Genomic DNA, 71,700 nt, shown 5'->3' on the forward strand with positions numbered 1-71,700 from the left:
TGATCGCCTGCACCTCTGCTGTTTAAGGGGGACGAGCTTGAACTTCCATTATGTCTCAGGGCTTGGAGAGATTCCTGGCTCCATCACAAGCGTGTGGTAAACGACTTGTAGAGACATTGAAGCAGATACTTTTCATGATAGAGTTTCAGATTCTTTGGCAGTTTGAAGGTTGCTGCTTTAATCAGCTCATTTCTTCGCCGGTGAAAGAATTGCTGAGCCAAGGCCGAGCTTTGATTCAGTATATTTGTTTAAAGGGGGGAACATGCGGAGCTCCAGCATGTGCTACGACCAGCTGAAAAAAAGTGAATAAGTGACACGGATTGGCTTGTTTGATGCCACGCATCATTAAGTCCAGACTGTTCTTTTTCAGTAGCGGCCACAGAATCAAAGCAGGAATGTTTTAATGAACATAATCACGAGCAAAGACACTGTGATGATGTCGTTAATGCTAATGGCAGCTCCTTGTGATCTCCCTCAGAGTCTGTGTGTGGACTTTTAAAATTCATTCTTCAATTCTTCGTCCCAGGCGGGAACACAGGAAGGCCGGCCGCCGTGCCAGGAACTGTTGCGGCTGCACTGAAATTCAAGGTATTGGAAATATTCCTCCCCCTCCACGGTTTGGCGCGTGTCGTTACGACGAGGGAATAACACCCTCGTGTAATCCGACCTTCTCATCATCTGCGTATAAATCACATGTGGCTTGACTCCCCTGCATAAATTCAACCGAAGGCTCACGACATTGATTTCTTCATTGTCAAAGAAAAGTATTGTGGTTGAACGGTTCATGAAAAAGTACTAATGTGAAATATCTCGGGGGTAAAAAGTGCTTCTATTGTGTGCTCTGGTGGTCAGCTCAGTCTTTATCTACTTATCTTGGACAATGATGCTGAAGGAGGACTTGGACCTGGATGTCGCCCCTGAGGAAAGGGACCAACCCCCGTTGGAAGGAAGTGGATGACAGTGGAAAACTCTATCACTCCTTGAGAACGTATCTGCAGCTCCTCCATCAAAACCAAAGCAAACAATGGTCAGTCAGAAATAGTATTTGACCTCTTCGTAGACCACAACGCGGTGTGTTCATGCACTGACTGCTCCAACCTCACATCGACAGAGTTTTAGGAAAGACTTTTTCTGGGATTCTGTTTTGTTTTGATTTAATATGAAGAAGAAGAGATGTAGAGATGTGTTTCCCCCGGCAACTTCAGGATTGGTTAAGTAATTGTTGCAAAGGACTCAGGAAGGGGATGAGTGTTTGACCTCCGGATGCAAGGCCAGGAAAGATAAACGATAAGGGACAAAAAATAGGACTAAACATCAACGTCACAGGAACTCAGATGTGGCACGAAGGCACATTGGAAACGTACATTCCTATATATGTCTGTTTCATGCAGTTGACTCTATGTATGATTCTGATTTGGAGCTAAATGATGTAAAGGCAGAGGGAAGCTTTTATTAAATGCTGTATTTTGACTCCTAACGTTTTATGCCACACAGTAACACCATATGGTGTCTTGAGTCTCATTATGTTTCTCACTTATATGGCAGAGCAGTTGGTGCGAACGCTCCCACCAGCCAACACTCTCCCAAAAACTGCAGCTCAGAATGTGAGAAGCGAAGCGAGAGGCTTTGTTTGTTTGTTGTGCGTGGTCCTCCAGCCCAAGTGATGAAATCACAGAATCCATTTGGAGATCGGCTCGTTCCTGTGTTGAAATAAAGATTTCATTGTTAGCGTCAACATTCGATGACGCCAGGAGCCGGAGTTTGAGGATCGTTGCTTCCCTTCATAATATTTACCAGTTAAGTGAAGTGTGAGTAAAACACGATGGGACAAAACGCTCAAAATGCACGACTTCTTTGTTGGAACCAAGGTCTCATTTTCAAGGCTGTAGGGAAGGGCAACATCTGCAATAGGAAAACAGCACATTGGGTCACTGGAGAAAATGACTAAAAGTTGAGTCACGGGGGTTGTTCAGAGCCGGGAGGAGGTCTGTTAATGATTTCCTTTCTCGAGGTAAGACAAAAACACAACACAACAACAGGGCAGGATAATGAGTGTTTAGTTTGGGCTTTAAACAGGTCTCCAGTCGTCATTAACCGCTGCTAACAGATGCCAGAGCGCCCGGCGAGGCTCGGGTTCGCTGCATTCCAGTGTGAGAGGAGGCCGCTTACTGTACCGAAGGTGTCCGCTCGGCAGCTCCGACCTTGGCTTCGGGGAACGACTGTCGTCATCCCAACCCGCTCGCTTTATTACCCCTGAGACCAAAACAAAATATCTGATTGAAAGCCAACGCTCTGCTTGGATAACCATGAACAGACTCCATTATAGCGGGGAGGGATGAGAAGATGAACTCGCTCATAATTGAAAAAGAAAGGGAAGGAAGCTGGACAGGAAGACGGCGCGTAGAGGTCCATCTCACCCCACAGCCCTCTGCAGAAAACAAAAGGCCCATCGTCTCGCTCCACTGGGGGACTGAGGGGGGGGGGGGTTACCATGGCGACATGCTCTGTCACTTAGCCCCCGAGCGCTGTCTCGGTCAGGCGCTCGGTAGTGTACATAGGATCTGCCAAGAGTCAGCGGGATCAGAATCTGGAAAGCACAGCGGCTCTGTTAAACCAACTCGCAGCTGGCAGAGGTGCGTTTTACTCAACAGGGCTACGAGTCAGAAAACTTCACAGCGCAGCACTTTTTTTTCTCTTTTTTCGCAGGCCTCGACCCCCCCACCTGGCATGGAAAGCACTAAACTCCCCCCGTGCTCCAGGATTCCTGGCAGATTGTTTGGCTTTGAGCTGCTACAGATGTGAACGTCGGCGTCACAGAAAACAAACTTCAGATTTTGTTCAATTTAAATTAATAGGATGTTTTAACTTTTACTCTCCTTTCCTGCAGCAAAAGATTATTAGAAGCATTTGCTCACTGTTTGCGTGAGGAACTAAAACAAGGATTATCAGTGCATTTTTACAGAAACTCGACATCCCCTTCTGTTTCTTATAAACTATAATGTATAATTTCTCACAAATGAGAGAGAACACAATTAAACCAATTCAGGCGAGTCATTTTATAATGTACTACATTATCAAATCATCACAGAGTAGCTTGTACTTTTGTCTTAGCTACATTAAACTTACTGCTTTCCAACGAAGATGGCGGCTCAACTCTGAGGAGAAAATGTGGAAAAGACGCAAAATCCGAACTCACAAACTGAACTGAACGGAGAAAAAAGCTGAAAAAAGTCTGCAGTTTCAACTTGATATAATGCACACAAGTAGACAACCACCACTCAAGCAAAACATGACTTCTCAAATACACTTTTTACAGTGTAAAAATGACACTGCGACTATTCTGTACATTATGTCACTTTTAAAAAGAGGATCAAACTGTTTGTCACACAAAACCTCAAATATAAGCTGACGGCACCAACGAATACATCTAAATGTAAAAATGTGTGGCAGATTCTTTGTATTGCATGCATTAAACTGTGTACTAATAAAGCGGCCAGCATACATTCCTGTGGGTTTTTTTATTCCCGTAGAGGCTCAAGACGCCACAGTCGGACCAGTGAGGAGTGAATAGCCTACCTCTAGTCTCTCGCTGGGCCGTGGATCCTGCTATAGGCCTGTCGCTGTTTGCATTGCTGACGCCTCAGCGAGTCTAATGTAACCTGACGTCTATCTCTCTGTGTTTGCTCTTGTCTCAGGGTGGCCAAATGAACCGTTTGGCCTGAGGACCAAAGATCACAAAGGCCCCGATCCAACGGCGAGGGAGGAGCGGCGATCATTTCTGCATCGCACTATGAGCCGGTGCTGAGGACCAGGGCTTCGTAGATTGATTTTGTGGTAAGTTTCAAACTCAATCTGCACTTTTCTGTTTACGTCCGCCTCTACGGGAGAATGTTTGCTATGTTTGCAAGTTGATTAGTGAGCCACATTACACGAGGTTTACATGTGTGTGGTTTTACCAAAGAGCTACGTTGTCAAAGAAGCAACACGCTGCATAAATCACGCTCGGTGCAATCTGGAGGTAGAAACGCAAACACAGATTGTGCAATCTGAGGACATCCTCACGATCAGCGACATGTGGTTCGATTTAGAGGGAAAAGTGCACACGCGTCAAGAGTTCATCATCGTTTCACGTGAACAGGGTTTATTCTCCTCTACAGCCAGCCACAACACAAAGCACATGTTAAAGGGAATGACACTGAGGATTAAAGGCACCCTGTTTTGTTTTGAACCGGCCTCTCCTCTGTTGTCATCAACACTCTGAGTGTCTCATGTTGCAACACCATGATGTTGTTAAGCCGAGCAAATGGAAAATGTTCACAAAATAGCAAAGGGGGGAAAGAACAGAGTCAGCACTAAAGGGCTGCCGGGTGGAGGAGGAGGAGGAGGAGGAGGAGGAAGGTTGACAGAGGAAATACAGAAGTCCCAGCAGCAGAACACGACCCCTGGTTCACTATTCGATGCAGAAAACCCCCAATAAATGAAAGATTTCAGATGAGAAGCAGGTTTCTCCTGCAGACAGTGAGGAGGTTACATGAAGGTAACACATGTGGATCGTTTACTGAAAACAAAAAACAGGCGTAAGGAAAGTGAACTGCATCTCATGTGGTGCACGGCTGCACAGGTTTCACTTCCTCGGGAGTGACGGCCGCACACAATGGAGCTCCTCAGCCTGACAGGATGCCGGAGACAGACAGGAGGACAGGCGTCTTTAATGTCAGGGACAAAAGAGTCCAAACAATACACACAAGTGGAGCTTCACACATTGATCTGGGAGTCCCATCAGGACAGGAAAGGGAGTCCTCTTGACCTCTTCCACAGAGAGGCAGAGTGCCATGTGTCAAACCCGTTATGATGATCCCAGATTAAGGCCGCTGCTTCGGGACACGGGAGCTTTTTGTTCAGCGCTTTGGGAGCCTCATCCCGCCCACTAACGGCCGGCGTCCGTGGGTTTAACATCCAGACGCTCTGCAGAATGCAACGCTGGAGGAGGGAATATTCCAACTCTTCCCTCCTGAAAGGCATTAATGTGCCGTCTGCATGTCTTGTTGTTTTCCAGGTGGGAAGGAATCCAAGTCAAGGTCACCATGGATGTGAAGAAAAAGGAAATGGACCTCCTGAGCAACACCATAGCTGCATATGCACACATCAAAGGTAAACCACAGCATGTTAGAGATCTCCATCCCATAAAAACTCTCTACTATCTGACCTTCCTGTCTTTCCTCCAGCAAACCCAGAGAGCTTCGGCCTTTACTTCGTGCTCGGCGTGTGTTTCGGCCTGGTGCTGACGCTCTGCCTGCTCGTCATCCGCATCTCCTGCAAGCCGCGGACCAACGTGGCCGCCGCCACGCCCGAGAAGAAGCACCTGAAGGACATCAGCGAGGAGGACGAGGACAGCGAGGAGGACGAGGACGAGGACGGGGAAGACGTGGAGGCGCCCATCCCTCTGCCCAGCACGGAGATCCCCGTCGGCAATCACAGCGGCCAATCCAACGGGACGCTGAGCGTGAACGTGTTTACGTCGGCGGAGGAGCTGGAGCGGGCTCAGCGATTGGAGGAGAGGGAACGTATCATACGGGAGATCTGGAGGAACGGGCAGCCGGATATCCTGGGGTCAGGAACGGGGACTATCGGACGAGTGCATTACTACTAAGACACGTGAGGAGGGAAGACGTGGACCGTTGGGTGGGCCGATGTCCCAGACGCCTCTGTTAGATACAACGCAGCATGGTGGAGACGAGATATGATGCATCGACATGCCGATCCTCGGCTCTGACGGAGCTGAACTATGTGATATTGCACTCCCCATGTAGCAGTGTGATTCCCAACCGACTACGTGACATTTAAAGGCTGATTGGAGAGGATGAATGTGGGACACTCGGAGAAAATGTATCACGCTTGATGACAAACAAAATGCACATCAACTTTTGTATATTTGTAATGGATGGAAATTGAAAGCATATGAAAGGAGAATGTGTGTTCCGTTTGTTGCAATGAAGACTGATTTGTTTGTGAGGACAATCGAGTTTGTGGAAGAATGAAAACACTGTGTGTGTGGTCAGATTACACAATATAATGTTATAGTCTTTTCATTTTTTTTTTTTGAGTACATTAAATCCATGTCTGTGTTTTCAGGGATAATTCCACCAAAAGGAAATGACAGAATTAAAGTATTATAGTGAAATCATTTCTCGTCGTTTCTCTTTATAACTCAGATGTCAGACAGATACACTCATTGTCTGAGTTCCTTTGGGCAATGGATTTATATTCCAGATGAAAGAGAGAGAATAAGATTTTCCACCTTAAAAGGTTAATAATACAGTATTTTAATGAAAGTGTCTTCATATTTCCGGTGGAGTCAGACATAAAGGTTGTGTTTTAATAACAGAGAATGGGATAATTAACTCCTCTCCTCCTGAACTCACCTCGGTGCCCACCGGGACGTGCAGCTGCTTATATCGAGCTCCCCCTTTCCATTTAGCCTGTCAAACACCTGGCTGCTCATTGGCTGCCACTCCTGCGTTATTTCCTGGACAAACCTGTCGGATAGAAGTCCATGCGGATTAAAAAAGTGCGTAATTGCGTCATGACGCGTCACCTTCCAACCCGGGTTCTCCTTCACCTGATGACTTCGGACCGCAGGCCTCTCCAAGTAAGTGCTGCTACTTCTGACGTGTACCGTGAACGCTGTCTTATTGGGTTAAGTGACTGCTAACGGAGCTAAGCAATGCTGCTTCGCACTTCATCCTCTTCTCTTTTTGGAACGCTCGTCTATTCCTGGAGTTACGGTAGGAGCGGCCACAATTAAAAAGGAAGCGCCCACATGTAAACAATCATTTCTCCACCTTGATTTGACATTATAGGGTTTATTATTATTTATTATATGACATCTAGTCATAACATGTAGTTTTTAAAATGTGTTTTTATTCATAAAGCGAGCTCTAAAGTTAAAATACCATCAGATATTCATAAAACCTTTCCTTTGCTGGTTTCAGGCTGACCCAGACTAGTTGCTGGTTTCAGGCTGACCCAGACTAGTTGCTGGTTTCACATTGACCCAGACTAGTTCCATGAATTCCATGTATTTTCCATGTGAAACTTGGAAAGGTGACACTGTGATATTCACATTTTGTCATATTTGACTATAAAAACACCTTTTGGCTTGCCTGGGTTTGGGCTGATGTCTGTGTGATGGATTGGATGGGATTTCGTACATTCAGGGTCCCCAGAGGGTTGACCCCACAGATGTGGGTCGTCCCCTGACCACCCAGGAGGTGTCGGGGATTTCTGGAGTAAGCTGTTGTTGAATGATGTACAGATATTCAAGGATCCCGGGTTATAAATTCTCCCAGACTTTAATCAAACGAACTGATCCGTGGATTCAACATCTAGTGGCTCGATGGGGACAGGCATTCCTGCTTCCCAGAGGATGCATCCTTTATGGCAAGTGATCCCCTGTCTTTTCGTGAAATATTTCCACAGCTTTTAGAAAGATTGGCGTTGGAAACATTTGGGATCCTGATAACTTTGATAATCTTCTTGATCTATAATCAAGCTGATCCCTGATTTCTTTTTATTTAACCAGCAGGTTGACATTGTTTGCCTCTAAGTGAAATGGCAACGCTATTGGAGGAATTTCTGTTTCCGTTTTCACATACAAGGAGTTTGCCTTATGTTCCACTCTTACTAACTTACTAGTAACTTAAGTGTTCCTCTAACTTTTCAAATAAGTCACCATTTACATTTATAACCTATTATAACATCTATTACTGCAAACGAATGACATCCCCGTCAGCCTCGGCTGTACTATGCGTTTGGTGGTAATTACATTTATTATAACTAAGATGTTCAATTGGAAAACATTAGGATTGACTCAAAATACAAATTTGGTGCCAAATCTTTGTTAAGTTCTGTCTCTTTAGAGATCTTGTCTTGGAGTCTGCTGGCTGTTAACGTCTCCTCATTGCATTCTGATGCTTTGATGCCTTTTTAATAGCAGCTTCACATCGTGTTTCACTTCCATGTTGTCGACGCTGTTTTCAGGGACGTGCTTTTTGGCCTGTGGAGCGTAAACATGGCCGTCGTCCTTCTGCAGCCTGTTTACACCATGATCTCACTGTGATGTTGTGATATCGGCTTTTATCGGTCATTTTCACATTTCCTTCAGATGTGTTTGGCTTAGAGAAACGTTTGTGACAGCTTTGGGCCTCCGTACTGTTTCTGCCTTTGTGCTGATGCTCATGATTCTCTGCTACATGGGATCCCGGTTTGCTCCGTTGGATCTTCCCTAACTATAAAATCTCTTCCTCCATTGTGTGGCATGTCGTGCAGGGTTCGGGTTTATAATGGAGTCCCTACATCTCTGGAAAGACGTAGAACGTTGGTGTGAGTGTCGACATCAACACAAGCCTTTCGTGGTTTGGTATTTTATACAGTCAGTGGTGAAAGTATGCATTCTTGGCACGTCAATCAGGGGAAATGAATAAATCCTCAGCAGTGCGTGGCTGGTGTCCACATTCTCCAGAAACTTCTGCGTTGCTCTTGAGGAAGGTCTTGGTTTCGAGCCAAGACCTTCCTGCTGGAGTCCTCCTCAAAGTACAAACTGTGCCGGAGGAGCAGACTGGTCTTCAGGTCTGCCTTTGGGGGGTCAAGGTCTTGGATAAGCCTCTCATGTGGTCACGGGCGTTTCAGAAAATCAGCGGCGTCGATTGAAGTAATGATTATATTCATGTAGACCGGCTCCTTCCTCACAATCACAGGGACCAAAATAGGTTTTACTAGATTTTGAACAGGCTCTTTTGCATTGTGCAGGATGTAATCATGGCGCTCGTGTAATGAGACATATCTTATGGTAATTATAGCGTTTTTGAAACAATACATGTATAAAAATGAAGTGTACATAAGCGGGAAGGCTCACAGCACAGCGTGGGAAAGATCTCTTTGTGGTTCTTTGGCTGATTCCAGATGAGAGCATCCTTGGCTTCATTTAGTCTTTTCAACCACAGCTTTAATACATCAGTTTATCATAACGGCCACATTTTAAACCTCCTAAAGTCTAAAATTGCACAAACGTTATGTTTCCTCTCAATAAAATGCTCCATATATATATATTTTTAAATGCAGCAGATTTATTGCCATGTCCCATGCGGTCATGTATATGATTTCCTGTTCTCCATCAGCTCCTCTTTCTCCATTTTCTAATTTTAACTCCGAGGTTCTTTTTCTTATTTGACCTCTGAGCTCCAAAATGCTTCACTTATCAACACTCGCTTCTCCGTCCTCCCAACAGTTCCATCTTCCTCCACTTACATTCCTCACATATCACGAGTCAAACATTCGTATTATAATCCGCAGCGTCGCCCGTCATCGCCGACATTATTGAACGTCTTCACTCACGTTTGCAGGGTTAAAGAAAGGTTCGCCGCTATCAGCTGACCCTTTTGTTTGTGTAGCTTCATTCATCTCCCCCCTTGTCCGAGAGGGGAATGTGCCCTTTAAAGACCGTTATTCAACACAGTTTTTTAAAAATAGTGCGTTCCCATGGAAGTTGGTCCCTGATGGGCTCCAGATGTGGTCCAGATGTGCTCTACAGTGGCCAACACAAGAAGGTTTAGACAGGAGCACACCACCATGACCGCCGCCGCCGTCGCCGCCACCATTTGGTGGTTTTGACCGGATTTCTACTCCTCACTCTGAAGATGGAGTTAAAAAGATCTGTGGCTGCGAAGCATCTTCTCATTAAGTCCCATGTTCTCTACATCCGTCGTGATGAGTCACCGTCTTCAGGGTTTTCACACTGAGTGACACTTAACTGCAAAAAATAAATAAAAAAAATGCAGCTGACCATAAAGTCTTCAACTGCCGAAGATTTTCGGCACTTTTTAAAATAAAGTTTCATAAAAGCACTCTCCGTTAACATTTGCTTGAATCTTAACACATTTATTATTTTTTTGGAATGATGTTTTTTCTGTTCTCATGTAAAGTCACTTCTACCAATTTCAACACTTCTCTTGATGCAGCGTAGTCCTACACTGCCCCCTTGTGGCTTAACGCAGCATTTACATTCTGCTGCAGAAAATCACCTGCATGTCAACAGCCCTCATGTTTTGGACACTTCAGGTATTGACATTCACAATAACGATGCCCCGACTTAAAACATGAACATGTAGGTCTTTGCAAAAGACGTCACAATATGTCCTCCTATGTACAGCTGCATATATTACACATTCTGCAGAGGCATTGGTCGTTTAAAATATTAAAAGTCCAGAAAAAAACGACAGTAAAAATAATAAAGACAGTGTATTTTCCAGCATTGGAATGTGTAAAAACGATATATATTTAAAAGTCTTTTCCAGGATTGAGTTTCTCCGGTCCAGTGCAGGAACAGCTGTCCATCTTTGCTTTCTAATTTTCGCTCGTGTGTGTGTGTGTGTGTGTGTGTGTGTGTGTGTGTGTGTGTGTGTGTGTGTGTGTGTGTGTGTGTGTGTGTGTGTGTGTGTGTGTGTGTGTGTGTGTGTGTGTGTGTGTGTGTGTGTGTGTGTGTGTGCAGGAGAACTCGCTTGTCGACTTCGTCCCCCATTCCACGTCAGAAAAATGTTCCTCTTGTTTGAATGTGCAGGTTGAAATCCCGCATGGCACAGTGTCAGACCGACAGGCAGTCAGGGTCCAAGTTAGGATGAATGCTTCTTTCTCAAACTCTGTACTTCCTCCTGTATGGGAAATAAATATATAATCACTTATACCACAGTCATGAGCTCGGGAACCACAGCTTTTTGGATTCCCTTCCTCTTGTCGATGCGCTGAAGACATAAATGCATAAATGCAAAAGTCAAAGGCACGCCTCACTGACCTGCAGAGACACTCGTTTGTTTCTCTCCTCCCCCAGTTCGTCTCTCACTTCCTGCACGTCTCGGCTGATCAGAAGAGACGGGAGAGAAAAAAAAGATGAGCTTGCAGACATGGGTGTGTCTAAATAGGTCAAGAAGTACACCACCAGCGAGTCAAATTCATAAATACATGTATGCAAATGAAGAAGTGTTACTTTGGGGTCAATGAGATGTAAACAGTAGCTTGATCACTATAATTAAGCACCAGTAGCAACTTTCTGATCAATTTATTATTTAATAATAATTATATATGTCTGTTTTCCCAAATGACTCGGCCTTTAAGCCTTTTTTTTTTAAATTCACAACTCCAAAGAGTCTCCTAATTAAAGCTACTGAGGCTGCAATCACACGTCGAGGACTCTGAACGGGTTAAACAGCGTGGCTCGTGTTCAGCCGCCGGGCCTCTGTGATGGCGCGTATCAAAGCAAATCAAAGCTATTCATGTTTGTGTCTCTGAGGTTTGCGTCTCTTCCTGTGCTCGTGTCCACAAACCAGAAATTCAAGATTCTTTTGACGCTTATAAAAAACTAAAGTCATTGTAATGTCCTTTTCTGAAACCGACTGGGTGAAAGTGAACAGCACTCACTCGTGTCGCGTCTGCAGCAGCTCCAGAGCCATCCTCAGCTCCCTGATCTCCGCCTGCAGGCTCTCCATGGTCACTTCTTCTTTGTGGGTCGCCGCTTTGGCATCGACGACGACCTTCGGCGGCGCCGGTCGGGCCGGAGGCGGCGTCTTGGGACGGGGATCGGGCTTCCCGGGCGATGGCAGGAGATTTTCTGTACCCTATGATGACATCACACAGACCACTCATTCATTGCAAGAATATTTCCAAATGCAATGTAGAATCATAAATATCTTTATATATTTCTTTTTTTTTTCATTCAAACTAGTGAGGCTTAATATCAGGCAGAAGCCAGGTACTTCCTGTCTGAAACCTTTTGATTTGAAATATCTAATATCGATTCATAATATCCTGATATCAATCTTTTAATACATGTGATTTCCTGTATCCTCAGCGTTAGTCGGGCCTGAAGGCAGACTTTTGTTTTGTCCTTTCACTGCTGCAGCGTTCACATTGCATTTACTTCTGTAGTGTGTGTGTGTGTGTGTGTGTGTGTGTGTGTGTGTGTGTGTGTGTGTGTGTGTGTGTGTGTTAAATGAAAACTATTAGAATATCAGATTTTTTAAATCATGCACCAGGTTCGACACCCAGCTGTAATGTGGGACGTGTCTATCACTAGTGCCTGCACACGTTTGCATTACTGGTGCAAGTGCAGAATGTGTTATCTCATCTGCTGCAGTGAAGAGACTCCTGAATGTTGTTGTTAAATGAGTCACGACATGCAGGCTGCAGACAAGCAAACCACAGAAGAAGAAGAAAAATGAGAGAAATGCAAGGTGTGTTCGGTTCCATTTTAAGAAAGCAAGTATTTTTACCAAACAATTATGCAGAAGATAAAGTAGGGAGTAGCCTCACTGTTGCAGCGATAATCTCAAGATTCAAAGGTCATCTGCAGACGTGCTGGTGAGCAGCACTTATGTGGTTTGGCAGGTTCATTATGTAACTCCTCACTCGGGCCTTCGAGGGTGAAAGTTGTGATAAATCTGGAGCAGAGGCTGGACGTACTTGTGTAACCAGGCCTGATGGCGGTCTCCTCTGGGGGGGTTTGGCTCTGTTTGCTGTAGGATGGCAGAGTTTATCGGTCTGCACGTCGACTCCATCGAACTGGTCGCCCTCTTTCTCCTCCAGATGTTTGGGAAAAGGAGTCGCATCTCCGTTGGTTTTGCTGGAAGAGAAAAAAGTCAAATGTAACAAGGTTTGCAGTAAATAACAGAGAGGAACATCAGGGGGGGGGAAAGCTGTTAAGCTGGTTTCCGGTGGTTTCCTGAACTCTGATGGTGCAGGTGCAGAGCTCAGCAGCTGAAGACTGAAAGTCTCTGTGTTTGTCTTTTTCTGTTAACTTATTATGGGATGGTGGCCGATCCCCAGAGTCCCAGCTTCAGTAACCTTTTATACGACGGTTAGACGTAGATATGAGATGGTTTGAAATTTAACGACTCTTAAAGAAGCTGGAAAGGTGGTTAACAGTTTCCCATCAGCACCGCGCCTCAAGACAGGGCCGTTTTTTTTTGTTTTTGTGTGTGTGTGTGTGTGTGTGTGTGTGTGTGTGTGTGTGTGTGTGTGTGTGTGTGTGTGTGTGTGTGTGTGTGTGTGTGTGTGTGTGTGTGTGTGTTACTCAGGAAACAGGAAATGGGCCTGCTCTCGTCTGTTTAGACCCGATCTGACTCATCCCAGACTTTCCACCGAGCTGCTAAAGGTCGGTCATCCTGGCATTCTTCTTTAAGGGGTCACCATGGCAACTGGTGGCGGCAACCAAAACCTTTAGCATCTAAAAGGCCCCGCTCGGTGCCAGACCAAAGGACTGAGAGTGTTCCTGACATTTCCTGAAGGCCCTTTTGCTTTGGAAAGGTTGCGAATGAATCACTATTCACGACTCCGGGTTGGACGCCATAGTCTCTCTCTCTCTCTCTCTCTCTCTCTACGACGACGTCAGGGTTCACTTGGGCCTCGGCATCACTCACTTGGGTAAAACCTTGTTGGGTTTCTCTTTGACGGGAGGCGGGCTCGGCCTGTTGATGGACGGCAGCTTGACTTTGGTTGGAGGGTTGCTCCTCAGGTCCTTAATGTCTGGTTTGTCATCTGTAAAACAGATTCATCTGCGTTATTCATCCTTTAGTAGGATATTAGACTGTAATGATTTAATTCCAATAAAAGCCGCTGCCGTCTCTACCTTTTGTCTTTACTGGACCGCTCTTGTCCATCGCTGAGGCGTCTGTCTTCACTGAAAAAGAGGAGGAACTGTTACCACAGCAGCTGCATTTTCAGTGAAATATTAAAAGTATTTAACACACAAAAACTTTGAGTCCATCAGCCAGCTTCAAATGTTTCCCCGAGCAACTCCATTGAAGGAGCTGTCGAGCTGCAGTGTATTCCCCAGGTGTCACCACGTGTAACACTATGAATATTATAATTTATACAGCAGGTTGTTGCACACTCAGCAAACCTGCCAGAGATAAATAATTTGCTTTCTCTCCTCATGCAGGGGAGGTTTCTTAATAAAAGGAGATCCTTAATGGCTTGTAAAGATCAGATGGCTTATTTATGTATTATAACAATTTGCATGTGCTTACCCCAGAAAGTATCATGGTTTAATTTAGCCGAGGGACAAAAAATGCCACCGATCTTTCAATGAATCTAGTTTGTGAGCAGTTGCATGAGAATATGTGCATCCCTGGAGCAGACCAGGTAGCAGCTGCAGCCAATAGCGTGGCAGTAACGGCCCCGAGGGTCTGAAGAAGTTCACCGGGGACCAAAGAGAAAATAAAATCACAAAGAAATAAAAAGCCACCGATAGATGCTTGGACTATGACGCCTCAGTGAACTGAGATAATGTGAGAGCTACATATATAGAAGCACAAATCCTAAAGTAAAGTAAAAAACACTCTAACGCTCTAAAAAAACGATCTTTCTGCACAAAGCTTCAACTCGGATGAAGAAGGAATGAGAACACAGGAAGCCTACCTTACCAACATTCCCTCTCAAGCAAACCATCCACAGTGACAGTAGTGCTGCTTCTTGTGAAAATCTGTGTGAGAGAGCTCTCCTCCTCCTCCTCCCCCCTCCCCCCCGTTTCCTCCAAGACTCCTGAACCGTGTCACATGACCAGCCTAACCATCCCCCATCTCGCTGTAGTATGTGAGACTTCCTGACACTGTGTTCATGCTGTAATCCACTCAGGTGGCATCTTTGATTGGCTGAGCACTTTGCGTTGTCTCACCTGCTTGTTAACCTGATTCCATGAGCTCGCATCTCCAACCAATCAGGAGGTCTAATGTACTGTTTTTAAAAAAAACAATTTTTATGTTTTGTTTGCACAAAAATGTGCAAAATGTGCAACTAACACCGCAGACAGAAGACCTCAGCCGAATCTTGACAAGAAGTCACATCCTGCTCTGCAGACCGCAGACTTCACGTCGACATCGATTTGATTCAAAAGGTCATTAACGGTCATTATTTCACTCTTCATCTCCACACCAAAGAAAGTAACATTTTGACTGTAACACCCATTTAGAATACTTTGAAGTTCAACTTTTACAAATTAAATCTACAACCTAGAATTATCGTTACATTTATTCAAAGTTTGGAACAAAGCTGAAAAACAGAATAGAAAGCAGAAATCCCACATAGGCCAAAGGTTTAATTTGCAGTGTGATAAGATTTGCCAGTTTGTTTTACTTGGCTTTTTCACAATGAACACACTATAATAAGGAGAACAGAATATCTACTGTTGAAGGTTTCTGTGAGAGGCAGCACCTGAGCTTAAGTGAGTTTCCTGCATGTCCGACCTGCTTTGCATGCTGACTAGATAATACGTGATATCTGAATTAGACATGACCGGCAGCTTCTAATGCATCATTATATAAAGTGTGTTTAATCTAAAAGCACAAGATCACGGTGGCAGGAACATGTTGATCATGGAGACATTCGGTGAAAACAGTCTCTGGCATCAAATGAATAAATCAACGGGGTGCAAAAACTCAACTATGAAGGCCAGATGCTTCTGATGTATCGTGGATTCTCATATGTTTACCCAAAGTTAAGATAGCAACGCCAACATTCAGAAATAATAAAAGAATATTGGCATCAAAATGTTCCTGAATGGCTCATATAGTGTTGCTATAATGATCCTACTTAATGTACTGCTAGGTAGCTTAATCTAAGATGTATTAGTTGCATATATGCTTGTATTAATCATTCGAATGCTGCTTGATAAATAAAGTGGAATGAAAACTACAATCTGAGTATAAAGTAGCATGAAATTGAAGTACTCAAAGTACACGACTCACTAATGTTGTGAAAGAATATGTGGTAAAGGGCTTCAAGTTGCTTCAGAGGCAAATAATGACATTGATCATGGGACCATTTTGCCAACACACGGCCTCCAATCGCTCCATCTGCTAAAACAACAGTCCCAGCTGTCCGCACGGTGCCAGGCTCAACAACGCCGCTGCCAGAAGTCATGACTCAGAGGCGAGGCCTCTCAAACACGAAGCCACAGCTCCTGCCTTCAGGCTCAACATGCATGTTAGCCTCTTACCTGAGAGCTTCTTGTTGATGTCGCGTACAGGCAGCTGGCTTGTGTTCCCGGACTAGAGGAGGAGAAACAAAAACAAAAACCCTCAGCAGGCTGGCGGGAACGTCCCCTTCTGAGTTAAAGGCATCTCTTTCCTCACACGCTCTTTCCACGGAGGGAAGTTTTTCAGTGAGTAATTCCAAAACAGAGGAAAGACTCATTGCTCACCGGCTGCTGACTCGTTAAAGCGACACAAATACCAGCTAAGGATGAACTGACATTAGGCACTTTTTTTTAACAAGTACAACAGATATGAGTTTATATAAAGCATGCAAATGGTAGAGGTTGCAGTCCAGTCCGACAAGCGGTATTCCTGCGTTTCGGTCCACTCACTTGCAGACTGCCCATCGGCGGGATCACCATGACGAAGTTATCAGGAAAGAAGCCACAGCGTCCGTTAAGCTCTCCCTCCCACCAGCCTTCATCTTCGGTTTCCTTTAGATGCAGATCAAAGAGTCACATTTTTAAGCTCAAACATGGCAGTGCCCTGTGGGACGCCAAATTGCTGAGAGGTTACCGAGCGGTCAAGCAGCCTCATTATCAATTCATCAAACTGTTTTGTTTTGGATGCTGTGATATGATTTGTTTATGATGATTGGTACGTAGAACGTGTGTCATGTGTTTCCTTGAAAGTGACACAACTGGTTTGGCAAGTACTTTGTATGACGAGCACTCGCACCCGTAGGTTTCTGTCTAGAGCGTGACTTCGTGGGAAAACACGCACGAAACAAGGGCAGTTAATTTGATCAAACCTTGCTCAGTATGACGACCACGTCTCCTTTCTTCAGGTCCAACTCGTCAACTGTTTTGGCCTTATAGTCAAACATGACCTGGCAACACTCCACCACTGAGGAGAGGCAAGAGATAATGTCGTCAGAGTCCGTTTTTAACAATGAATGATTATCTTATCAGCCTTGTATACGACCTTCACATCACTAACCTATAACCGGAAAGAGGCTGTGACGAACTGGAGATAAAAGCTGTAAACTGGTGTGTTCCACTCTGATGTGCAGTGATTAATCAGGCCATGCACGCTGGGAAGTATTTATAATTGACCCCACCTAGTGCTGGGCGGTATACCGGTTCATACCGAATACCGGTGGTTTTTTTGTTTATGATATGCATTTTTCATATGCCCCAATACCGGTGAGTGTGTAGCGTATGAACGTCGGGAACGCAGAGCGGCGGAACGTCGCGCCGCCGGACATTGTTTGAGAGGGGGCTGTTTAGCAGCTGCACCAAACAAGCAGCATGCGAGAGCACAGCCTGTGTTGAGCGTAAGATGCGGTGAAAAAATAGATAAACACGGCGAAAGTTTCTTTTTGCCGAAACTTTCGCCGTGTTTATCCATTTCTTTTTTTAATTTATTTGTTTCAATATTATTTATGGATTAGGCCTTAATTGATGTCCAGTGGATAAAGAAGTCTTCATATTGCAGTTACAGGAGACGTATTGTTTACATTGTGTAGCCAGTTGGTTTACAAAAGATGTTTTTTCAAGTTGCAAAACAATAAAGGGTTCTGTATTTTGACTGCAACAGTCATGCATTCCGATTCCTTCACATCATTAATGCTAGTGTGGACATTAATGTTTTTCTACAATATTCCCTCCTTATGACATTAAAATATGTCAGTCCAAGCCAATTTACTGCAGTAATTATTCTCTAAATTATTAGAAAATTAGGTTAACACCCAGTCGTGCTTGAAAAAAAAAATACCGTCAAATACCGTGAAACCGATATCATTTTGAAAAATACCGTGATATACATTTTTGGTCATACCGCCCAGCACTAACCCCACCCCCCTTATTGACCATTAAAAGTAGATTAATTACCACATGTCTAATTATATAATAAGTATAAATAGACCTGTTGCGTTTGAAATGCTATTGAAAACCAGGAAAGTGTCTGAAATGAGGGTAACCCCTCGAATGATTGTGCAAACAGTTTAAGAACTAGCTTTCATAGCGCTTTATAACATGACTCACCGTTTTTTGCTTTGTTCCTCACACTTGTCCGTTGCGATATCTTCACGAGGACACACAGTACATTGGGGTCAAAGGTGAACAATTTTGTGCATTTCAGGAACGGGTTATTTCTGCGTCACGTACCTCCTTGTTGAACACGGCGTCGGTGAGCTTCGGTCTCGACTTGCCCTCGCTGTACTTGGCGTCTGTAAAAGATTCAAAATTCAAAGATTCAAAGTGTTTATTATCATATGCACGGTAAAGAAACATGTTTACTTGTACAATGAATTTCCTCAATTTGAAAAAAATAGGTATAAAATAGATAAATAATACGAAATAAAGCAATTTAAAGTAAACAACAACAAAAAAGTAGATGTAAACTTTTTTGCAGAAAAAGTGAACAAACGTTTTCTGGCTTTACCGACCTTTCGGGGAAACAAAAATCTCTTTGACAAAATTTGATGGAAATGCTCCGACTCGGCCATTTTTCACCCCCATCCACCAGCCGTCTTCAATCTGTTGATTAAACACGAGGAGAGACGTGAGAAGACCAGATTAGCGTTCTGTGGCTGCAACACTTAATGTCTCTTTTACATTCCAGAGGTTACGATCCGTCTCAGATTCTCCATTACTTGATCGTCCGTGGGAACTCTCTGAACTAGTCCGATCGGTTCACATGAATCGGTAAAGACGTCATTTGTTTGTGGAAAATGTGCTTTGTCAGCCCGGCGGGACAAATACAAAGAGAATCTAACATCCAAACAATCAATAAGTACCTCGAATGAAAAGCACTCTTTATTTGCCCAGGGCAGATTGACCGAGCAAACATCTCACCAACGCCCAGATCTACAGACAATGCAGCTTGAAAGCTCATTTTCTGAGAGCAGTTATTTGAGTTCAAACGTGAGCAGCCATGTGAGGGGGGGGCGGGTTCTACCTCTCTGATGATCTCTATCGTCTCCCCGATGACAAGCGGCAGCTCGTCTTCATTCAGGGCGCTGTAGGCGAACGCCACCTCGCATTTCCTCGTCTGCTTCATCCTCTTCGCTGCAAAGACACAAAAGAACCACATCAACGGACAGATGTGAAGGTTTTTATAATCTGCTGGAGAACCCAGAGCTCAATAACGGTGCGTTCAGAGGCAGAGTCGTTCAAGTCCCGACAGGACGAAGATCAACACTTCCAACGCGTCCAATCCCTCAAAGACCGTTTGTGTTTTATCTCCCATTATAATTAGGATTTGTGAGGTGAACGTATATTTAAGGTCGGCTTCCTCTCTGTGCTTCCGCCGAGTGGGTGAGCCGCACTAACCACGACTTTCATCATGTTTTTTAGACGATGTCGGAATAGCGGCTTTTAAACTGCGACGTCACTGTTCATTGTGAGTCGGCTCAAGCTACAAGCTGAGATAAGATGGTTTCGTATTGTAATGTGTGCCGATTTCTACCTGCGATGATGACTTTGAGTACATTAAATGTGATATAATCAATTCTGATGGACCGGTACAATGTACCAGAAGGCTGAACTCCAGATCCTGAAAGTAGGGATGGGAAGGTAGAGCATTTTATCACCTTTTTTTTTTAAATAAAATAAAAAAAAAACAAACAAAGTTGATCACAGATAATCATAAATATCATCACGAGCTAGCTAGCTTGCTGTGATAGGCGAGTGAAAAATAGAGCAGGATACAAAAATGTTTTCATATTTAATATCGTCCCCATAAAAGAATAAACGTATTGAATTGTTTCGTTACTTAGCAGCGTACTTTGTCTGATGCTCCGTGGCTCCCTCTTGCTGTCCCCTATCAAGTAGACGGGCACCTCCTGCAGTGAAAACCCAAAAACGAGGCGTATGTAAGACAAACATGAAGTATAACGGGACACGACAATGTGGGTCAGCTAGCGTCGGCTGACCTTGGCGAAGTTGGCGGGGAAGATGCCTCTCATTCCTCGCAGCTCGCCCTCCAGCCATCCCTCCTCGCCGGCCTTGGTGACGTTTTTGACCACATCCCCCATCCGCACTGTGAGCTCATCGGCCATGGTGCCCTCGAACGCCATCAGCACCAGCACCTCTGCAGTGGCGGGGCAAATGGGGCAGAAAATCATGAGTGATTCTTTGCACAAAAGGCCGTTGTGCTTTGCTTGACAAAGTGATGTGGCCTGACATTTCACCACGACAAACCCTCTCCCCAGTGGAGGCCAGGCAGGGTATGAGCTCGGAGATTATTATGGAAAATACTTTAAATAAAAACTAATCCTTTCATGCAAAGTGGAAAAAACATGTTTACCTGCAGCATTAAAACAAATTAGCCAGCCAACTAAGATAAAATCACCTCTGTGTTCCTACAAATATATCACCGTGTTACAGATTACTGAAGATCTCAGTGTATGCAAAGTTATTCAATGGCCTCCATACACAGTTTTGCATGCCAAATTAAAATACTTCGCCATGTTTTTACCATTGAATCATCAGGCAAATGAGCGCATTGAAAACATTTTAAAAAAAATGCCACCAGTTTATTAGAAAATGAAGAACATGGACTCACCCATGGTGTTTTCCTGTCTCCCTCCCTCGGGTTTGAATATGTAATTCCTTCACAAAGGCAGCAGACAAACTTGTGGAGCAGAAGGAGAAGTGAAAGAGTGCGGTTGTGTTGTCTCAGAGAGAGCGATATGGCAGCCGAGGCCCTTCTTCCTACTTGTCAAACATTAACATTGAGCAACTTAGTTGGGCTAGTCATGGCAAGTCGGCAGCAAGGAGTAGGATGGGTCATGCAGTAGAGAGAGGGAGAGGGGTGAGAGAGGAGGAGGACAGAGGGAGGGAATGGGAGGAGAACAGGTAAGACAGGTTTATAGCGAAGGAACAAAGCTCAAAGACTTAGAATAGAGCGTGACGACGTTGGTCATCGCACAAATATTAGACGATAAAAGTTTAAAACAATCGCACCGTAAATCCTGCTGCTGTGCTCTTTTCCACATCTCTGTACTGATAGTGTTGCCAAGAAACTCCCTCCCTTATTGGGAGGAGCTTGTTTGAGTGTAGTGTTGTTTTGGTTCACCCCTTGAGGCAAAGCCAGCTGATATATATGTGTATATATAAATATATACACGGGTATATATGGTGTTGCCAAGAAAAGCAGCAAAGTACATTTTTACAGGAAGGTGAAAATGTACATTCATTGTTACACAATATGTTGTGTCACTATGTCATCACTCAAGAACTTCCTCATCTTCCCCGTTTGAATGTCAGTCCTCTCGGTCTTCCACGTTTGTGTAAGATGTTGTCCTTTCTGCCCCGTTAAGGTTTTCTCTCGGCTAACATCGAGTAACTGCTGTGGAAAAAGAAAAGTACAAATGAGGTGTAAAAACTGCCTCACTTCCAATTCCAATTAAAAAAACCAAAGTAAGGGTAAAATAAAACAAGTTCTTTTTAGAATATAATAAAAAATGCCAGGCGTCCTGGTTGCGGATGCCAATCCAGGGACTCTCAAATCCAAGACTAACAAGGGAGGTAAACAGAAAAGTGTTTATTTTGGTAGCTAGCCAGAGCCAGCATGTTCCACCAGTATAAGTCTTCGTCAGGTCGTTAATTCATGTATGTTAATGCATCAAAGCCACTATAAGAAAAAGTATTTTCTTCCTCGAGTGCCTGAACTCCCTTCACATTACTGGATTAGATACTCTACTGGAGTCTTAGTGGACAAAAGAGTGTTTACACTGATGTTTCCAGTAAACAACCCTTAAATGTCAGAGGGTCGGAGCTGAGTCTGGGTGGAGGACTCGCAGGTTCTGAGAGGTTTCATCAAAAGGTGATCCGATCATCTTGGCCTTCTGTTGCATGGCAGCCACATCAGGATGAGTCTCAATGTTTGTGGTTATGGGTGCAGCCAGACCGGGTGCAGCTGGACAGTAACCTCTGGTGCTGAAAAGTGAAGCCAACGCAGAAGTACTTCTCACTTGGTCTCAATCTCTAGTTTCAAGTCTTCTTCAATCCAGCATGATGTTCATTTAGTACATTCTGGTCCTTTTAGAGTCAAACAGACCTTTACGCGACGTATGCATTAGCGCGGGGCTAATTTGTGATTGACTGGTTGCTATCACGCTACCAATACAGTTAGCTACTAAAATGACACTTAACTGTAAAGTTTACCCGGATTATGAATGCTTTGTGAACACCAGAATCCAGATTGAGCCAGATCCAGTAAGGTTGTGTCCACTTGTGTTCATCAGATCCAGCCGTCGCTCCTCCACAGTCCAAATATGGTCACTTCCATTTAATGTAACAAGGCTCTGAGGCGCCTCTTCAATGGCTTTTCTATGTTGAAGTAAACTCTTTAAACATGCATGGCAGCTGTTCACCGCAATGATACATTAATTAATTTGACATAATGTACAAACATTTGAATAGCTTGTGTGTTTCAGAAAGATTTCTGATCCTTTTTAAAACCGTCTACACATTCGAAACATATCCCACATATCTGTGGCCTCTGAGAGGGTGAGAATAAAGTTGTAATAGTTGGAGGGGAAGCGTTGTAATTGCAAGAATAAAGTCAGAATATTCTTTAAAATAATCAACCTTGCATAGAGTCTGCTGTTCCTTAGAAAAGCTTGGCAAGTGATTCAGAAAAAAAGCCAGTTCAAAACTGCTCAATTCCCCCCTTTTAAAACATATTGCTTCCAATGTCAGTTTCCATTCTCTGAGAGACCCCTAGGGGGCGGTAGTGGTACCATCCCCATTGAGAAACACTACACTAGATGTGCTTTTGTTCAAACTGGTGGCGTTCTAGCTCATGACAAAACAACCACTGCTGCCATCAAGTGGCTTTTTAAATGATAAACCTGAATTGCTCTCATACTTATAGATACATACTTACTTATAGAAATTACAATAATAAACACAGCGAGGCGAATATTAAAAGCATCAGTGTCTCTTTAATTTACAGTCTCTAAGGAAAAAAAACAAACGGTAACAACACCTATTTTTAAAAATAAAAAAGGTAACCCTTTTAAACGATTAAACGTGAATCTTATTCTGAAGGTCTTCATCGTACAAATAAGACCAGCGGAGTCTCAGCAAGGCACAAGAATCATGTGATTCAACTTTATGGGCCAGTTAGCCACGAATCCCAGATTTAAAACGCATAAAAATCTTATTCTCGGATCTCTTGCTCTATAGACTCTAATAACTACTTCCAAACAAATGCAAATGTTGAGCCTCTTCTGTTACAACGTTGGCACAGTTGAACACAATTCACTGAAATCTTCACGACTGATTTAAAATCACCGTTTTGGAGAAAAGGGTTGCCATGGCGACAGCGAATGGGGGCGAAAAACACATCAAAGTCTACGGCAAATTCCTTCGACAGACAAAATCCCGCCTATAGCCAGGTACAAAAACGATGAATGTCTTTTGAAGAAGAAAAAAAAAACACATATATATAATCACTATCAATATTATGCATTGATTAGTGGTGTCAAAGATCAAGCGAAGAGCTACATATAGAAATCTTTGACAGCCACGTGTTTGAATGAGCAGCATATTCAATGTAAAGTTGTCCTCGTGATAACAGTCTCTCCTTTGGTGCCAGCTGGTATTGTAGATCTGTCGGCTGTTGAAAGACGATGAAAGACAGTTGACCTTTGACCCCGTGCAGTTTGGTCCCATGACAGATCGGGGGTTGTTTTTTATGTCATCTTGAGCTACAGTGTACTTATTGCTGTCAAAATCCAGATAAGACGCGGCTTAAAAAACGGCCTGCTTTTTTCGATACGGTAATTCACCTTTTTAACCCAAACAAAACATTTACTCAATTGCACAATTATAAGGCACAAGCTGATTTGATCTATGTTCACTTTCTCTTCCTACTTAAAAAATACAAATGTCAAGTTAAGTCGTTTTTTTTTTGTCATTACTGCAAGAAAAGAAACATTTCCCTTTTTATAAAGCAAAAAAAAAAAGCATGTTAACATAAATCCGACTAGTTGTGAGAAACAGCAATTCACCTTTAAACAGTGCTCCTACTAGTTACAAATTCTATCCCCGATGTGGAAAATCGTTGTCAAATCAGAGTGAGATTCCTACGCTGAGATTAAAAGCATCAGATTAAGAGTCCTAATCTGCATTTATGAATCCATAGTGTTGGATAAAAAAAAAAAACACCGAGTCAGATAACAGCGAAGAAGAAGAAAATGTTAAGATTTTCAGCACCACCGCTCCACCACTCAAGTATTCTCTCCGTCGACTCCTCCTCCTTCTTTATGGTCCTGCTCCGCCTCCTCGCAGGCGCCGCCTTGCTCCCCGTTGATCGGGAACTTGTCGTGGGCCCATTTGGGACCGTTGGCGTTGGCGCCCCCGGTGGCTTTCCGGATGATGAATCTCGCCCTCCCACGCGAGAAGCCACCCCGTCCCCGGCCTCGGCTGTACTCTGCCTCTCGCTCTCTGTCGTCGTGCTGAGAGAAAAAGAGAAACATTTGCAAGAAGCAGAAACTGGATCTGGATCTGGACCCTACTAGTGCTGTTGGAATGCAATTTGGGAATCAAATATAATTTGAATAGTAAAAAAATCAATACTAATCGAATACTGAAATTATTTTTATAAACGTGTTGTCTTGCGTTAGAAAATCTCACCCCCTAGTGGACAGGAAGTAAAACAACCACATTGCCGATAATGACATTGGCAATGTATAAACGTGTGTAATGTAGCTGATATAAATAATAGGCTGAATTTGAGCATTACAAATTTGAATATAATTTGAATATTGAAAAATAATATGGAATGAAATTCAAATAGTATTTTCAAGGAAAATCACCAGCTCTAAACCGTACCAAGTAGTATTTCCTGCTCTTGGGAGTGTACTCCGGGTCCCAGTCTTCATTTTTTGGGGGCACTGCCATGTTTGCTATGGTGTTACTGAGAGAACAGTTTCCCTGATTGTTGCCTCTGTTCCAGCTCCTTCCACGAATCCGCACTTGCTGGAATCAGACACAAAAACAAGGGTATAAAAGGGGCAAAAAGTCATGTATGGCGTAACGCGACACAACCAGACCTCCAAACTTACAAATCCTCCACGCGGCTTTCCTCTTCCCTCCGGTCCTTGTACCTCCGTTTGACCCAGTTGGTCCCTGTCAAAGCCTTTATCATTGGGATCAGGCTTTCCGTGGGGCAAATCCTCCTTCTGAGACTTGGAGGACGAGGAGGAGGAGGACGAACTTGAGCGAGAGCGCTTCTTCTTACTTTTCCTGAAAGGAGAAATCACACGTCCTTCAGTTCCTCGCGGCGGTAGACGAGCCACAGCTTTAATCACATTTTGTAGAGATTCCACATACTTCGATCCCTCGTGGCAATTGGTGAATTTCTCCACGGATCTGTCTCTGCTAGAGTCTGGGGAATCTCCCACATCTTTTCCCCGACCCTGATTATAATCTTCGTCGTTGGTGGGATATTTTTTGCGGCGCTCAATATCCAAACGAAGGTCCATCTGGTCGCCCTTCGTTTTTTCAGGGGCATCCTGAGCAAATAAAAACACAGAACACAACGTCGTGGACAGACTTTGGATTAGCATGGAGATGCTATCAGACTGCTCTCAGCCAAGCTGGTTTGTAAACTAAACAGTAGGGGGGGCACTCGGGTAACAGCCAAGCTGGTTTGGACTGAATTTCCCAGTGCACTTAAAGGGGCAAACCGTAGTTTTGCATGTTCTAGAATATTTTTTTAAAATCTGAACCATTCTCCAAAGCACTTTTTTAGATTTGCTGCCTTCAAAGCAGGTATTTAAATATTCAAAATCAACTTCAGAAGACTTAAAACGTTGCTTCAGATAGGCAATCCATCACTGTTGTCCATATGTAGTCAGCTGTGTTTAAACTTATTATAGAAGGGTATGTTTTTGGAAAACCTCCTTACTGGTGCGTTCAAATGCTTGTGGGGGGAAATCCAGCATCCGAGGCTTCAAGAATCTGCTTATTTCACATAATCCTTCGCTCGTTTGTCTTTTCTCTTCAGCCGATTCCCATATTTTCACATCATTTTAACATCGGAGCTTCGGAGGCGTGGTTCAAAACAATCCCTGAATGTACACAGTGATGTATTTCCTGTTTCAAACAAGTTCAAAGTCACTGAAAGGCCATCATCATACTGCACGGACAGGAAATGAAACCAATAGCTGCCGGTGAGGTGGGAGACTAAAGGTGTGCTTTGGGAAATAGTTGCTGTAAAGTAGCTTCATAGCTGTTGAGCTCTTTAACAATGAAGAAAAAGAAGATATGACTGTTCATTTTAATAAGGTTTTGTATATTTTAGTAGTATTTGCGCCTCATGAGTCCATGCGCAACAATAAAGGGATATGGTGTTTACTCAGAAAGTTAAGGGGTGTACATATAAAGGGCTTGCTGTTGGTTATTTCCTTCCTTATTTTGTTAAAGAATACTTACGAAGACGATCTCTTAGAGTCCTCTGATATGGCTTTGGCACAGGGGCTTCCATTTTCTGAACTTATGTGATTCGTTCGCCTCGGTCAGGCTTTTGCCCGCAGTCTAAGCAAGTCACCGTGTGCGAGGGCGATATATACCAAACAACATAGTCAAAGTGCCTTATTTTGCCTTATTTCTTTGGACTGTGCTTCACCCCCGGAGAGTGCAGTCTACAGGCATCTGTCTCGCTCGCCCGTTGTTTGTTCTGTTTTGTTTTGTCCCAACATACTTCATACTGCAAAATGTTCAGTCACCTTGTAAGTGCCATCCTCTGAGCTTTTCATCGCCTCAAAAAGTTGAGAGTGTTTCTTAAAAGCTCTCGGCGAAACATCAATTCTCCTGTGAGAGAGAAACACAGTTAAGACGATTTAATAAGGAATCCAGGAAACGACAGAAGTGTGTGGAGCAGTGAGGACGACACGAGGAAAACCGACGGTGGGGAAATAAAACTGACCTCCACCCAGCATGACAACAAACAAGCCAAGACAGTTGATTTTTCAGGGAGGAAAGGTGAGAGAAATACCTGAAAGCTGTTAAAAGAGGAGGTGAAGCCACAGCACACTGAAGGTGAGAGGGTCACTCAATAGGCGACTCTACCTGTGTATCTCTGGGCTTTTTCTGGGCTTCATCATTTCCTTCTCTGCGGCGCGTCTTTGGTACACGGTGAAGCGCTCATTTAGAGTCATTCCAGAGGACGGAAAGTGCTGAGCTGTGCAGGGAAAACAGTAAACGCAGCCGTTAAAGGAGAAAGTGATCGTGCCGTCGGTTTTCCATCCGTTCTTTAAGCTGCAGGAATAAAAACACTCGTGAGCTTTTTGGTTTGACTCGTCGGCTTCAGAACATGACGATGCTTTGGTTTGCAGAGAAGCTGCAGCTGTGATGAAGTTGGAAAAAAAAACAGATAATAGATGTACTAAAGGGATACTTCACCCATTTGCATGAAGCTTTGGAAGCCGGTAGTTTGAATGGTCGTGTTTCATTCCCTCATTTCCCAGAGACGGGAGATGCAAATATCCTCATTTTGCATCGGGAAAATGATAAAATACAAAAAAAGAGACTACAGACCTGTTACAGACCAGAAGGGGATTTTCAAAGGTCTTGTGCTCCAATTGGATGTTCGTGGCTATCTCAGCATCCTTTTCTCGTCAGGAAAGCACCAAATTCTCAATTCATGTTTACATTTGGACTCCATATATGACCCACTTTGAATCCAGATTCCCGTTTGCACCGGTGAAGCATCCCTTTAACGCGAGGACGGCAGACGAGGCCTCACCTTTGATGTAGTGGACGATGGTGACGATGTGCTGAGCGAACAGCTCCGACGGGCTCCTCTGAGACTGAGCCGCCTGAACGTGTTGGAAGATGGAGCGGAACTCCTGATCCTTTTTGGAGGCCTGCACTAGATCCTGAGACAGCTGTCGCTCCTCGGCCAGAATATGAGAAGAGCTGAAAATGTGGAGAAGATAAACATTTATAACCTGCTGCGTTATTTCCTTCTGAAAGCAGTATCATGAGTTTATGTGACATCTGGAGTACGCGATGCTCACCTCATCAGGCTGTCTCCGAGGAAATCCATTCTGACATTGAGTTTTGCCTCTTGTTTCCTCGAGGACATGAACGGCGAGTCCTCCCCCCGGAGCTCCCTGTCAGAGCTCCTCCTCAGGGTTGCCGTGGGAGACGGGGCAGAGGGCGATTTCGCCATCTTTCTGGCTTTACCGCCCACGTCCGGGGACGCCTCCTCGCATTTTCCCGCCAACTCCCTCTTGGAGAAGGCGGCAGCAATGGCCGCCGCTTTCTCCTGCTTCCGACTGAGGTACATGTCTTCCGCCATGGCTTCCAGGTCACTGTTGGCCACCTGTGAATACGACACATTCGGCCATTTGCCGAAGCATTCATCCAACAGCTCGCGGGCTGAGTGGGTGACCTTGGTGACCTTTGGCTTAGAGGACTCGTCCCCGTTGTGCCAGTCTTTGTGAAGCGGCTTTGCTTTGGGCTTGACGAGCATCTCCTCATCCTCCTCGCCGTCGGCGGACAGGAAAGGAGACGCTTTCAGGAAGCTGTTCAGGGACACTTCCCCGTCGGTGTCCTCCCTGTACTTTCTGGACACCGACTCGGGGATATTGGCTTTGCTATTGGCTTTCCCTTGCTCCATATTCACATCATTCGCTTGTGTGTTCTTGCCATTTCCCCAAGCTTTACCTTTTTTATTTTGCTCCTCCAAAAACCTAAACGAAGACAAACGGGTAAAGACCTGCATCCAACGTGCAAATAATCAAATCTGACAAGAGTACGTTTTCCTAAAACAGAGAAAAAAGATTGTAGGCTTGTTTTTATTTTTATCTATAAAATGTTAAATCACAAGTCTAATATTTTGAATCTCCCTGAATAACAGCAGTATGCAGGAGTAAATGACACCTGAGCAATAATCATAGCATTTTATCTGTATATCTAATGAAGCGTGCAGTAATAATTTCATAATAATAATTAATATGACTTATCTAGCTTTGTTAGGTACTCAAAGACACTTCACATTAGATGCTGGACAAATACAAGCACAGAATCCAAAAATAAATGTGACCAAAGAGAAGTCTTACTGTCTGAAGGCGACGGAGATGGCTGTTTTATCTCCGTCCAGGTATTCCTCGTTGGAGAAGAAGTCAAAGCTGGAAAGCATCGGATTCAGACCTTCATGTGAGGCTTTTCTTGCCGAGGATGAACTACACACCGTCTTCCAGGAGGGGGCGCCATTGCCGACCTCAGTGATTTTAGGGGAACGACTAGATTGGCTTGTAGTTTGGCTGTTCTGCCCAACAATAACAGCGGCGCTCGCCAAAGGACTGCTTCTCTTTGGGCTGCACGCCGCCACCGGCCAGTTCCCCTCGCCTTTCCCAACGCATGTGCCATCTTTGGCGTCTCCTGGCAACGGCGCCCCGACCACCTCCGCTGGCTGCTCCGCGTCTCCCCCTCCTCCCTTGGAGGCGGAGAGCTCCTCCTTTCCATCTTTGGAGTTAGTCAGCAACAAGGCTGGCCTCCATTTGGGAGAGGGGGAGTGCGAGGAGGAGGAAGAATGCTGCGAGTGTCTGGATAACGGCGAGGATGAGCGGTCGGATTGGTGAGAGAGACCACGAGCGGGGCTTCCTGCCCGCTGCTGCAGGTTCTGAGGGCGTCCTCGTGAATGTTTCTGCTGCTGCTGTTGTTGTTGTTGCTGCTGCTGCTGTTGCTGCTGCTGCTGCTGTTGTTGCTGTTGTTGTTTTTGAGGGTAATGCTTGTAATTCTTCCAGTTCGGGCGGAAGTTGTTATTGTAGCCGCCGCCCCCGCCCCCGCCTCCACGCTGGTAGCGTCCACGTGGGAAGTAGCCCCGCCCTCGGCCCCTGAAGTTGTACGGCCTCCGGAAGCCGCGGTGGTAGCCCCGGAACTCCCGTCCGTTCTGGTATCCCCGCTGATACTTCTTCTCCCGGTTGTGAGCTGGAGATCGAGATCTGGAGCACGACCGAGACCTCGAGCTGTCAACGAAACGCAGAGAGAGAAAATGTGTTTTTTTAGAATAAAATCCAAAGATTTGGAGGAATTTCTCAGGAATGCAACCCCAAAACCTGCGACTCAAAAATCACCAATTAACACAAAGTTAATTGTGCAGCTATTTATGTGAATGTCTGACAATCCAATCACCTGGAAAAGGAAAGCCGCCGGCATCTGTAGCTCATTTTGCACATTCTAAGCCCGTCCTGGTTTTTAAGCAGTCCAATGGAAAGCGAAGGGTTTGTAACTGTACACCACTCAAACACTCAGACATTCACTGGGGGAATATCCGCAGCACAGAAGCTAATCTAGCTCCGTCTCCGGTTTCACTGGGACTTTAACATCTCTGATGCAACACTGACTGAACAGTGTGTTACGTTTGTGTAGGCAGGCATGTATATGTAAGCATTTATCTCTCTGTATTAAAAAAAACAATCTTTGACGTTGACTGTTCTTCCAATAAAGAGAAAAAGAGCACTTTAAAGGGACTGTTCCACCGCTACATCTCTGGTGCAGAGCCAGGCTTCAGGGTCCAACTAGTCCACATGGTGGCTCTGCTGCACTTCTGATGGAAAGGAAAACTTTGCCATACTCTTGAGCCTGAATCTTAAACACAGTCTTAAGACTATAAACTCTGACACAGCATGTTATCTTTAGTGGTTTAAATCAGTCCAACGGGCTCCAAACAGTCTTTTAAAGACTTTCAACCGGCGTCTTTGAGATTACGAATGAAAGCAAATCTACTGTGAGACGTCAAACTAGTCAGTATTTTCCTCTCCAGCTACGGTACATCTTCAGGAAAGAATACAAGCCGACAACGTAATGCTCTAAATAGATTACATTACATGCAAAGCCACGTAAAACGCCCCATAAAGAGAAGACTCACCTGGTGTGTGTTTGCATTGGAATACAGCGTTAAAGAGCACCGAGCAGCGCTGCACTCTCACAGCGCGAGCTACAGATACTACATCTCCTCTGGCCGACTCTGGTGGAGCTGCAGTCACATGGACCATGTGAGAGCGGAAAAAAAAAAAACTTCACTCCATTGACTCTATGTTTGCCAGCTATACTGACTGTTCAAGCAGCTCAGGGATTTTTCTTCACCCACAAACTACTGCAGATAGTGACATCTTAATGGTCCAACGTATAATCAACACTATAGATTCTGTTATTAAACATGCCATTACAAAGTCCAGAGTCTGCATATGTGACCCATTTAACTACAGAAGTGAGACATGCTGACAGTGAGAGGTTTCAGGCCATCAGACCAGCCAGAATGTTGTTTTTCACCCATAAAGGTTGAGCGACATTTTGGGCTTGCAGAGTTTCAGTGCGACCACAACCCTTTCTGCACATGTGCAAGGTGGGCTCGGGGAGATTAACCCATGAGATTCCTTCCATGTCTCTTCCTTATGCTAATTTTAATACATGCAGTGACACTGCCAGGAAATGAGCCACCCTGCCGGTTTATTGCCACACCGCAGCCATTCTGCCAGGAACAGCGAAAGGCGTGAAGCCTCACTTCTTTTTTTCTTTCATAGCCAGCAGATAAACATGTTCTATTCATGCAAACCAACAGACAACACATTCTTATCTCGATTCAAAGGCCTGATACAAAATATTTTCATGTCACTGAGGTCAGCTCTCAATATGAAAATGTTTCCACGCACCCAAACTGCGTTAATATTCACTCCAACTTAAGTTTAAGTCACAAACCCGGGAGCTGACCTCGTTTTGAAAACATCAATTTCCTCTCTGTGCAGACGCCAACGCCGACCCAAATCCATTTAATATGCTAGAGGCGACGCTCTGTGAGTTCTTGAGAACCAAAGCAACAAAGTCCAGAAATCAAGAAACAAACAGGAAACGCCGCACTGAGCTGCTTGTGTCACAAATAAACCTGCATGTCAATTTCTCACCAGCACATTTCATGGTCACCTCCTTTAAGATAAGATTCACCAGATGGAATTCAAGTGGAAGAGCAGGAAGATATCTGTGCATAATAGTAATAATAATAATAATATTTCGTAACATGATATTGCACTTTTTCTTGGATAATCAAAGACGAAGGCAGCACTTTGCCTGCTGCACCTGCTGCTACTTTTCTTCATCACAATTCAAGCTTTAAGAATTAGGCGGATCCAGGCATTCGTCCTTTAAATAAAATATTTAATACATTTTTCAACAATCAAAGCAAAACAGTGGATCTCTGACCACAGATGACAGATTATTCATAAGAAAGTGGGGCTCTACCGGTAGTGGCGCTTCCTGGTCCGGGATCTGGATCGACTTCTGGAGCGGGAGGTGGAGCGGGACCTCGTGCGGGACCTCGAGCGGCTCCGGGACCTCGAGCGGCTCCGTGACCTCGAGGCGGATTTCGTGGATCTGGACATCACTGCAGCCAGGCCACCTCAAACTGTCACACAAAGAGGTTGTATGAACGGCGTTTAGGCTTTTTAAACAGAAAACAATACATGTTTAACACAAAAAAAAGAATTGGCTTTTTAATTACCCTTTCAAGGCATTGGCTGCGTATGGATATTAATATCTGAGTGGACAATTGAATGATCAATTATCACGGAAGATAAAAACGCATTTGAGGAGAGCCAAGAGTTGAAAATTTGTGAAATACAATATCCCGATGGCGATGAGTCATCCGAGATGATCCTTTAAAAGGCGGTCTTGGTGCAAAAGCTGAGTGAGGAAACCAACAGCTGTGAAAAAGGAAGAAGGCGATAGTGCAAGGCATCCAAACAGAACCCGTTTTATTTGGTCACTGCTCATTTGCATAAGAGGGCGGACTCGCGGCGGTCACCTGACCACGTAACTGTTGCGCCCTCTATAATATAGTAATACACGGTTATAGGTAAGATATGTCATACATTTCCTCCATATATATATATATATATATATATATATATATATATATATAAGTTGGAAAAAAGGAAAAGACAGCATGTTCACTACTATCTCAGCCACTGCATTTCTTTGAAGGATTAGCCCACAAGTCTACTCCAAGCCACACACACACACACACACCAAAAACACACCATACTTCCCATCTAGTTATGAATCCCGCCAAAGTAAAAGGTCAAAATATGTCGTACAAATGAATTTTTGAGGAAGTCGTGAAACATTGCGTTGGTTTCCCTCTGCAGCCACTTCACCGTGTCGGGATTTGCATGTGGTTCATGATCTGCTGTCAATCTGCAGAGATGTTCGCTTCTGGACCGTGCACTTTTTTTTTTTTACTTCAAAGGGATGTTGTCGACTCCTTCTATAGCGGGAGCATCCGATGATGCACGAGGCATTATCTCCGACATATGATCCTCGGCCTGCAGGACACGCCAGGGATCAAATAAATGTTCTTTCATGATGAGAGTCCTCTACCGGGACTTTGGAAGGAGGAAATTGCCGACTGCACATGACATTGAAAACCAGCGCACGCTAAAAACCAGCGCACGCTATCGCATGATGGTCCCAGTGTGCATCCCACTGCTACTATTTTGGAGGGCACTGAAATGTATCCGCCTCCCCCCTTCTTGCTCTATGAACTTCCCACTCTCCTCATTCCTGGCAGCTTGTTGTTTTTGGCTTTCAGAGAATAATTTCCTGAAGGTCCAGCCTCAACAGACCCGCCACTTTAGCTTACTCTGCACATTTCAAGAATGGCATTCAGATGTGTGCCCCCTTTCCAGCACGTGGTGCTGGTGGTGACGGCCAAACCGTAAAATAAAAGAGTCGTGCCAACCTTCTTCATTCTGCTTCGTGGAGAACAGGAAGTTGGCCTTGGAGGTGGAAAACTTTTACATTTTAACGGATGGCTCTGCATTTAGAATAGCTTTAATGAAATGTGTTATCATTCATATGGCCGTTAAGCGTTTCCTGCAGAAACCGGAGCGTTGCATTATGACTTTCATGTACAGTAGACGTGCCTGCATGCCTTCTGTATTCATTATAAAAAGAAAAGGAGTTGGAGTGGGGATAGCTTTGTTGCCAATGCTGGATTGATAACCAGCTGCAGCTGTCCCAGCAGCACGCTGTGTGGTCGGCTGCCTAATCACTGAGATTTCAGCCTCTCTGAACGCCGGGCCTTTAATCACTCACTGCTAGATCTGCACACACAACACACTTACTGACACGCGTCTTACTCAACTTGTGAGGACTTCAGAGTCGATTCTTATTATTTTGTCACATCCTGATCCAATCACGTCATCAACTACCAAACCTCATCGGTGTGCTCGTTAACTAGGGATGTCCCGATCTATTTTTTTAGCTTCCAATCCGATTCCAAACAGCATTTAATTTCGTGTTCATTAAGAAATACAGGCATCCAAGCTGTGCTCAATGGCTTTTATTCTCTCACAAATAAGATGAGAAACAAATCTGATCTTTCATTCAGTTCCCTTTATTCTGTTAAATAGGACTTTGGTTGTTCAACATGCCAGCACTTAGAAACTATAATATGAATATTCTGCAGGTAAACTTTACTATCCAACATAAAGTACCTTTACAACTCATTCAACAGTAATAAATACAAGTAAGCTTCACTAAACTTTACTTCTTGGAAGTCATTTTTTCAACCGCTCCACTTTCCAACTAGATAATGGCAGCTGATGCAATAGAACAACAACGACAAATAAACGTAACAATGGAATCATGGGAAATATTAAATATGGATCGGCCATGAAATTTATTTGGATCGGCCGATCCCGATCCACCTTAAAAACTCAGTATCGGGGGCCGATTCGATCGGATCGGGACATCCCTATCGTTAATCACTGATATCACGTTACTATTAATATCAATACACTGTGAATCCTTCACTTGATGATGCGGCATCAAAAGCCCCAAAAAACAACATTGTTCCTGGTTTAAAGTCCAGTCGGCCTGTAGAGGACTCTTCTTTGAGCTTGTTGATCATCTAATACTTGTATCATCAGGTGGAAGATGCAAAACATAACTTGACCTTATTTCCCTGGTAATGGATCTGGGTTCTACCAGGAACTACAACAAGAAGAACAGGAACTATTTGTAAAACTTGAAAAGCAGGACTGAAAACACATTATTAAGTATGACACACACACACACCTTGTCTTTTTTTTTTAAATAGTGAAACCGATAATGCTTCTCACATGGATAGAAGTTCAAAACAACATGATTAAACCCTCCTCCCTCCCTTATGTGAGTGTGGAGCGACAGCTGTGTAATCCTCATCAGCTGTTTATTTCATGTAATGGCAAAAGTAGCTCAGATAAACAATGGTGGGGCAACTCGATCCGCAGCTCAAAGAAACACTCCACTCATCAACTGCCCTATCATTAAGACTCGGATGCCACAGGGGCAGCTGGAATCACATTTGCTATCTATACATGCCCCTGAGGCACCCCTCGCTCCCTATTTCGGAAAAAAAAAGACACAGCAACTGTCAACTGGCAGCAATCCTTTGGGTTATTGAGTCTCCTCGTGCTCCCTGAAGACACCGAGGTGGTGAACGGAGAGCAGAGCTGTCCAAGACCAGATAAAACCCTCTGGGCTTCCCTTGTTGGGAAGCTTCCTCCTTGAATAGCCTCGATGTGTCCGAAACGACTGTTGACTTAGTTGTGTTTGTCTTCAGGGAGCTACTGTTACTAAATGACAGAGTTTGTGCAACATTAGTCCTCGCTAATCGCCCCGTGACAGACGAGAACGCCGCTCGGCTCGGCATTGATTAATGAAAACGCGATCCAAGGTTGCGGCTAACTTTCAGTCCGACTACAGGCGGCTTAGTGTCACTCAGCGGGAGGTTTAGATTGGATTTGTCTCCGCAATCAACAGTTTGCGACTTCTCGGCTACTTTGGCCTGAAAAATGGCGTACAGCTGGAGTGTCACCGCGGCGTCGCCCGCGGCAACCTGCCTGTCATCACTGTGAACTCTGCCACATACACGAAGGAAGTCAACATCCAAAGGTCCTCTATTTTTGGTCTGTTTGGAGAAGTCGGGCCAATGATGAGAAGATAGATAGGTGTTTTTAGATCACATCCCCGGTTGTATTGTACCAAAAATATATATATATATTTGTATTAAATCAAAATCCAATGTAGTTTTTTTCTTCCTTAAAAACATCAGCGAGGTACCATCCAACGTCAATCAATAATATCCATCCATCAATCAGAGGTAGAGAAGGTCTCACGGATTTAAAATCAACTTCCTCCCAATGTTAAGCCCCGCCCACTCGCCACTATCCTGTGACGCAGTTTCATTTTGACTTCAAAGTCTCTGCTTGATGCTTTTTTTAGGAACGGGTTGGTGTTCGTCTGTTTCATCAAGAGTGGCATGTTGTAGGACCAGTTCATTTCTGCTGCACTTCATTGGACATTCCCATGTTTCTTGGCATCACACACACACACACACACACACACACACACACACACACTTGATCAAAATGATGCCCAGCAGACAGGTGGCAGACACGCATGCAGGCACACCTTTGCCTTGTGTGCACTCTCTTGTGCTGCTGGTGTTTATTTAGGAGACTCAGCCTCAACTGTGATCCGGCAACCCAACGGGCCAACAGGAAATTGCATGATAATGTTTTTTTTTTTTTAACTTTTTTAATCACTGGACTGCAGAAATAGCTTCACGTTGGACCACAAAACCCAATAAGATAAGCACATACGCTCAGAGAGCGGTCTTGTTGTCCCTGTATGACGTGCTGGTCTCGGGTCAGGAGTTGAGTTGTTGACAGTAGGTGGAGGGACAACTTGGTGAAACCGGCAATCACAACAGTCATCCGGCTCACCACTAAGGCAACCGCCCCCCCCCCCCCCTCCCCCTCCCCCCATCCCTGAACCATTAAATAAAGTCTGAGATATAGATGCTGACTCAGGCTTATGAGCTTATATACTTCACAGACATTATTACTGCACGTCAAATGACATCACCGTCCCATAAAGGAGAAGCATATCACAGCCGGGGGGGGGGGGGGGGGGGATGTCCTGGATGGGATAGACGGTGCCCCCCCCCCCCCCCCCCCCCCTCGCTTTCTCCCCTCCATCATAACGACCCATCAATCAAACGTAAAAAAAAAAACGTCAGAAAGAATCTATGAATAAAACGCTTAACGTCACATCGGACTTTCATTCACAACGAGGATCAAACGAGTCTCTTTTCATACTGTTTTTTGCTGTATTTGAGCCCAGAAATATCATTATGAAGCAGAAATTAATCTTAGTGACTTTAAAACAGAATGCAAAGATTTCCATGAATATCTCCCCAGCGCTGCGCAGCGACTATCAGCGGCGTTTCCCACGATGCTGCCTGTCATCAAACACACGGCACTTTCTTTACAGTCATTCCCACGTCATAGTAAAATATAATAATAGCATAAACGGAGGGGAGAGAAAGTAGTACCCACCGGTCGGCGTTGTCGTTCGGCGTCGCCGCGTCACATTCAGACAGCGCGGCGTGATATCGCAGAAACCAGTTAAAGACTATTTCTCTCCCCTGGTTCTTCTGTGTGCCCGTGCTGCTGTGCGCAGTTTATGTCAAAGTGTGCATGTGCGTGTGCGCGCGCGCGCGTGTGTGTGTGTGTGTTCAGAGAAAGGGGGTGTGACCGCTCCGTGCGGCTCGGGGCTTCATGTTTCCTTCCGCCTTCATCGCTGTCTATCAGACTCATCGCACACACACACACACACACACGCACACACGCACACACACACACACACACACACACACACACACACACACACACACACACACACACACACAATAGTCTTAAAGGAAAACACCACCGCATTTCCATACTGAACTATGTTCTGCTCTGATCTTAGACGAGGTGATACATACCTCCCTCTCCTCTGTGCGTGCACTCAATGGCTCTTGCGCGCACTCCGCGCAGCGCTAATTTGCTAGCATGTAGCTTGTCCTTAGGATCCAAAGGGGGGTGAAGTTAGAAGCGACCAAGCACTTCCACGTTGTCCCTATTTAAATACGGTTACGTGAGTAGTTACACGACCCAAGTTTGGTTACACAAAATGAAACATGCCAATTTTTCTAAGCGGATAACAAGGATAACTATATAGTATGGCGGAATAACAACTGGAAGCACTTCGACGTCGGCGCAGTAATATCATCACTCAAAACATGACGGGACTATATACCTTCTGCTTGTTTTCACAACCCTGTACGATGCACGTTATAACCATGATGTTTGATTGTTCACAAACTATCTTACTACAACCTGATGCTTCCTCAACTGTGCACAAACTACTACAGGTAGTGCAGGCGACGGCGTGCAGGTCACGTAGGTTCTATTGACGGAAGTAAGAGGGGGAGCGGAGTGATGATATTACTGCGCCGATGTCGAAGTGCTTCCAGTTGTTATTCCGCCATACTATATAGTTATCCTTGTTATCCGCTTAGAAAAATTGGCATGTTTCATTTTGTGTAACCAAACTTGGGTCGTGTAACTACTCACGTAACCGTATTTAAATAGGGACAACGTGGAAGGGCTTGGTCGCTTCTAACTTCACCCCCCTTTGGATCCTAAGGAATATACTGGGACAAGCTACATGCTAGCAAATTAGCGCTGCGCCGAGTGCGCGCAAGAGCCATTGAGTGCACGCACAGAGGAGAGGGAGGTATGTATCACCTCGTCTAACATCAGAGCATAACATAGTTCAGTATGGAAATGCGGTGGTGTTTTCCTTTAATAGCGCCGCGCGTCCTTTAGTGACGTCATCCCGCCAGAGAGGCCGAATAAACCTCACGGTAGTAAACGTTCCTAAAGGGAACAGATAAAGTTACCGGTGTGTGTGTGGGGTGTTAAGAACATCTATCATATCGCGAGATTCTTGTGTATTCTCATTTGCTTATTAATAGAATGTGGCTTCCTTCTTCATTTTTTTTTTTTTTTTGTTCCGTCGGATATAGGTCAATGCCAAAAAAAAAAAGTCAGAGTCATCATGTGACTTGGACTTGACAGATCCCAGATCATAAATGTATTCAGCTCTTAACTATTACCTCATCTATAATAAACAAAACGTCAATAAATCGTATTTGTTTTATCACGCGGTAGTCAGGCTGTTGAAAAGTGATATTTTATAAATACGCTTCCATAAAGTTATGTATTTTCAGCTTTGATTACATTCATTTGACTGAATATCAAGTTTGGTAAATTGGCCAAAACGTCAGTTAATGAATACCTCTAGTGCCAACAAAACTGAACATTATATGCATCAAAAATGCCTCTTTTTTTAATGGCTGAACAGTTGTGCATTAGGCTGCACACATGTGCCTAATAAAGTGCATATTTCAGCAGGAAGTGCACTTTCAGTCGTACACTTGCAGATTTATTAGAAGGTTTCGACTGCAGCCATCAGTTTGCAGAGGCTCGTCTTTGCAGAGAAACGTATTGTGCACAAATGTCCTGCGAATGCCTTTTATATGAAATCAGCTGAAATCCTATTTGCAATAAACTCAACGTCGTTTCATCAAAACAGATCAAATAAGGGCCGGCTGGCAGTGAAAACTAAACTTCTAATAGACTTCTGTATGACTCAAACTCTCTGAATGCATCTTAATTGCACAGTTAATCATTGATCTTTTTCTCTACTTGGACATGAATATGTGCGGTTTCCATGTGAAATTGCAGCTTTATCTGCATTTCTTTCCTACAAACATCTACAGAATCAACACAGCAGCAAACAACTATTTGCATTGTAAATAAGCACCGGAGTCACAGTCCCTGTCTTTGTTGTTGTTGTTTCTGTGGGAGTTTTTTTACAGGCCGGCCTGTATGTTGTTTAGTGTACGTGACGTTGGCGTGCACCACCGGAAACAACAGTGGTTAGCACCATTTGCTGCCATGTTGAGAGCTGCGTGGAGGCAATGTACACATTTCCAAATGAGTTTATTAAACTATTACTTGTTACATCCTATTATTTCTATTCAGTCGAGGGTTTTAGTGACTCATGATCTGTTTCAGAGGCTTCCCATCCTGATTCCATTTTGGGGGGAAAAATACAAAGTCTTTGTAATAGTTTGGCATGCAAGTGTTCAAAATCATAGACACTAGTCATATTGGTTTGAAATGCTGACAAGGTCACTGCTGCTTTTTCAACTTTTCATTGAAGCCTATTACAGCAAAGACTCGCAGTTTCCAGTTTGGCACTATGTTTGAGGATTTACTTACTCTTTTACAAATCAGTGGTTCTATTCTTTCCCTTTAAATAATGTTTCACTCGTTTCACTTACATGTTGTATTGTAGCAGGAGGGTCTTAATGAGACTGTTTTTTGGGGGGGGGGGAGGCCCACAAGGCACGCCTCTAGGATCTCTTATCTTCTGGTTTTCTTGGCTTGTTATCAGATATAATATGTTCTACATTTAGCACAGCAGCCACGTTGATTCTCTCCCCGGAGCTTTTCTACATTATAACGGTAGAAATCTCCACCGCAGAGACACTCATCATGCTATGCATTAAACCTATTTCTACCGTCGTTTCCACGTTGACACAGCCAGCTCTACACAAACAACTTTGGGATTTTGGACATCAAGTGTTGATATGCTCTTGGATTCAAACCTTCAGTCTCTTAATAATCCTAATACATCTTAATGTAGACCAGACAACATTTACTGGGTGATAATAGTCTTAAAAGCTGCAATAAGAAAGACTTCTGTGCTGGATTTACAGAAGCGTAATTTGAGACTTGTGTGGCATTACATTTGTATTATTCCTGGTCTGCATGGTGGGTGGATGCACTATTCAAATAAGAAAACCTTTAATGTGTTTCCCTCACACTGCCTCTACCGTCTGGTTGGAGAAGGTACTCTTGTGTTTTCTATAATTTTATGCAATTTTTAATATCAAAGAGATTATATGTCAGTTACTAGATCAACTTTTACTGTTTAGCTACATGCAGCGTTGAGGAATACACGCCTCATCCTTATACGCTTCCCTGTCTGTCCAGGCATTTTGTGTCAGGGCTACACAAGTGTATATTTGCATTGGAAAAACATTCCCACCCATGTGGTAACGTGTGCACCTGCCGTCCTGGAAGTGCATCTGAAGTGATCATTTGAATCATTCAAAAATGTTAAGTGTCAGGAAATAGACAGAGTAATTATAAGTCAGCTAGGCAAAGTGGAGATCCCACGCATCAGGAAGTTGGGCAGGAAGTGGTGTTTTTATGTCTGTGAGTTAATAAGTCAGAGATAAAAAAAACAACTCTCACAGAAGTCAGTTTGTTACTCCACAGGAAACGAGTGCCAACACTAACCGTAGTCTGAAAAGGTCACAAGGTGGAAGCTAATAATCTACAGCCAAAGAGACAAAGCTGTTTTTGTCTGGTTTCTATCCCTTAATCCCATCATGCAGGGCTCATTAGATCAGAATTTGAATTTGTCCAATATTGATTTAATTTAAATTTGCACAACTAATGAATACGTGTGTTTAGTGCCAATTACCAAATGTTAGCATGCTCAAATACGCTAAACTAAAATGGTGAGTACCTGTATAAACATCTTATGCTGCGTTTCCAGTTATACTCGGAAGTCTGGATTTTTCGAGCTCCGACTCAGAACTTTCAACTGGAACGAGCCCCGAGGTCAGATTTCTGACTCGGAAAGTCGGACGATCCACACAAGCCTGAGTTGACATTTAAAGATGGCTGCCCCGGTTGTAAACAGAAAACACTGTTTGGCTCCTTTTTCCGACTTTGTAACTGAAACGCTGATAACTCGGGTGTGACGTCATTCCCAGCTCCGGCTACCGACTTCTGAGGTAAATGGAACGCACCATTAGCATTGCCATTGTGAGCATGTTGCTATGGTGACATTAGCATTTAGTTCAAAGCCCCCCTGTTTTAAGCACAGCCACCCTTTATTCAATAGAGCACAGTGTAGAATTGGGGGGGGGGGGGGGGTTATGTGGCATGCACTTTAACCACCCGGCTACCGAGGCGCTCTGACTGCACGTTTTGAATGATGTAATACACTCACAGATTATTTCTTAGTGAGGAAGTCTTGCTGAATTCTCCGTCTAAAGGTGCCAACCCTTTCCAAAACTTCTCCCAGCACATTTATTGTTTGCTACAGCTCCATTTTACTCATTATGATGTCGATTATTTTCCTTTTTTTTCTATTTTATTTCCTCCGATATAAAAAGTTACAGACGTTTTCCAGTTCGCTTATTCATTCTAATTAGTTTACAATACCATTGCCTCAAGGAGAACCCAAAACCCATCTGTCTATAAACACTGTCTTTGCTGAACTTCCACCCTCGGGTGGCCTCCTGCTTTAGCACCTACAGTTTGCCCCGTGGGCCTCTTCACATCCATCCCTCTGTCGCCTGTTAGCTCTGCATCATATCGCCACTTTCCAAACACCACGGCGGGTTATTTTGGGCAATCCCTCTGACACCACTTTCTCCCTCTGTGCCGGGATAAAAGAGTTCATACTCGCCCTACTTTCTATCCTCCACCTGTTGGAGCTGTCTGTCTCCTTGCTGACGTGAACACACAGAACTTCAATGTTAATTACTGCACCTAAAATCCCCTTCAGACACATGTTACCACTGTAGACTGCACATAAGAACTGACTTCTCACTGTTTTTGCCTTGAAACAGTAACTGAAATTGAGCTGTGAAGCAGGAGTTTTATAATTATAATGTCCATCTTCTGTTGTCTCTGAATGTTGGTGAGTTTCTGGTGAACAAACATGATGGCAGAAACAAACAACTGGTTGTTAGGCATTTCTCTTTGTGTAACACGGCCCCATCTGGTTGCAGTTACCACTTGTGAAGAGCCAAACTCTAAATAATACTGTTGTTTGCTGAATCATCGTGTAATTCATGCTTAGGGCACTTTGGTGGCAATTTCAACAATTAATAGTTCTCAAAATAAAGCTTCAATTGTTCTTTTCACAATAGCCATATTCACTCCATTCACTCCTTTCCAATAACATAGCACTGCTTGTGAAAGCACATGGCACACGAATAAGTCCGCGTCGAATCCCACATTAAACTCACTTAATCTACAACCCTGGCCCCGATATGATTTCTCTCAGCCAAGTCTTCGGCGGACCACTGAGATCCAAAGATCAATTTCACAGGAAAAGAAGAAACGCCTGCTTTGAATTTGATCATTTGAGGAAATAATACTTATTTTCTGCCGATCAAAAACACAGTTTTTGGACAGCGGTGGGAAAAGTATTCTGATTCTGAAGTAAAATAACCAATTCGATCAAATACTACAAGGCCTCCTTGAGTAATATGTAAGTGATGACTACAGATAAATGGCAGATATGCAAATAATTATACAGCAATTAAAGTGACATTAACGTTCAGCTGGAATGAAAAACTGCTTTTTGAACCCATGTGGCTTACATCACAGATGCAGAAGAACCTACAAAAACCTGGCTAACTTTGATCCATCTCCTTCCAGCACTGTTTGTACCGTTAGCACCGTTAGCTGCAAGCTGCCGGCTCAGCTGTTGATATGTTGGGAGCCCTATGGTGGCAAGACCTCGATAGTAGACATACTCTGTATGTCGTTCTAAGTACAGCATTGAGTAAATGTACTCGTACATTGCACCTTTTTTTTGACGAAGCAGATCTTCCATTGGCAACCGTCTCAGCATAATAACGTGATGCACTCCTGTAAATCTTTCCACAGTTGCAGAGCTGTCAAACGCACCTATTGTTTCCACTCATGTGTATATACACATTTGGGGTTTATTCTTCATTCCAGCCATTCTGAAATTGTTTCCCCACCCTATAATAATCATAAAAGACACTCGCTATGCCTTTACCACCACTTGTACTTTCTTTACCGTCACTGTCAACGTCACGCTATCTGACACCTCAGCTCTCAAGACGGGTGTCTCTCTCTCTGCCTCTTGTTGTCAATGCAGTCTCGGCCTGATAAGATGAACACGTAAGCAAGACAGCTGTCCGTGCCTTCAGCGGTTTCCATGACCCCTGTCCAGAGCCGATTATCACCCTCTAGATGTTTCTGCGGGGGCTTGAGTCCCGTCCTTAGCCATCGGATCCAGGGTCAGCAACAGGAGGGAAGGAGTTTAATAGTAGCTCTGATTATGAGCAAGAGCCTGATGGGATTAGTAGAGAAATAACGGAAGCCAAAAAGTCATAAAAATGGTTCACAGCTTTGCAAAGTGTTTTTTAAATCGGCCATGTTTCCGTAAAAGTTGTTAAGAGGAAGAAGACGTGATGAACCTATTTGCTTTAGCAACTGTTTTTATATAAGGGTGTGGACACATCAAAGAATAAATAGAAATAATATCTTTGACTCTCTCGCTGTAGTTGACGGGCAAATATTACCTTTAATAACAGGATATAATAATTACTATTGTAAATATAAACCATCCCTGCAGTGGCTTACAATTAAAATATGACCACAAAGGTTGTGTTTATTTCAGGACTGCTGCATTACTGTACACGTGGTGATTTATTGGATCTACCCCTGTTTAAATAATCTGCCATCCAACTATACAATATGTTGTGAAAGTAACAGCTAATTATTTGTCCTCGGGGGAGTGCTTTCTTTTTCCAGACCTTTCCATCCCTCCTGTTCTAATATTCTGCAAGTAAAGTTTAAAAGTTGCAACTAGAAGGCCATTTTTTCTCCTGTTAGGCCTATATTGCCTTTTTATAGATTTGATTTTGTTTTAAATTGAATGTATCTTGACGCTCTAAAGTGGAGGACCATAGACTTCATATAGCATAAAAACCTTTTATTTACTGTATTCCATTGATCTTGAATGCAGGTATTAATAGATGGTATATGACAATAATTCCGATACTGAAACATTCTCTGAAATACATCTAATGTAATTAATCCCAGATGGAAAGTCAAGTTAGCAATGATCTGTTATGTATTATGGGGTAATTATCAATCCATTAGCTTTCGAATAACCAACAAAGAATGAAATGCTGTGTTTGGGGAACAAAGGGGCCAGTGTGTTTCAAAGATACCTTTCAGCATTGAAAGCACATGTCAGGCAAACAATCCCAAAGAGAAGTCCAGCTACTCTCTGGGATTTATTTTGCATGTTTATTTTTTTTCTTCTCGTGGCTAAAAGCACACACTGTATGTAACTCAAGTATCATGACTGGCACTATTAGGAATTATGAGATATATGCAATTACCATACCAACCAAGAAATGAGCTGAAAAAGGAGCTGGGAGTTGCTCAACTTTCCTATTGTGAGTCACTCATGTTTTTTTTCCCCCCAGCTACCCATCACAGCATCGAAAGAAAAAAAAAAAAAACACATTCAAAGACAACTTCATGCACGTCCACATCTCACTTTCAGTTGGTTAAAATAGAGTGTGGAGCACGGTAGTCATTTTATTCTCTTTTGTCTCAAGGGATAGTTGCTCTTGGAACCGAACCCCCTTCTGGCCTCGGATCAGATCCGACCAGAACATTCTCTCCCTTGAGTCTGTCTCCTCCCCTGACTCCCACTGTCTCAATGCAGAATACAAAAACACCAATCCTTTCTCTGGTGATCACTTTTCCCCCAGCGGGGCTTCTTCTTTCAAATAAATTTGGTTCTTACGCCCGTAGTCCATGCCAAGCCTGGACCTAAATAGACTAACCCATATGATGCAGCACAGCAGTCTCATAAAAGAGGAACTCTCTCTGAGCATGTTGTTCGCACACGCAGCCGGCAGCTGAGTTTCAGTTAAGATCAGTCTGCGTCAACTGGTGGGTTGTTGCTGGGGGAGGGGGGCTTGTGCTTGAAGTGTAAGCCAAATAGCCAATATGAGTGTTATGAACTCCGGCGCTAGAGAGAGAGAGTGGGAGACTCTGTGGTGGCACGATTTTCCCCCCTCTCTAATGCGATTTAGATTTATGACGGCTTCATTTGTAACTCGGGATGAAGCGACGGCAGGTGGTGAGGCCGTCCCGAGCGGCCAGTTGATGGCTTATAAATGACAAGAAAGTGAACTAAGTCGGGGGTCTAAAGGTCACACGACACCTCTTGTGGCATCTCCCCAAATACTTTTGCAAACTGGAGGAACCGGATCCAGTTTGTCGATCGCCCTCCGCTGCTTTTACGGCTTCTCAGGTTTGACATTCTATCAGCCCACTGAGGGGTTAGCGCAGCGAAGCCTGGCTGTCTGGGAATCGAGGTGCTTATTATGCTCGAGGTGTACGAGGTGGCTATGGCAACGCTTTGGCAAGACCCACAACATTTTGCCACAGAGATACTATAAAACAGATGTTGGTGGATTCGGCCCCTGAAGCAGCTGACACTTGAAGTTTCCACTCCCGTTGTGCTGACAAGACATTCGGGAGTGCATCTGGCTTTTCTGACTCCAAATTATCTGATGTGAGCTCTGATACAAGTGTTGGGATTAATAGAGGAAGTGTCCTCTGCTACATCAGCCTCATGATTCAGTTCCATCCTTTCCCTTCAACAACGTGATAGTGCAGAGTTCTGCAGCGGGCAAGGTAAAAGGTTGAGTGCATGTAACCCAATATACCACATGTTTTGTGTTTGTTTCTGTGAAATGCACACGGGGCTTCATGGTGCTGAAGGAAAAACACCAGCTTCCATCACAGCTGTACAAAAGAGGCGTCCCCCAAGGCAGCTCGATGCCCACAGGATGGTCTTTGTTATGGAGAACAGCTGAGGCTGCCACTCTCCCCCGAGCCACCGGAGGCACCGCTCAGCCCTCCGTTTGTTATCTGCTCCATCAATAACATAAAAAAACATTACAAGCTCAGAGAGGACCTGCTTTCATGCAAACACTCCTTTCCACAAAGATCTTAACACAGGTGCACTCTCATACTGGGTATCTGTGGTCTTCCACGGATAAAATTAGTGCCTGCGCAAATCCCCCCTCAACCTTTAGGTGCCCGGTCTTTCTAAGCTGTCACTCAGTGTTACAGCCTGTCATCGGTTTCCCTTACAGTTAGCGTTCCAATGGATGGCTGGTAACCTGAGGACATAATCAGGAGACGGGCAGCAGATAAAACGTGTGTAGGGGCATCCTGACCCACCAGAGACCGCTCAGCTTGGACCCCGTTTACCCCAGAGAGTTATTTAACTTCTGCTGCTAAAACACATGCTTAATAATAAAACCATGGGGGGTCAATTAAAACTGGGTTTATGCAATCATACGGTTCAAATACAGTGCAAATAATCACAGTATCTGCATCATATATTAATTCAGAGTGGTGGATAATTTTCCCTCAAGGGTATTTCTAGTGTACTGTGAACTACACGTGGGGGAGTTGACATGGTGTAAATTATATTTCTTTGTTGATCTTTCCTGCTGGTATTTATGAGGCTGCATTTTTTTTTTTATCAAAGGTCATCCCCCTTAGCTGTAACTTAATAACAGCAATGAATAGTTGGCATATTTTCTGTCCTAGAGGTGGAGGCTGAGGGCGTAACGCCACACTCTTGAGGTCACTTCTGAGTCGGACGCCCACAGTTCAAATTCACAGAGCTGAATAACAGCTTACATAAACTGTTGCCCTCCACATGTCTGGAGACGAACACAGCACACCAGAGGACTTACTTCCTTCTCTGGAAAATACAGTTTTGTTCTGTACAAAATGTGAAACGGATTACATCATCAACGCTTTTCATTTGATCAGATAGATAATGGCATTTATGGGCTAAAGCGTTGATTTAATAGGAGCATGAGTTATCACAGTACCTTGAGTTTATGTTCATCTTAAATGAGGTCATGCATAAACAAATGCTTATTAGTTCTTCTGCCCTTGGAAAGACTTGAGTTGATGATTTAATTCATGGCTGGAGGACCTTACCCCCTCGGTTCTCCCTCTTGGAGTGAATTAAGTTGAATGTTTGCTTCATTAAGTGAAGACAGATGCTCACTGCGAGGGTTTTCAAGATCAACGTCAACCAGTGCAACTGAAACAAGAACAAACAACACAATGAATGGTTAAACTCTTACAAAATAAAAGCAATAAATTCCACATAATTAGATACAATGAATTTGTTTTTCTTTTCTTTTTTTAATGCTGCATTTAAACTGACTCCAAAAAAGCCATTCGGGAAACGGAGGGCATCGGAGGAATGTGTTTGGAAGACCACAGTGAGTCACTTTGGGTAAAACAGGAAAACACCCGGCCAAAACGAGACAGAAACATTTCTGAAAACTATGACATGCACCTCTTTCTTTTTGATAAATGCTATCGCACCTTAAGGGCGCTGAATATTTTGCATGTAATCACCAGATCACACCATAGCCGTAGACCTGCAGCTTCTATTGTCGAACCACATGGATCCGTTTAGCCGGCGGCAGAAATGGTCGTAATCTTTACGGCCAGAACACGATGAGTTTTTATGAAAGCTTTGCCTGACAAGTCTGTGCTGTATTTCTCCCTCTCTGTCTGGACACAAGTTGCCTCTCAGGCCTCACAGCTATACGAGTAGTGAACTGTGTGGAGGTTTGTAGCCATGCAGATAGCAGATACATAACGTTATGTGTTAAGCAGATCCCCTCTGAGATTTCTGCTGCCACACCAATACCACGGAAGTCAAAGGAATCTTGTGTATGATCCTCGTAGCATAGAAATAAAGCATAAAAACTAAACGTTCTTCCAAAGTCCCTGTCCTTTTTGTACATCCCCTTTAGAGGTACAAACATGAAATTCAACAAGGGCCATCACTCATGGCAACAGCTGCACCAACCATAACAATGGATCCTCTAGTAAATAGATGCTAACGAGGCTACGGAGGTGCTAGCACTGGTGGGCACCAGACTCCAGACTGTGACGGGAGGTAATTACACCGCCGACACGATTTAAACGTTCAAACAACAGTTGTTTTCAGGATTTCATGACTGCAGACTGCTGGACAGAATAGCCTTCTGACGGTGGTTCTCATGGCAGTAAAAAGGTTTGGATCTGTGGAAGCGTGTTGAGCGATCATGTTTATGAGAGTGGTTCCCGTTTTGCAAGCAAGCAAACACTGAAGTTCTAAAAAAAGGCTTTGCAAATGTGTTAGTAGTGAGAAAATGCATTCAACATGTCAGTATGGCTGTGTTTGGGTGAGTAACATTGTTGTTTACTAGAAAACTTCACAGGGCACCTTTTAGATGATGGCGATATCACAGGAGCTCTTCCTTTAGTTGTTCTGGGGAGGAAGACATCTTATTGAAACATCTTCAGGGATTGGCTGGAGACACTTTTGATGGAACAGCTTCAACAGTATTTTCTTTCTCATTTATTTTCGACACACTCAATGTCAAAAGAACCTTTTATATTCTACCAAACACACACTTTAAAGCAGACAGGTTCACATTTTTGTTCTCTGGATTCCTGGAAATGATGGCGAACGTGGCTCGTCACTAATCAATCTTTAAAATGTTCACTTTTCCGATGCTGTGAGCAATAAAATTCCATTCCACTGTTTCGGCGTGGCAACCGATATCTATCTATCAAAACTATCTGCCAGGCTAAATACCATTATAGAGGTATAGTTTTTATGTATTTGGTTGAACAAACCCTTTCATTTAACTTTAACATCACAAATCAGAGTGATACCACAAAAACCATAAAGTTTCTATTAGCAAGCAACATATTAAACACATAATAAAAATGGACAAACTCACCATATGTGAGCCACGGCTGCTGGGACTCACATATGGTGAGTTTGTCCCTTTGTATTGCTACTGTAGAAGATGAGTGGTTCACAGATGGACACTTTTATCCGGCACGCATCTCCCTTTCAAGTCACGTCCTCTTTGGAATTAACAGTAGCACGGTTACATTCAGGGACTGTCCGGCCGCCACATGCCTTTTACTGTTTCCTGCGAATCAAATCTACCAGAGCAGTCGGCTCGCGAAGAAGTGGAAAATGTCACATGTTTGCAGCCAGTTTGAATATTAAAACTAGTGATCGGCTGGTCACTTCTGCAGCTCGGAGGCCCTGAAGGGTGCTGAGTGATTCCCGAGGATATGCCGGAGCACAACCTGCACCTGGAAGCATGACGTCGTTAGTTCCAGCTGACAGAATGTGTTGACTGTTAGAAGCTGTAGAACAGATACAACATCCATCTCTGTCCTTATAAAGTTACATATTGTGGCACAGACGGCTTCTCAATCATTTATTTGGACTGGAGGAATCCTGTCATCATCAGTTAGTCTTCTCAAAAAATAACTAGAATACGAATATAAAGCCTTTACAAAATGAATACATAAGAAACTCCTGTGTTGATTTATTAGTTAAATGCTCTGTCAATGGGTTGATGTTGAGATTTAACTATGATTTTGTTATTGTTGTCTACTTTCAGCCTCATACGACCTTTTACTGGCTGCCGATGAAATATAAAAGAGCTGCGGTTTGTTGGAGCAGAAGGGAATCAGTTTAATTTCACTTTAATTAATGTCACGTGGCCGAATGCTGGAAGATCTGGCTGCATATGCGCTACATAGCAAGTAATCATGATTTAAGATTGTGACGAGTCGTGATCTCTAAGGGACGGTATTTATGGGTCGGAGAGCTTCAAAGGCACAAAACGTTTTGGTAATTTTTGGTAATTCTGGTTATGTTGTACATCATTTCAACTGAAGGGGAGTTTGAAATGAAAGCAAAATCCAGAGTTGCAACAAAACAGTTACAAGGAGTAATGTATAATGAATTAGGTCTGTTTGTCGATGATCATGTAATCTGTTTTCAGCCGTTTACGACCACTTTAACGCTCACTCATGGTGGGGAAATGTTTCCTTCATCGCTGTGTGTAGATGTGGTTTCGATGGTGTCTTCTGATCTTTTTGTCATTTGTCGCGACTAAGCTTCGACATAAAGCGTGTTAGTGTTATTGGCCTTGTAATAACTGTGCGACGGGATCCTTTGTTTTGTTGAGCTGATCTGATCTCATTTAAAGCATCAGCTTATTTCTCTCAAGGAAGCACAAGTTGTATTGTTGACTGGATGATCTCCGAAAATGGCTGAACAAATCCCAGTGGATCAAAAGATATGGTTTCAGGAGTGTCTTTTTAAAAGACTACTGTGTGCTTTAACATCGTCTTCCTGGCCAATAAGTCGAAGGAAACATTACAAACCAGTGTAGATGGACACGTTAGTAGAGTATCAGAAGTTCAGCTTGTTTCTAGTCTTCACATGTTCACATCCATCAGGATCCTGACAATCTAACATCCTTTAACTTAATAAACTGCACTGTTGAAACTCTGTTGAAATAAGGGCCGGCCATCTGAACATGTATAGCTGATGGAGATTCTCCTTTCTAGTGTGATGTGCCAGAACCCCCATCTGGATTTGAATCCCTCTCACACTGTGTTACTTAACTGAACATTATTCTTTCCCAGAGAACCAAAGCATTCACTGAAAGGAAATACAAATGACCACAAAAAAAACACATTAATTTGCATCAGATTTTGTAAAACAAAATAACATCACATTCTCATGAAATGCATAATTCATCCCATCGGCCAATGATGGGACATTTGTTGGAGTTCAAATTTGGGCAAATCTTGATGTTTAATGCGACTCATATCATGATTTGTTTGGTTTCAGGAATATATTAACGTTCATTGGAAATAGCTACATTAGAAGAAAACATACATAGAAATGTTGATTGCAATGTGTTTCTTTTCGTTTTCCTGAATATGTTTGTGTGGATGCAACAGGGCAGTTTGTTCCAGGCGTGTTGGCTAACTGAGCTAACGCTGATTTGAAGTCAAACAGACTTCATTCATCCATTATGTTGAAAAGTAACCTCTGACCTTGGTGGAAAATGTCCTGAGGAAAGATGTAAAGGAGAAGTTCAGAGTCGATACTTAAAGAGGATATCAAGGAATTTGTACGATCACACAGACAACCTATTTGTCTTGATAGTATCAGTCAAACATCTACAAATATTACATTTTAATTAAATTAAAGAGATTATTTTAAATGTGGCTTGATTAAAAAAAAATTAAAAACAGACAGCGGACATTTCCTGGAATTCCTACGTGCTCACATTTACACTCTCTCTTAATTGACCCTTAGCTAAGTCCTGCCCCTGAACGCATACTGACTAATCATAGTGCAGCATCGGCAGCTCTGACCAGGGTCGACCACGATCCAGCTCCGCTCCCTAGACTCTCTCGCCAGCCTTTCACATTTCAGGATGGTTTCGTAGATTTCGATAGCGAAGGGCGGATAGCACATGACATGATCCAGTAAATTCTTGTAAACATGTTTACTGTGAATTTCTTAACTTTTCTACAACTTGGAAGTAGACAAGAAGAGATGTTTTTGAAACACAGATGTACAGATGTTCATGTTGGTGAAGAGTCCCGATATTACACCAGTATTGTTGTAATGTTTTATGAGCTGTTGCATATTGTTTTGGTTTTCTCAAAATCTGAAGTTTCCCACGGCCTTGCAAGTCTCAAAAACATTACAATGTGTCGGAGAAAAGTGCAGCATGCACTCCTCTCATTTAAAAAATCAGATTCAGATTCAAAACTTTATTGCCATACAACTCTGTACAAGTTGCTAGGGATTTGTTTCAGTGTGCTCATGTACATAACAAAGACCCACACAAAAAACACATAAAACCTAGAACATTGCAACAGTTCGATCAGTCCGCTTGGCTGCTCCGATTGTGCCGATCCCGACGTGGCCTGCCAACGCAGGTTTGGCCGATGGTGCGGTTCTGATTATGGGCTGCAAATTATCTGTGACAGATTCTCCTTCCTGTTTGTATCTCTGTGCGGTCCTGAACGTAGCTTTTTTCCCTTGTGGATCACGACCAGAGCTTTATGAGTCACCTTCCTGATGCATCTCGATGCGTTTCAATGTGACGCATTCTCAGATTTCTATAGTTCTGCACATGGCTACTATTTTAGCATATTCATACAAGCAGTCAGATGAATCTGAACTATTTAGAAAGTGCTTTGAAAAATCTGTCTACAATTGTCTTTATAAAACAAAAAAGCTGCATCTTTTCAATACTGCTATCCTTAGTGACAGTGCCATCTCTGCTCGCGGCGAATCAGATCAAAGGAGAGGAAATAAACAAGCGTGACTGTGAGCATCCATACTGAAATGATACGAAACAGAAGTAAATATCATCATCTGTCACTGCATCAAGGCAGACTTGTTCACCCTGTTCACTGCTGCACGAATATTATACTCGAAAAATGTCCTCACCTCAACCTTCCTGTCGAGTAAACGATACACTACATCTCTCGTTACGCCGATGACATTTTGGTGTATTTGTTTAATCGTGGGAAGCTTATTCCTCATTCCACCTACTTTTCATCTTTGCATTTCATCCCATTATTGTTATCTTGGAGTTGGTTGCTGTGCTCATTCTGTGTCGTTATTTAAGTTTTAATAACAATATTTTCTTTTTTCTCCTTGTATTTATTTTCTTATATAAGAAGTAAGGGGTGGTTCTGTTAGGGAGGTACTGTTCCAAGTTATTTGATTTGAAATGTCGATGTCCTGCACTTCTGCCTTGCATGATGCATTCTTTTATAAACTAAAAAAGACAAAACATTTGTATTTATATGGAAACAGCGTATGTTACATTTTCTTGGGGATGTTGTATTTTTATTTATTTATACAGAAACAATAACGTAGTTAACCTGTTTACAGTAAATGCCTCCTGGTTTATTGTTTTACTTCAAAGGACATGTTACACATATCACTTAGTACTCAACTTTGAATATTAAAGTGTAAACTAAGACCATCCCAGTGAATTTACTACTTTTAAGAAACCAGAGAAGGGTAAAAACATGCCTACAACTAATATAATAGATCATGTTTGTGTTACATTGACAATGGTTAATCGTATTATTGGAAGCCATGAAGGCTTGGGCCGGCCCTAGAGCCATCACACCTGGTTTCCCACATGGGATCAGTTTAAACAGGAAATTGTCCTCGCTGGGTTTCCTTTGTGGATGATTTTCATTGAAGTGTACATATGAATTCAAGCTTATTCTAAGAGAGTCCTCAAGTCAGAATCAAATGTAAAAGAACAGGAGTGACAGGATGAAGGTTGAGGTTCAAACTGGAATCATACTGTGAATTTATTCTTCCACTCTTACTTTGGCGGGATGGAAACATTTCCAGTCTCCTCCACTTCCGAAAAGAAACAACTCCAGCAGGAAAAACTGAGCTTCAACCCAAACAAATTGGAGTTGCTTTTCTTGTTCCCCCGTAGCTATAGAATGAAACCTGAAACTAATAGACACTCAACTATCACATGAATCGAAGGTGGAAAGATTCTTTCTTTCCTGTTTTTATTTATTTATTTCTAACACTAAAAAAGAGAGTGACCTCATTTTTATACCCATTCAAACTGGTGCCAGGGGGAAAATGGTTGGGTTTGAATAGACCCAGTGTTCTGCTGTTCTGTTCTGCTAGACGTCTGCAGGGCTCGGGGATCCTGGATCCAGACCCACTTTTGTGGCTTTTGGTTCAGCTCCAAGATTCAGCTGATCTGCATTTCCCTCTTTTCCCTTCGCTCCGTCTGATCTGTGCTGCAGACGCATGCAGGCTCTGTATGTACACATAATGCAAAGAGCAGCCATGTTTGTCACACATGTTGCATCACTCTGTCACTCAGGATGACACACGCAACATTGTGCCCGGGGGGCATTCAGCATTTCCTCACCGCTCAGAGGGGCAACTGTTTCGGGGCAGAGAGAGAGAGAGAGAGGCATTACATCCAAGGCTGCAGGGCTCAGAAAGCTTTTGGCGTTCAGGAATAGCAATGGCGACACACTACACCTTTGTGAACTCGCGAGGCACTCTGAAATTGTTCCTCTCATAAACAACCTAAAGCTTTCAATGATGAAATCGTATCAGGTTCATCGGAAGGCCACACATTTTCTGAAATGTTCTCACCCCTGCACCTATTAAATATATATTTTAGTTCTAGGACCTCAAAGCAACACGTTACGTGCAATCAAGTGTTGCTCAGCTTTTTCTACTGTACCATGACATCACTGAGGGTTATTGTATTGTGTTACAATGTGGATTCATGTCTTGTGGTGATATTTTCTCCCTGTGAAAGTATTTTGTGAGAGAACGGATCGGAAACATGCAGATCAACATGATTCAGCTCAGAACCCTTCCCTCCGCTCCAGTGAAACCCAACATGTTGCACAAGTTGGCCCTCTTCGTTGCGTCGTACAAGCGTTCTGCGTCACCGGTCCTTGGGAGATGTTTTATGATCGTTGTGTGCAAAGATGCTTGCACACGAAGGAAGTACCCTGGCACTGGATGACCCCCCCCCCCCCCCCCCCCCCCCCCCCCCAGCTCCCACAGATCGAGATTGAAAGCTGATTTAGGGCCTTTTTTCACACCAGATGAAGAACACATGTAGAAGTTTTTAGTTCTGTTGTTCCTCTTTGGCTTTTCTTTGCATGGAAATGGGGAAAACGGAGCAAAAGCATGCAAAGCTTCATCGTAGATTTTAAATGGGGTATGCAGAAACATTAGGAGAGTTATTTGGACCGCTTCTTAAGAAACTAAGAAAGGACGCCAAATCAAACGCCGGTCCTGCTGACTGATGTGTCAGAAATAAAATAATATTCCCCACGTTTTTCATCTCTTCTATAAAGCCAAAAAAGGTAAAGGCAAGAGGCGGGAGCTCATCAGCTTCTTCACAAGTTTTGTTTGGTGTTGTTGTTATAAGGGGAATCGGATACACATGGGAACACGCTGTGCTCCATTCCACCGCCATGCATCATCGGAATAAAAAAATGTTGACCAACATTTTGCTCAGCGGGTTGCTCCCTTATCAGAGCCCAAACCTGAAGACAAAGAATGATATTCTGACAAGATGATTGCTGCATGGACGCCTCCTTCAGTGGGGATTTAAAAGAACATGTAGGCTGTGTGTGTGTGTGTGTGTGTGTGTGTGTGTGTGTGTATATATATATATATATATAAGCAGAGGTTCTCTGGCACGCTGCAGCCTGTCTTGGCTGCACTGATTGTTATGCAAGTTCATGAATTAAATCCAAAGCAGTTTTAAAGCTCCATGCCAGCCTAACCGCTTTATTGATGCCAACCTTTTTACAAATATTTCCCTGTATGGGGATATCAGGGGGGACAAAAAGTTCTGCAGGAATCTTAAACCCGAGCAGTCTGGATCCACTGGAAGTGATTAGGTTTATGCAACCTGACACTGCTTTACAATCTGGGGTTTGATGGCTTAAACACGGTGGACCAGGAGAGTAGACTCCCCGTGGACTTTGGGCCAGCTGCCACATCCCTGAACAGACGCCTCAACCAGAATCTGAGCCCCGACCCTGGGATAGATGACTCCGGGTCAGACGCCCGCGGTGGGGCATCTTGTGATGTTTCTACAAAAATGCAGGTCTTGCTCACTTTCAGATCCAAACATGTCCGTGACATGTTTGTGTCTTTGATGATGGTAGAACGTGATCTTGTGGAGACTCTCTCCTGGAGACAGCTGCTGTTGGTTAATTAGTGAAGGTCTGAGAGGATGGAGGTTTCACTGAGAAGGAGCTCTGTCTGATCTGAAGAGCTCTGAGGGCAGATCCATGAGTCATGAAATGTTGTTGATCAATGCTGACTTTTGACCTTTTTTTAGCCCCATATCACAAATCACAGTGACACTAATTAAAAGAAATCTGAATTGGCTGCGATGCCATATTTGTCACACATTCATGTCTCTATATGGATAAATTAAAATGCATATGTTTAATATTGTCTGATAAAAAACATGTTTGTTTTTCTTGCAGAACGAGACTTCACCTGCACTTTGTGTTTATTGCCAGTTAGCAACGGTTAGCATGCTAACAGGCTAAACTAACACGTGTCACAGAGCTGCTAGCATGGTGCTTTATACATTTCTACCCTCTATACCATGTTCTGGTGTATTTACCATGTGGTTTTTGATAACTGTATTTATCTGTCCTGTATGTTCACACTATGTCCAGGTGAGCCAGGGTGTTAACGTTACTGTTGTTTGTCAGTTCAAAGCCCTCAAACAGCGTATATATTTATATGTATATCCGGATGTCTTCTTTTATTTCCATTCCTAAAGCCAAAGACACGCTGTGAGTGGACTTGCAGAGTGTGAGGGCAAACGGGGTGAATGCATCTGTTTTAAATTAAACTTCCACTGCAGTACTTGAAACGATTACATCTGGGTTTACATCGGAAATACTCGAGACAAGATAAGCCTTTAAATACAGATAACAGAGAAAGTAATACATATATTAGAACACAACTAAATAGAATGGAAGTAAAATAACTAAACAGGAGCAAAGACAAAATTACAAGGCAAACCAGACTGATATATGATATTAAGTAATGATACTCAGTATGTGCCTGTATTAATATAGTAAATGTTGTTATAAAACAGTGTATCTTATGACAATAAACTATAATATAGGAAAGCATAATATGCTGTAAGATCATGCTACATGAAGCCATTCCCTTCTGAGAGTTTGAGCTTATCTTCAGACAGAAACCATCAGTCATCTTCACACCAACCAAAGAGGAAGCACCAACAGTGAAAATAAGGGATCAGCACTGTGATGCTCAGAGGGGACTTTCCTGTGTTTGGCGTGAGAACCAGCTGTGTCCGACGTCACCGGTGGGAAAACGGACAGAAGATGTTCAGCTAATCAGGACATGATCAATGTCTTAACGGTGGAATTAAAACACATGAGCAGGAGATAATTCAGGGTTTGCTAAAGCTGCGTATTAAATTGATTAAAACTCGTTGTGTTACAATTCAATGGAAGCAGCTGGGTCATACACACAGGTACACACTGTTTTTTTATTATTAGTCTCAGAGCAACACAGCTGGGAACGATTTCCTGTCTTTTGCAGACAGATTAGTTTGGAGAGTGAAGGAAAATATCAATAACCTCATTCATTCCCTTTATTTTTCTGCCCCAGTGGAATACAGAAAGCAGATTTCAGACAATTGACTCACCAAAAGAAAAAAAAAATGTTACTAATAGTACTTTATGTGGTTGAGAATGTCTGGATATAATGAGATTAAAAATAGAAAGTTTTAAAACTCATAAACGGTATTTGCTTGTTTTTTTGTGTAAGGTGTCCTTAAATCAAATGTATTATTATTATTATTATAATGAATGTTTTTGTATCACTGTGAGAACAAACTATTTTTCTCCTCACCTGGTGTTTGATGGCCGTTTATGTAAATGTCTGAATTCTCGGTCTCTTTTCTCACTCACTGCATCTCGGTGTCTCTCGGCCGATCTTTAACCCAGTTAAGCATCACGGTGTGAAACAGAAAATGTGTCACTGTTTTTTTTAACCTTTCCTTCCACCACCTGAATGCTTCCACTCTGACAGCGTTGACAACTCAGGGCCACTGTTGCCGGGGCGATCGGGGAGTTTCGCCCCGCCCCCTTTTCTCTGTCTGCTCTCCAGGGGCCGGACGGCTGCTCTCATGTGTCATGCAGACACACAAGCTTGCTACCTCTTTCTCACAATCTCTCTCTCACACACACACACACACAAACGCACACATTCGGTATGTGTGAGAACACAAAAATCCAACATGCAAATAGAATTGTGGGAAGGCGAACACAAATTGACACATTCGCACACAACCTCACAAAGAGACACACACACACACACACACACACACACACACACACACACGGCTAGCCTTGAAAATAAATGATTACAATCTTATCATGGCGATCGCTCATTCTCAGCAAGATAAAGTGATAAATAACAAAGATTTAGTGCCTGAGTAACATTAACTAAAAATGTTCCGAGGGGTTGAGTCATTGTTTTCAAACAAGATTCTGTTTTATTTTATTTCTGTTTTTCTGGAGTATAACGTGAGAGAACAAAGTTCCATGGGGGAATTTAACATTTGAGAATGTTTTCCCAACATTAAATCCGGACGGAGATTCCCGATGGAAAAAGTGCTGAGTCAGCGTGGCTTCATCTGATTCCTCCTGTGGTCGTGATGTTCCAGAGAGTCACGGCAACCAAGATATTAGTGGGAGTGGAGATCTGCATCACAGGAAACCCGACATTACAGGTGGTGTCAGGCTCTACTGAGCCAACACGAACGCAAACCAACACCACCTTTTTATTTTCACACATATTTGGCTCCTTCTCCTTTTGTCTAATTGTCCTGAAGATCTCGTTATCATGTCTGCCTGTTGTGATGATGGATATAAACAAAATCCTTCTCTTCCTCAGCTGCAGAAATGTTCGTAGCATCTAAACCAAAGCTTTACTTTGAAGTGGCAGGTAAGAATATTGTTTCTTAATCTCTCAGGCGTCCAAAAATTATTATTTGAAACTTTTAGAAAAATAACCTGCACTACAATACTAGACTTTGTTCATGATATTGTTCAAAATACTATACTATGACTTTTTTCATGATATTGCTCAAAATACAATGACATTTTTATCATATTTTTGGAAATAATATACTGTGACTTTTTCAGGAGGACCTGATGATAAGATTTTCAGTTTCTGGACAAATGTGCTCAAGAAAAAAAGAACGTTTCAAGAACGTGATGGATGTGCTTAATATTTTCAAGACAACTGAATATGACTCAGAAGTCTGGTTGGGTTGAAGTCTCTCTCTGAAGTCTCCTGCTCTTTCCATAGCCCTCCCATAGCTTCTCCTCCCTCCCATAGCTTCTCCTCCCTGGACATGTAAGCCCCCTCAAACAAACACACTCTAACACATTCATGAAGTCAAAGGTTTGGAACAGAACTGGACAAAGAAACATCTGCCCTGAACCCTCCACACTCACATTCACCTTCCCACTATGATGAACTCAAAGACCATCAACAATTTATACTGACTTTTTTCATTACTTTTTTCGACAAACTATACTGACTTTTTTCGTAACTTTTTTCAACAAACTACTGTCACTTTTTCGACAAACTATACGATGACTTTTTTCGTAACTTTTTTCAACAAACTACTGTCACTTTTTCGACAAACTATACTGACTTTTTTCGTAACTTTTTTCAACAAACTATTGTCACTTTTTCGACAAACTATACGATTACTTTTTTCGTAACTTTTTTCGACAAACTATACAATGACTTTTTTCGTAACTTTTTTCGACAAACTATATGATGACTTTTTTCATAACTTTTTTGGACAAAATATACGATGACGTTTTTTTGTAACCATTTTTGGACAAAATATACGATTACTTTTTTTGTAACTTTTTTCGACAAACTATACGATGACTTTTTTCGTAACTTTTTTTGACAAACTATATGATGACTTTTTTCATAACTTTTTTGGACAAAATATACGATGACTTTTTTCGTAACTTTTTTCGACAAAATATACGATGACTTTTTTCGTAACTTTTTGGGACAAACTATATGATGACTTTTTTCGTAACTTTTTTCGACAAAATATACGATGACTTTTTTCGTAACTTTTTTCGACAAAATATACAATGACTTTTTTCGTAACTTCTTTCGACAAACTACTGACTTTTTTCGTAACTTTTTTTGACAAACTATACGATTACTTTTTTCATAACCTTTTTTCTACAAACTATACGATGACTTTTTTCCGTACATTTTTTCGACAAACTATACTAGGACTTTTTTTGTAACTTTTTTCGACAAACTATATGATGACTTTTTTTTTACTTTTTTGGACAAAATATACAATGACGTTTTTTGTAACTTTTTTCGACAAACTATACGATTACTTTTTTTCTAACTTTTTTCGACAAAATATACGATGACTTTTTTTGTAACTTTTTTCGACAAAATATACGATGACTTTTTTTTTTACTTTTTTCGACAATCTATACAATGACGTTTTTTTAACTTTTTTCGACAAACTATACAATTACTTTTTTCGTAACTTTTTTCGACAAACTACGATGACTTTTTTCATAATTTTTTTTCTACAAACTATATGACTTTTGTCATAACTTTTTTCGACAAACTATCACTTTTTTCATAACTTTTTTCGACAAACTATACTGACTTTTTTCGTAACTTTTTTCAACAAACTACTGTCACTTTTTCGACAAACTATACGATGACTTTTTTTGTAACTTTTTTCAACAAACTACTGTCACTTTTTCGACAAACTATATGATGACTTTTTTCGTAACTTTTTTCGACAAACTATACTGACTTTTTTCGTAACTTTTTTCGACAAACTATATGATGACTTTTTTCATAACTTTTTTGGACAAAATATACGATGACGTTTTTTTGTAACCATTTTTGGACAAAATATACGATGACTTTTTTCGTAACTTTTTTTGACAAACTATATGATGACTTTTTTCATAACTTTTTTGGACAAAATATACGATTACTTTTTTCGTAACTTTTTTCGACAAAATATACGATGACTTTTTTCGTAACTTTTTGGGACAAACTATATGATGACTTTTTTCGTAACTTTTTTCGACAAAATATACGATGACTTTTTTTGTAACCATTTTTGGACAAAATATACGATTACTTTTTTTGTAACTTTTTTCAACAAACTACTGTCACTTTTTCGACAAACTATATGATGACTTTTTTCGTAACTTTTTTCGACAAACTATACTGACTTTTTTCGTAACTTTTTGGGACACACTATATGATGACTTTTTTCGTAACTTTTTTCGACAAAATATACGATGACTTTTTTTGTAACCATTTTTGGACAAAATATACGATTACTTTTTTTGTAACTTTTTTCAACAAACTACTGTCACTTTTTCGACAAACTATATGATGACTTTTTTCGTAACTTTTTTCGACAAACTATACTGACTTTTTTCGTAACTTTTTTCGACAAACTATACGATGACTTTTTTCGTAACTTCTTTCGACTTTTTTCGTAACTTTTTTCGACAAACTATACGATGACTTTTTTCATACATTTTTTTCTACAAACTGACTTTTTTCATACCTTTTTTCGACAAACTATACTGACTTTTTTCGTAACTTCTTTCGACAAACTACGATTACTTTTCTCATAACTTTTTTTCTACAAACTGACTTTTTTCATAACTTTTTTCAACAAACTATTGTCACTTTTTCGACAAACTATACGATTACTTTTTTCGTAACTTTTTTCGACAAACTATACAATGACTTTTTTCGTAACTTTTTTTGACAAACTATATGATGACTTTTTTCATAACTTTTTTGGACAAAATATACGATGACTTTTTTCGTAACTTTTTTCGACAAAATATACGATGACTTTTTTCGTAACTTTTTGGGACAAACTATATGATGACTTTTTTCGTAACTTTTTTCGACAAACTATATGATGACTTTTTTCATAACTTTTTTCGACAAAATATACAATGACTTTTTTTGTAACTTTTTTCGACAAACTATACGATGACTTTTTTGTAACTTTTTTGGACAAAATATACGATTATTTTTTTTTAAACTTTTTTCGACAAACTATATGAGGACTTTTTTCATAACTTTTTTGGACAAAATATACGATGACGTTTTTTTGTAACCATTTTTGGACAAAATATACGATGACTTTTTTTGTAACTTTTTTGGACAAAATAAACGATTACTTTTTTTTAAACTCTTTTCGACAAACTATATGAGGACTTTTTTCATAACTTTTTTGGACAAACTATAGGCTACAATGACTTTTTTCATAACTTTTTTCGGCAAACTATATGATGACTTTTTTCGACAAACTATACGATGACTTTTTCAAGACTTTTTCCAATATACTCTACTTTGACTATTTTCCAGGATTTTTTTTTTGACAGACTAACTATGACTATTTTTTTTTCCGACATACTGTGACTTGATTCATGCAATATCAAGGCCCTGCAGCGTCCTGCGTGATGGTAGCTCACTCTTAAATCTTGCCATCGCCTGTTGGAATATCTGAACGGTTGCCTGCTCCGACAGCCCAGAGGGGATCAGGAAACAGGCGGCTGCCAGCCCCTCTGTGGCCTGGCATTAACGTACTGCCGTTTGAGAGCAGCTGGAGAGAGCTTGTTGCTGAGCAAATAAAGACAGGTCAGTGCGAGGGGCGGGGCATAAACATTAACGGAGGTTGTGCCATGGGCTTTGATGGTTGTGATGTATGCATAACTGTAACAGCAGTGGTCTCATCTGGAGTGGGACTCGGAGGTGTGACCCCCCCTCCCCCCATCTTAAATACAGGCAGAGCGGGTGCACTTGCCATTCTGAAACATTTGTAAGATTCCTCACCGTCTTCAAGTGCAGAGATTTATGTCTCCAACAACAGTGAGCTTGTGTTCAAAGTAGGCTGGCTCCATACGTGTTACATTCATTACATTAAAACAAAGACTGACAAAAGGCCCTTTATGCTCTCACACAGGATGTTTGTTCTTTATTATTATTTTTTGATTTGCCCTTAACAAGAAGTTATTCGTCCTAACCCAGTGAGGAGGAGAGTAAGAATAGAGTCTGGTGACACCCATCAGCACCCTTGCAGGCCGATGAGATAATAGACCCATCAATCAAAGTTTCTTGGACGGGGGGCATTCCAGCCAGCCAGGCTACTATCTGATTCACTTACCTTACCTGGCAGAAAGCACCTTTATTATTGATCAGTGGACGCGTTTGGATCGTCCTTACTCATAACATACTTTACAAATAAAAAAAAATTAAATTCTCCTTCATTTCTTCAGAGACTTGGCACTCGTCAGCCTGTAACTGTGCACTGCCTCGCTGACACCTCCCTAAAAATAGTGCCCACTAATCCCCGAGCCCCCTGAGAAGCACCACACATTACCGGGGCTCGACTCGCAGACCAACTGTGTTCACAACTACAGACCAGATTAGAAATAAATCTGCACTTTTTTTGTTTTTTTGTAGACTTTCAGATTTGCATATGAGCTATATCCACGGTGACACGCTCATATCAAACTGGAGGATAGGCATGAATGCAGAGAAACATAATATTGGTGTCCACCACCACCTCCATGCTGTAGTGCTGCACCCTCTGGTGGGGTTGATGAATACAGCTTTTAAAAAGCACATGGAGAAGTGTGGTCGCAAAGTCCTGAGCCGGGGAGGTCGGGCGCATGGCGTCTGTCCGACTTCCCATTTGTCCGACTTCCCATTTCTCCGACAATACATTTCTTAATTTTTGCGTCCATTAGTCCGACTCTCTATTTCTCCGACTACCCAATATTTCGACTTCCCATTTCTCCGACCATACATTTCTATATTTTTTTGTCCATTAGTCCGACCTCCCATTTCCCCGACCTAAGTATGCCCGGTGTTACGACTCCCAGTAATTACGACAGTGTATTAGACCGACTAATCCGGCCCAGAAGCAGGATAGACTGAGATATCAACTTAATCTCCTGTATTTTGACGGCGCCACAGTGTAGTCAAAAGTGCGTGGGTCCTGCTCCTGTTCCTTTTATTTTTTAAGACATGTGCACAGATGTGATACAGTCAGTGAAAGCTTAATTAATAAACACAAAGTCTCGGCATCCGAAGGAGGAGATGCCTTGAACAGGAAGCAGACCGTGGTGGATTTCAATCACACACTGTTGCAACTTTAGAAATTTTTATCCAGGAAAAAAAAGACTTACAAACACGGACCAAAACTGCTCCATAATACGCACAAAAATCCAAAAGAAACTAAAGTTAAAATAAATAAAATAATAATCTCTGCATGACATTTTGTTCAGTGAAATCCACAGACAAGACGGCTGCAGAAGTGGGGCGTTTTTTGAAAAGTGCTGGGGACAATAACCATATACTGGAGTTTGTTTTGAGGGGTGCTGGGTAGGCTGTTCCGTTAGTTTTGACTTTTGTTAACACTAGAGGTGACCCCGAATAGTCGTTGATTGGATTCGGAGGAGTCTCATTCACTGTTCATCAAATCATCGCAAAATGTGGTTATGAAAAAAAGACTGTACCATTCTGACTCCATAGGGTACTCACTGCTGCTACATATAATGGCTGCGTTTCCCAGATTTGATCATTCTTAAGGACGCTCTTAAGAAGGGTTCGGCTAAGAAGGAGCGCTAAGATACGGGTGTTTCCCAGACGCGTTCTTAACTGCCTTCTTAAGGCGGGTCCACACCGCACCGACTGCCCGACTCGCGTCGGTAAATGAAGTCGGGCTACCTAATATGACCGACTCGAATGGCGGATTACACATTTGAATCGGCTGAAATGAACGCCGACGTGGGCCGATTCGAGCGACCACACCAAGGAGACTCATGTCACGGACGCCGACTCTCTCAAAGACGCCGATTTTCGGTCCGGTGTGGACCCGCCTTTAGGAGAACCTTAAGATCAAGCCAAAGAAGCTTCTTAAGAAGCTCTTAGTGGGAGCTGTCCACAGCGGTGGTGCTGAAACTGAATCAATCGATGCCAGGCTAATCGATCACCCACCTCTTTATCAGCGCATAAGTCACATACAGCGCCCCGTGGTCCCCCCGACACAGGTGCAATTAGGCTACACATGTAACGGGTGCGGGTGGGTGGGTGTGTGAGGAGGGGGTTGTGTGTGTGCCAACAGGTGTATCCAAGTAGTAATCAAGCCCATTAGTGCATATATACCCCCGTGGATATAGGCACACACACATGTGAGAATGGAAGAAAGCAGCAGCAAGCGAACCAAGCGGGCACCGGCGTTCACCGCGGGGGAGATGGGCGTAGTGCTTCCTACCGATCCAGCATGGATCCACCAGGGAGGGATTGTGGATTGGAACGAGGGTGCCATCCACCACACCCAGTGGCGGCGCCAGAGTATTTTTTCTGGTTCAACTACGGTGGGGCTAACTCATACGACGGTGGGGCTCAAATCAATGTCAGAATTTCAATGTGAATATATAACAACACCCAGTGGCGCTGCCAGCCGGAATCCAGTACGCACTGGGAGGACTTTTTTTGAAGGTGAAAAAAAAAAATTGATGCTGCTGAACCGGGCCGGATGCAGCCGCATTTGAGAGGATGATCGCGCGTGTGTGCGCAATTACGCATAGCGTGTTTTGGCCCCTCTCCACTACACAATACAGCTCAGCTCTAGTCTCGTCACCTCTCTGCTGCTGAGCACTGTGGGCCGAGCCGATGCATGTCTCTCTCCCCGGGCCGGCAGAGTTATCATACCGTACTGTGCGTGCGTGTCCAAGCGTGTGTGTGCGTGCGTGGAGTGCTCACAAGCGTGCGCTTGTGTTGAGGTCGGGGATGGAGGGCCCAAAAAACTATTTGCACCGGGGCCTATCACCATGATATACGCTACTGATTTCACTGATACTGAAAACATTAGATTTTGTCTTAAAAAAGTATTTTTCCATTTGTTGTTGTATTTGCCGTTTCTGTGCGTACATTGAAATTGAATCCTGGCGGCGGCACTGACAACACCCTCCCACAGCTATAAACACGCACACAGTGAGAGAGAGAGACAGAGACAGCGAAAGGTGAATAGTTACGTTAACAGCCGGGACCCGAGTGGTCATCTTCCCCTGCAGGTGTCAACGGTGCGTCCGTAGTTTTATCCAACACGCCCGCCACCGCCATCTGTTGTTCCGTCCGACGACGTTTAAAAACAAATGTATCCATGATCAATTTTGACCAGCTTACTAACGTTAACTTAAAGGAAAAGTTCGGAATTTTGGACATAGGTCCTCATTTCCAACTTACCCGAGGTGATATAGGTCGGTGGAGACCGTTTTCAGCACAATTGGTCCAGTCCTTATAGTTGCCCAAGTCACCGTTGCTAACTGGTGTTGAGCTAGCGCACGTCAACGGTAACATCCAGCCTGTCACTAAAAACAGCTTTAACTGCTCCGCAGAACACCCGAGACAACTGTATTATAACGTCGGACTATCGATGTACATGTCAGTGTTGGTAGAATAATTAATAAAAAATGTTTTTAACGCTGCTACGAGTACTAGCTGTCACGACTGTAGGGCGCTTAGGTTTCGTTTTTACGCACTACTACTAACACGCAAAGTAAAATTCCGCTGCTGCTGAGAAACTAGTCCCTCAAAATGTTTTATCATTGAAAATGCAAGGTTGGTTTAATTTCTAAAATGATTCTACCAACACTGACATGTACATCGATAGTCCGACGTTATAATACATTTGTCTCGGGTGTTCTGCGGAGCAGTTAAAGCTGTTTTTAGTGACAGGCTGGATGTTACCGTTGACGTGCGCTAGCTCAACACCAGTTAGCAACGGTGACTTGTGCAAATATAAGGACTGGACCAATTGTGCTGAAAACGGTCTCCACCGACCTATATCACCTCGGGTAAGTTGGAAATGAGGACCTATGTCCAAAATTCCGAACTTTTCCTTTAACGTGAGTGACTATAAGCCGCTAACGCGAACTGCTAGAGCCAGGTAGCTTACAAACTAGTAGCCTGCTGTCTCTGTGTCGAGCATACACTAAAAGCGGGCTCACATGAGTGACGTTTACGTACGGACAGTACAGTCTGTTAATGAACCCAGATCAGTGACAGTTGTCATCGCAGCTGCCTGAATGCCGTTACGACGTGACGTGGTGGTGCTGTTGAACTCCGCACTTTTCTTGGTTATTTTGTTGTTGTTTTTTTCTTGGTGGTTTTATGGTAGGGCTAACGGTAGGGCTGACACAATTCTTGATGGGGCTATAGCCCAACCAAGCCCCTCCCTGGCGCCGCCACTGGTTATGACTTTTAAATAATTTTTACAACATTTAATGAATTTTGTCGATTTTTCACTTTTTTTTCGACATGCTATAGTATGAATTGTTTTTAACAATATGACCAAGGCTTTTTTTTTTTTTTTGCAAAGACACCTTCTTATTTAGCAGTGGACAGATAGGAAACATGGGAGAGAGAGGGGGATGTGACATGCAACAAAGGACCTCCAGCCGGGATTCGAACCTGACTCTGCTGCATATATGCAGACATGGGTAAATGGCACCCACTCTAACCACTTAACCACCTGCCTGCCATGACTTAACCTTTTTATGACTGTTTTGGACTCACTACACTCAGACTTTGATTGACACGCGATATAGAAGCATATGTTAGGACTTTTACATCATTTTTACAACATTTAATGAATTTTGTCGATTTTTCACTTTTTTTTCGACATGCTATAGTATGACTTTTTTCCCCACGAAAAATTTGACCATGGCTTTTTATGCTTGTTTTGGACTCCCTACACTCAGACTTGACGCGACAAGCGATACGAGCGATTTTTATGACTTTTTAATATTTTTTACGAATATTTCAAGAATTTATTCTGACTGACTTTTTCGTGAATTTTCGACATGCTTTTGTATGACTTTTTTCTAAAAAAGATTTAAGATATTCTTCCAGCGTAGAGAAGTTTTTATTTAGCAGTGGACAGAGAGGAAGCATGTGACAGAGATGGGGACGTGACATGCAGCAAAGGACCTCCAGGCGGGATTTGAACCGGTGTCGTCTGCATATATGTTTACATGGGTAAATGGCTTGCACTCTAACCACTAGGCCACCTGCCAGCCATGAACAACCCTTTTTATGGCTTATTTGGACTCACTTCACCCAAACTTTGATTGACACGCGATACACAAGCATATGTTACGGCTTTTAAATCATTTTTACAACATTTTATGAATTTTGTCGATTTTTCACTTTTTTTTTCGACATGCTATAGTATGACTTTTTTTTCCCACGAAAAATTTGACCATGGCTTTTTATGCTTGTTTTGGACTCCTTACACTCAGACTTGACGCGACAAGCGATACGAGCGATTTTTATGACTTTTTAATATTTTTTACGAATATTTCAAGAATTTATTTTGACTGACTTTTTCGTGAATTTTCGACATGCTTGCACTGCCTGGTCGAAATACAGAGCAATGGGCAGTCGGGCCAATGGGGCTAGAAAAGTCGAATTAATGGGTAGTCGGAGAGATGGGCGGTCGGACTTTTGGGCCGTCGGACTGACGTATGCTCCCCGGGGAGGTCATGCTGTCGAAACGATGTGTCATCAGAGGTTCCTGCCTTTCTCGGGAGAAGCTCTGGAAGCCCATTGGCTGGTGCAGATTCAAAATGTGAGCGATATGAGGTGATGTCTCTGTTAAATATACTTTGGTCATCGTGGTGCCTCGTTATTTCAAGTTAAAGAGGAGGGGGGAGGGAGCAAATAAAAAGCTTTTAAAAAAAAACCCAAAATACTGTTCTCACATACTTTAAATCTTCGTCATATGCATGTTGGGTCTCCTCAATGACAAACCTAACAATTCATTTTGATTAAAGCATAGTTAAAATAGAGTTTGCATGCATGTTCAGAGCTTCCCCACTGCATGGTGATCAAATCCTGCGACCCGGTGGGAGTTAGGAGGCAGACTGTGCGTCACAGACAACAAGCAGCCATAAGTCATTTCAACCACAGAGCTTCTACACGATGAGCAGCGTGGCATGTCTTAGCGTTTGATAGAAGGGGGACATAAATCGTGTTTGTAATGCTCTTCAGCTGTCCGGCAGGCTGGAATACAGGGAAAAAGGGGGCAGCAGTTAGAGTGGCAAGTACCCCCTGTGGGGATTTTGTAAGCGGAGACCCAAAACGAAATGGACAGCTGAGCCAACGCACATGCCTCGTCCAACAACAACTGGAAGGCCCCTCTGGTTCCAGCTCTGAAGCTGGTTCCCTGTGTCTTGTGGGTATTTCCCTTCAAAAAGTGTTGTGTGGATGTTTTCCACGATGTGAAATCAATAACCTCCCCCGTAAAATATCTCTGGATTCATCAAATCCGCTGTTAATCACGACAAACAGACACTGCTGACTGGACAGCTTGCCTTTATTCAGACTTAAGATGCTCCCATTGACGCACATCAAAATATTATAGCATTTACACCAGCGTTTCAGATACATATGAGTCCATGGAATCTCAATGCAAATGAGAACATATTTGTCATGCTTGCACATGAAAGGGGCTGTTTTAATTTGAAGGACTTTGACCATAAATGACTTCTGGTTTCTTAATGGTTTTTTTTTTTTACATCCAGTTCTGCGTACAATCAATCATAGCAATGTAATGTTTACACACAGTAAGAAGCTGCTGCATCCAGATTTTCTCAATTCAACTTTACAAAAAAAAACAGTCACAGGTAGTTTTATACAGACCAGGATGTATAAAACCTGGGTTTCACTTGAACGGGTCTACTCAGAGCAGAGTAGCATAAAACGACTCCCTTTCATACAACTTTAAATCCTCCTTTTGTCCATCACACAGTTCATTTACAGTATTCACAAACGAATGTACCCAGGCGTTTTTAGATTTCTCTTTCAGTTAAATAACTAAAGAACAAAGAAAAGAAACAGCGTATTGTGATCGTTCCTCAGCTGTAAGGACGATCCGGTCCAGTATTAATCTTTTCACAATGTTAACACTGATGCACCTGCGCTGCATGCAACGCCTTTCATCCCGTTTTCTCTCTTGCTTTTGTGTCCTGATGCTTCGAGTCGTCATCTTTCATGGCCCGCTTCATCTTCAGAGAGCTTTTAGGGGCTTAGATAGAAAAGGTCAGCACAGGTCACGGGGGGGTCCCAGGGCTGGAGGACGCTCAGGGGCCGAGAGCTCTTCTACTTCTTCTGGAACGCATCACAGGACCTCTGCCGGGCGGCACAGAGCAGAAGGGTTAAAGGTCAGCTGCCGTTCAGGGCCCATCAACACATGCTAACAGACAAACGGACCCGCCCCTCTTTAATATGAGTGGCGACGCAGCCTGTAAACCTCTGACCGGTGACAATGCTAACTGCACAACGATGTGGAACATGTCGCAGAAGGAATGAAACCCATTAAAAGTTACTGCCTCGTCTACATGGGGAGAACGGAACGGCCTCGAGGGAACGCCGGTTTATAGTCCGCTCAGCATGGGAAATAAGGTTGGGATTGATGACACTGAATTATTTGACTGACAACACCCGCTGTGAGGCCAAGAGGGCTCTCAACAAGTAGCAGCATTCAAATAAACCCGAGAAGTATGCCTCAAAATAAATTGACGACCGTGAAATCACAATCGGTCTCGCGTATCAAAATGCCCTGGACGTGGCCGTCGCCGTAAATGCCCCCGCCGGGTCAAACGTATCTAGATTTACAAGAGTGAAGCTGAGAAGAGAGAATGTTCACTCTTTATACGACTGCTGGGTTAAAAGCAGCAGAGTGAGTTGGAGGGAAGTTATTCCGTCTTTATTTCAAATCTGAATAACAAAGTCAGAATTCTGATTTGAGTCTCAGATTTAAAGTCAGAATTCTGACTTTTTTTCTCAGAATTCTGTGATTAATATCAGAATTCTGACTTTTTTCTCAGAATTCTGTGATAAATATCTCAATTCAGATGTTTTTCAGAATTCAGTGATTAATATAATGTGATTTTATATAATATAATTTTAAAATATACATAATTCTTTTGAACTCTGAACTAAAAAAGGAAAGAAATGAATCTTCTCCCGTACAGGAGAGATGTCAGCAGGCTGGCGAAGGTGATCCTCCTCCGTTTCTTGTACGTAGTATTTCTGACCGTTGGCTTGTCTTCAGACTAACAGGTGAGGGTTAAGATGTAGCAGGGTGTAGTAGGGTGGGGGGTGAGGAGTGACATGCTACTTAATTGCGCCGGGCTCCTGTTTCTACCCGCTAGCAGCGAAGGCTCTCCTCGCCGCCGCGGCTATTCTAGGAATTCCTGACTGGGTGCCGGCCCGAATCAGTGGAGCTGCTGAATAAAAGCTGTCATCAGTATAAAGATACC

General features: G+C 42.9%; 4 protein-coding genes across 11 annotated transcripts in view; 1 reads left to right on the forward strand and 3 right to left on the reverse strand.

The window, feature by feature from the left end:
* Positions 1 to 6,184, forward strand: part of eva1ba (eva-1 homolog Ba (C. elegans)) — a 12,007-nt gene extending 5,823 nt beyond the window's left edge. Inside the window, exons 2-4 of the mRNA XM_084026157.1 lie at positions 3,696 to 3,834; positions 5,057 to 5,151; positions 5,226 to 6,184. Of these exons, the coding sequence (XP_083882283.1) occupies positions 5,085 to 5,151; positions 5,226 to 5,650 (492 nt within the window). The 5' untranslated portion in view covers positions 3,696 to 3,834; positions 5,057 to 5,084 and the 3' untranslated portion in view covers positions 5,651 to 6,184. The remainder of the gene's footprint in view (positions 1 to 3,695; positions 3,835 to 5,056; positions 5,152 to 5,225) is intronic.
* A 3,725-nt stretch (positions 6,185 to 9,909) lies between these two features.
* On the reverse strand, positions 9,910 to 21,008 carry sh3d21 (SH3 domain containing 21). 2 transcript variants are annotated; one of them, XM_084026827.1, is made up of 16 exons: positions 20,589 to 21,008; positions 19,957 to 20,114; positions 19,809 to 19,866; positions 18,981 to 19,090; positions 18,469 to 18,559; positions 18,188 to 18,249; positions 18,065 to 18,104; positions 16,831 to 16,925; positions 16,412 to 16,513; positions 16,043 to 16,094; positions 13,676 to 13,726; positions 13,467 to 13,584; positions 12,511 to 12,670; positions 11,470 to 11,666; positions 10,847 to 10,965; positions 9,910 to 10,706 (listed from the first exon to the last, which is right to left on the reverse strand). In XM_084026827.1, the coding sequence occupies exons 1-16, from the start codon at positions 20,590 to 20,592 to the stop codon at positions 10,402 to 10,404; spliced, it is 1,722 nt and encodes a 573-aa protein (XP_083882953.1). In that variant the 5' UTR covers positions 20,593 to 21,008; the 3' UTR covers positions 9,910 to 10,401. The 2 variants fall into 2 exon arrangements, with proteins under 2 accessions (XP_083882953.1, XP_083882954.1); XM_084026828.1 differs by having other exon boundaries at positions 10,420 to 10,706; positions 10,847 to 10,910; positions 20,589 to 21,003.
* A 1,946-nt stretch (positions 21,009 to 22,954) lies between these two features.
* thrap3a (thyroid hormone receptor associated protein 3a) lies at positions 22,955 to 37,582 on the reverse strand. Of its 3 annotated transcripts, none has more exons than XM_084026520.1 (11): positions 37,429 to 37,582; positions 32,285 to 32,447; positions 29,107 to 30,015; positions 28,060 to 28,737; positions 27,786 to 27,958; positions 27,110 to 27,221; positions 26,767 to 26,851; positions 25,370 to 25,551; positions 25,102 to 25,282; positions 24,869 to 25,015; positions 22,955 to 24,492 (listed from the first exon to the last, which is right to left on the reverse strand). In XM_084026520.1, the coding sequence occupies exons 2-11, from the start codon at positions 32,422 to 32,424 to the stop codon at positions 24,265 to 24,267; spliced, it is 2,835 nt and encodes a 944-aa protein (XP_083882646.1). In that variant the 5' UTR covers positions 32,425 to 32,447; positions 37,429 to 37,582; the 3' UTR covers positions 22,955 to 24,264. The 3 variants fall into 3 exon arrangements, with proteins under 3 accessions (XP_083882646.1, XP_083882647.1, XP_083882648.1); XM_084026521.1 differs by lacking the exon at positions 37,429 to 37,582 and adding an exon at positions 32,544 to 32,775; XM_084026522.1 differs by lacking the exons at positions 32,285 to 32,447; positions 37,429 to 37,582 and adding an exon at positions 30,918 to 31,011.
* A 32,152-nt stretch (positions 37,583 to 69,734) lies between these two features.
* map7d1a (MAP7 domain containing 1a) overlaps positions 69,735 to 71,700 on the reverse strand; it is a 32,881-nt gene continuing 30,915 nt past the window's right edge. For all 5 annotated transcript variants that reach the window (XM_084027180.1, XM_084027182.1, XM_084027183.1 and 2 more), the window contains one exon: positions 69,735 to 70,567. In XM_084027180.1, coding sequence (XP_083883306.1) covers positions 70,557 to 70,567 — 11 coding nt within the window. In that variant the 3' untranslated portion in view covers positions 69,735 to 70,556. The remainder of the gene's footprint in view (positions 70,568 to 71,700) is intronic.

Source organism: Eutrigla gurnardus (genome assembly GCF_963514095.1).
Source record: "Eutrigla gurnardus genome assembly, chromosome: 14".
Classification (NCBI taxonomy): Eukaryota; Metazoa; Chordata; class Actinopteri; order Perciformes; family Triglidae; genus Eutrigla; species Eutrigla gurnardus.

Bases quoted from the DNA above. Each gene is read 5' to 3' on its own strand.
- sh3d21 (XM_084026827.1), bottom strand. The intron at 18,250-18,468 runs GTCGGTAAAGCC...AATCTTTTACAG, and splicing joins GATTTTTGTTTCCCCGAAAG to ACGCCAAGTACAGCGAGGGC. The intron at 12,671-13,466 runs GTGAGTGATGCC...TTTCTCTTCCAG, and splicing joins CCCAACAAGGTTTTACCCAA to CAAAACCAACGGAGATGCGA.
- thrap3a (XM_084026520.1), bottom strand. From the start codon at position 32,424: ATGTCCAGATCCACGAAATCCGCCTCGAGGTCACGGAGCCGCTCGAGG. The intron at 27,959-28,059 runs GTGAGCATCGCG...CCACATTTTCAG, and splicing joins CTCGGAGACAGCCTGATGAG to CTCTTCTCATATTCTGGCCG. The intron at 24,493-24,868 runs GTACGGTTTAGA...TTTTTCTCTCAG, and splicing joins AGAGCAGGAAATACTACTTG to CACGACGACAGAGAGCGAGA.